Source organism: Physcomitrium patens, chromosome 4 (genome assembly GCF_059467195.1).
Source record: "Physcomitrium patens ecotype Gransden chromosome 4, ASM5946719v1, whole genome shotgun sequence".
NCBI lineage: Eukaryota > Viridiplantae > Streptophyta > Bryopsida > Funariales > Funariaceae > Physcomitrium > Physcomitrium patens.
The window spans coordinates 7682917-7755005 of NC_143413.1; the positions used below are offsets into that span (position 1 = coordinate 7682917).

The 72089-nt window shown below is 31.4% G+C and overlaps 4 protein-coding genes across 4 annotated transcripts; all 4 read right to left on the minus strand.

The window, feature by feature from the left end:
* Positions 1-7493: 7493 nt before the first annotated feature.
* On the minus strand, positions 7494-12274 carry LOC112281790 (xylulose kinase 2). Its single transcript, XM_024518680.3, has 13 exons — positions 11940-12274; positions 11486-11604; positions 10733-11056; positions 10187-10401; positions 9952-10040; positions 9783-9847; positions 9556-9611; positions 9312-9432; positions 9084-9158; positions 8769-8822; positions 8496-8590; positions 8214-8388; positions 7494-8093 (listed from the first exon to the last, which is right to left on the minus strand). Exons 1-13 carry the CDS (start codon positions 12206-12208, stop codon positions 7729-7731), a joined length of 2022 nt encoding a protein of 673 aa, XP_024374448.1. The 5' UTR covers positions 12209-12274; the 3' UTR covers positions 7494-7728.
* Positions 12275-16556: 4282 nt separating this feature from the next.
* On the minus strand, positions 16557-19097 carry LOC112281636 (psbP domain-containing protein 6, chloroplastic). Its single transcript, XM_024518386.3, has 3 exons — positions 18643-19097; positions 17838-18154; positions 16557-16816 (listed from the first exon to the last, which is right to left on the minus strand). Exons 1-3 carry the CDS (start codon positions 19028-19030, stop codon positions 16646-16648), a joined length of 876 nt encoding a protein of 291 aa, XP_024374154.1. The 5' UTR covers positions 19031-19097; the 3' UTR covers positions 16557-16645.
* A 992-nt stretch (positions 19098-20089) lies between these two features.
* LOC112281637 (uncharacterized) lies at positions 20090-21332 on the minus strand. Its single transcript, XM_024518387.3, has 2 exons — positions 21211-21332; positions 20090-20857 (listed from the first exon to the last, which is right to left on the minus strand). Exon 2 carries the CDS (start codon positions 20786-20788, stop codon positions 20327-20329), a length of 462 nt encoding a protein of 153 aa, XP_024374155.1. The 5' UTR covers positions 20789-20857; positions 21211-21332; the 3' UTR covers positions 20090-20326.
* Positions 21333-43400: 22068 nt separating this feature from the next.
* Positions 43401-52776, minus strand: LOC112281393 (ABC transporter C family member 2). The gene is made up of 8 exons (XM_024517857.3): positions 50981-52776; positions 50196-50654; positions 49084-50070; positions 47377-48634; positions 46619-46962; positions 44857-46363; positions 44348-44610; positions 43401-44036 (listed from the first exon to the last, which is right to left on the minus strand). Exons 2-8 carry the CDS (start codon positions 50526-50528, stop codon positions 43830-43832), a joined length of 4899 nt encoding a protein of 1632 aa, XP_024373625.1. The 5' UTR covers positions 50529-50654; positions 50981-52776; the 3' UTR covers positions 43401-43829.
* Positions 52777-72089: the final 19313 nt, after the last annotated feature.

The following is a 72089-nucleotide window of genomic DNA, read 5'->3' on the forward strand; positions in this document are numbered from 1 at the left end:
TAACTCAATGTACAAGATATTTTAACCTATTTCAGCGTTGCTTTGAATCTAAAACGTCTTCTATTTCAAATTCTTAATTGTTGTTCATTTCTATAGAAAAAAGTAGCATTTGTTTTTTTTTTAATATATTTATTATATTATATGGTTTAAAAAGAAATATGTAGAATATAAAATGAAACTTTATAGACTTTGATAGATATAATCAATGAATAAGTGGATTAATCTACTTATAAATAGAAAATGGTCTAAATCTATGGTAATTTAATTCGTCTCAAAGATGACTAGTCTTGATATTACAACAAAATAATCATATCTTATTACTAATGTGGAATTAATTTTATTCTTTCATAATTTATATCTTATGTTGTAATATATCTTACTATATCTTCATAATATGCATATTATATTGATTTTTCTATAATTTAGGCCACCAAAATTCTCTAGATATTAATTTTGGTGTCTTATTATATTTTAAATATTTTGCAGCTAGAAAATTATGACAAGCTTGAACAATATGTAATTTTACTTTATTTTTTTGAATATATAAGTATCTTTTAAAATAAAGTAGATTATTCTTGAATTCAAACTTAAAAGTATTGTGAGACTAAGATTAATTAATCTTAATGCCATAAACAAAAGGATTTGAAGACATACTTGATTGAAGTTGTTTAAAAAAAGTTGAATTAATAATCAATAATAAATTCATTATTAAAAGATAAAACTTCTCATATTTCAAAAAAAATTGTGTATTATTCATTAAAAATTACATTTTTTTAATATAAGATAAAAAAATCTAAAAACAATTGACAAATCTGATTAATTTTATAGCCAATATACAATCTTGGATTCAAAACTTAACAAAAATGTATTCAAGCATGCTTAGTGGCAATTCAAATCGCATGTTGATACAAAATACTTGAGATTCTTGTAATTTGTATAAACAATCACCAAATTTAAAGTGCTTTCTAAATAATGGCTCTATTTTTTAAATAAATCTATAATTACAAGAAGTTTTTTTTAGAATCTTATAATTAATCTTTGTTATTCAAAATTTTCTTGAAATTAAAAGCAATAGGTTGAAATTTGTCATTTGCTCCCATTCGTGACAATATTGCACTCGAGGCAAAGTTTGATGTATCTATTTCCATAAAAAATATTTTTAAAAAGTTAATATAATATAAAATTGTTGTAAAAATAAAAAAATATCTTGAAAGCTTTAAATATTGCTTTAGCTTCTTTATTCTATTTAAGTTTGTTTTTACAAGTCAAACATCAAAGAAGAGCTACAACATGAAAAAAATCCTTGATAAAGATCTAATAATAATTAGTAAATTCCAAAAATATTAAATATCTCTTATTATTCTTAGAATCTTTCAATCTATGATAGTTTGAAAATTCTTACAATCTATTATAAAACCATGATTTGAAATTATATATCTTAAGAAGTCAACTTGAATATTGTGAAATACACATCTTTTCATCTTGGCATAAAATCTTCCATCTCTAAATTTTTGTAACATTTGAAAAATATGAAGTTAAAAATCTTTTGTATTTTTAAAATAAATAAAAATGTCATCTTAATATTAGATGAAAAAATCATCCTAAAATTCTTTTGAAAATTATATTTAAAAGATATTAAAAAATAACTAGAGCATTTATGAATCCAAACAATATGACATTATATTCAAAATATCTATGCATAGTTCAAAATATATTCTTTAATTAATCTCCTTCTTTGATACATATTATATTGTATATTTTTTATAGATCTATTTTTTATGGATCTTAATTTGATTCAATTAATCAAGACGTCTTAATAACAAAAATAGAAGATATCTATTTTTAATAATTATCTTATTAAGTCCTTGATAATCCATACATCTAAAGAGATCTATTTTTTTCTTTACAAATAAGATAAGAGCTTCTATTAGAAATTTTAAATGGCATATGAAATTCTTAGCAAAGTTTTTATTAATGTATTTATTGAATATAATCAATTGATTTTATAATAAGCTATAGATTGGTCCAAATGGCACTTAAATTACTTCTTAAAGGTCAATTGAGTAACTATAAAGAAAATATTTTAGAAGATTATTAACTTCTTTTTTTTCAAAAATATCTTGATAATCTTTATATTGGCTTGAAATATCCTTTAAAATCTTTATACCATTAAAAAAAGGTATAGTATAAATGACAAAAGATTACATTTCTTTTACAACACGCATGAAAGTTCTTACACTTATAAATAAGGATTTGGTTGTATTAGACTTATGATTTTTTACTTGGTGAACAAAACTCTTAATTATATTTTTGAAAAAGTCAAGATTATAAGAAATTCAATCTATTTAAGAATTATATTTTTTAAATTATAATAATTCTAAAATAATTGAATTAAAAAAAGATCTAATTATATTGAATATCACAAAGCTATTATAATCATTTTTTGCTACTTCTATAGAAAATATTTCATCGCTAATATCTTTGAAAGATAATAAACAACAATCTATGACTTCTACATATATAAGTTTAGTATTCTTTGCTAAAAGTATGCTATAACTTTTAACAAACTCTTCATTTAAAAAATAAATTGAGACTCTTGAATTGAGCAAAGCACAAGATTTGAATTTTTTAGATTATAAACAAACATCTATTATAAAAAATAAAATAAAAAATAAAAAAGGTTTTGAAGAGAGAATATGACTTTTATTAGGTATTGTATAAGATTTCAACCATATAATCTCTATTATAGCTAAACAAACTTATTTTCTAACATATTATTTTTTTTGAAAACCATGCTCTTTATTTTGTTGTTGCGTTGCTTCTTTAGATAATATTGAATAGTGTACTTAGGTTCTCCATAATACAAGCATTATCCTTTTGGATAAAACAATGAGTGATTTCTTATTGAGAAAGAAATTTAAAAGATACTACATCAATTTACATGTCTTCTACTATCAAATGTATGTATTGAAAAGACATTGGTTGCTATTGAATTATAAAAACATGGAAACCTATTTACACAATTCTTAGACAAGATTCAAAAAATTAATTATCACACTTTATATCTTAGTCAATTGTTTGATATAATATATAAAGATCAGCTAAATTCAACATTAATCTCATTATGTCATCCTATAATTCCTAGAAAAATCTATTGATAAATAAAACATCATCCTATTTGATATCTATCACAAGTTTTTAAAATCATAAAGCATATAATATTATAGATTGATTGCTTTGTTGCAAAATAGAAATCTTACTATTTGCAATATAAATTATATTATATTTTTTTATATGAATCAAAACTTTTTTAAAAAAAACCTCTTAATTAACTAATTATAGATCACATCATTCAAAAAAAGATAAAAACTATGATAAAATAGAACTTCAAAAAGTATTTTAATAAACTTGAATTATGATCATGGAATTAAATAGCTTTCAAATTGAAGTTTAATCACAAGTTATACTTAATTGATGGATCATCAAAATATCGATATTAAGCCATCAAATTTTTTAAACAAGGCAATTTTTGGTTCTCTAGTACTTGAACAATATTCTTCTATAGGATAAATAATATGATTTAGTATAGATATTGAAGCAACTCCAATTATCTCCAAATCTTTACTTCTTATCAATCTTATTGTTCTTTATGGTGGTAAATTCATTTGATGTAATGTAAGTGCTAATTCTATTATTTGCTTTTGTATTTATGCTATTGAATTCTTTATTTTAATAAGCTCTACTATGATAAAAAAAATGCATAATATAACTAAAGATAAGTAAAAAAGAGGACTTAAGAAAAAAAAAATCAAAAAAAAAAATATCAGTTTAAAAGTGGACAATCTAAAATTTCAAATAAACTTATGTCTTATCAAGAGAAGAGAGTAATATATTTTTAATCAAGAAAAGAAAAAGCTCAGATATTATAGGTGGACTTTTTTCAATCTATCAAGGATAAAAATATAAAGAATGTAATTAAACAACTAAAACATCTTTGTATTATAACACAACTATATAGTGAAAGATCAAAATATGGATTCTACCATAGAAGATTTCAATTAAAAAAAAATGTAGCAAAGTATGTATAAAAGATAAGAAGATTATAAAAAAAATTAATGTTAATATTTATTTTTATAAAAAAAAGACTTCTATTTATTTTATGAAGCGATGAATAAAATAAAAAAAATAGATTTAAAAAATAAATTATATAGACAACTTTAGAATAGAGTTAAGAGTTGTTTTTAGTAAAACAAATTTTAAGAAATTAAGAATTAATATCCAAAGACGACCAATTATGAATTAGGATTGAATTTAGACCTTAAGGCTTTAAAGTATATATTTATAATGTTTTAGAGGTTTTTTTGCTAATTGAAGAGTGAGATTATAGAAAGGGATTTAGAAAGATTTTTTTAAAATTATTTTAAAGTAATTTTAAGGTATATTGAATTTTAAAGAGCTTGTTCATGTAAACAATATTTTTATTAATTTTGGATTTTTAATATTTGTAATTATTATAGCAAATATATAAGTAAAATTTTGGATATATTTAAATGTACTTGTAATAAATTTAATTTAAAAATTTAATGTCAATCAAATTGTTAAATTAAAGGATGTGAGAATTCGATTGGAATAAGGTCTTGGATTTATAAATTATAGAGTGAATGAGATTTTTTATAATCTTAAAGAATCAGCTTCTTTGATTGAAGCAAAAGTTTTTGAAAGCATAGTGGCTTGGCTTTCTATACTCTTGTAAAAATAGAAAACCATTGAATGGTTCAACAAGGAATAATTTTTGCTACAAGATCAACATTTAGGTTAAAAAATGAAGAAAACCATCACCTAAGATTATTAGGATGTTTTTTTTTTTCAATTCATAAGTTTGATTTTTTTAAAACTTTGTGTATTTGTTGTTTCTTCTTAATTAAAATTTAGAAGTAATTTTAATCAAATACAATGGTTTAAATAATAATTAATAAAGCTTTAAAATTACCTCAAAATTTCAGTTAGGAATTTTTTAGGATTTTTTAAGATTCTATTTGAATTTTCTTAGAATTTACTTAGGATTTTTCAAAGTTTTTATTAGGATTTGTTTAGAATTTCTTTAGACATATATGAAGGTTTGATTAGAATTTACTTAGGATTTTTTTAAGATTTATTTTTTGATATTTTTTTAAGATTAATTTATTATTTCTTATTGATTTTTTTATGATTATTTTTAAAAAATTCTTTATCATTTCTTAAAAATTCATTAAGTATTAATTAGGATGGCTAAGATTTAACTAGGATTTATTTGAGATTCTATTAGAATTTTTAGGACCTTTGTTATTGCAATTTCTAATTTAACTTCTAATCCAAGTGTTGGCTACATTTTTAAGTAAGACAACAAATAATATGACAATATTTTTCGAATAAATATGACCAAAAATAAACAAGTATATATATATATATATATATATATATATATATATTCAAGAAGAAACTATAATGGCTATTACCAAAGACTACAACACTAAAGACTCTTGAAATTAGTTTAGAAAGAAGAAAACAATTGATAAGAAACAAGATGGCTTCACTCTTGCCTCCATATATCTATAAATATATCTACTTCTACCTATTCATATTATTTAAGTAATTATTGGAATAAATATGTATATTCTTAACATGGAGTTTTTAATTGAATATTTCAATATCTTATAAAGTAATAGAAAACTATTTGTTTAAAAAAAGAAAAAATATTATACTTGGATACATATCAAATATATATGATCATATGTTTATTGATATGTATTCAATTGTTCAAATTAAACCAACTAAACATGCTACATTTATCAAATGATTATAACTAATATACACTAGATTAATAAATTAATATTGATATTATATCAATTTGATGTCACATATTAGAGTGTATCAATTTAGTTTTTTTAAAAATACTATGTAGAAACAACCAAGACATGTCCTACTTAGGAATTTTTCATACATAAAAAAAAGATTGTAATTGATTAGAATCAAAAATCTTTTTTAGTTTGGTTTATATATAGAAAAAAGATCTAAGGTGCCATAAGAAGAGAAAATATATTGAACTACAATATTTTTATTTGATGTGAATAGTGTTGTTTCATGAAGTTTTTTTTACTAGACATGCCTCACAAGGTGGGTTTACAAATAGTTAAGAATATTTAACAAAAAAACTAGTAAAACTATTTATTAGAAAATTAAAAACATTAAACCATTTATATTTTTCATCATTGTTGTATGTATGACATGAGTTGACATACTTAGAATTTGAATAAACAAATGGATTGTTGCTATAATATATAGAAAGTGTAATTATATTCAGATAAAATTACATCAATAGCCAAAATATATAGATAAGATATATATTCTCAAGAAATATAAATATTGGGTTATATATATATACAAAATATTTTCTATATTAACTTATATATTCCTCTTATTTGTATATCTATTTTGAATTAATATTTTAAAAAAATTAAAATAATAACTAAAAATTTTACATTCAATAATCACATAATAATTGTCTGTAGAATCTATACATAAAAAACCCCAAATGTAAACATTATACCAATATGATTTTTTTAATTTAAAAATCACTTTATTTATGTTAATTATTTTTAAAGACAATATGATATTTATTACTTGAACAAAGTTTTATATTATTTACTTGAACATACTTTTACATCATTTAATTTTATTATAATTCTGTAATACTAGTAAAAAACACATCCCTTGGTATCCAAATATTATTATGACATTAACATTCAAAAAAAATTGTAAATAACCATATCAAAGAATTGATTACAAGAAAACTGTTTTTTTAGGAATTGTCTCTATTTGGAATATATATATATATATATATATATATATATTCTACTAACATAGTCAAATGTTTTGGATATATATATTTTTTTGTAACATCAAAATTAATTTAGATTATTGATTGACATTTTTATATAAAATAAGAAAGAAAAATAAACCAAACATGATACAATTTTATTTTCTTCGGTTTTTTTATTTAAATTATTTTAATAGTATGTATTATTCAAAGAAAATCGTTAATAGAAATTGTTCAAAATTCATGAACGGGATTCCTGAATTCCAGGTGGTGCTGAAATAATAACCAACTACACAATTTATACATTTGAACAACGTTTGATATGAAGAAGAATACACAATGTTCGAAAATTATGCACATACTGGCCATTTCTAAACGTACATTTAGCTCAAAAAATTACACAAAGCGACCGAAGCAGATACCAGAAAGGAAGTATGATTCTTTGTTCTACTCAGTCTTCCATAATTCTTCCAGTTCAACATTCTACTTCACTACGACACTGACCACTGTTTGTCTCATGATTCTTCCAAATTTCTAGATGCTCTCCATATAACTGTGGAGGGTAGTGCGTTCACGGAAACTATCGACACGTTGACATTCATTAGTCACCACCTGAGCATACACAGTACAACGTCGGTACACAAATGCTATTTACACACAACGAAGTGCAAATTCCTTGGTACAATCTCTTCAGGCTTTGTGGAATGGTAGTCCAAAGCCTACAATGGCACGGGGTATGGACAAACGCAGCTAGCCTAACATCGAGAGATCCAAAAAAGCGAGAGTCGGTCGAACCCGAAACCCGATCAGTTTACAAATGTCCAAAGATGCGAAATTTCTACCGTCCAGAGTGCCAAACCCGATGTGGACACCTAATCCTGAACTGCTGCCTGAGAATATGCATCCACCAAAATCCCCTCCTCCATTGGACCTGCTCTGGCTTTTGCCTGCTGTGGATGTACCTCCTCCAAAAGCTGCTGTTCAAGTTCCACTCTCGCTTCTGCCTGGTATGGGTTTTCTTCATCAAGCAGCTGCTGCTCAATCTCCACGCGTATCGCTGCCAACTCTCCATACTGCTCATGAAGCTCATCACTGCCTTTCTTCGCCAGAAGAGTCCACCTAAACGCACTCGCATGGCTTGCACGCTCCAATATGGAAGCCAGCGGCACAAAACCATCCGTCTCTTTACAAATCCATCCATGGGCTGCTCGAATGGCTGCACCCAGCGGTGCTGAATCTATGGAAGCTCAAACCACAACTTCGGAGATTAGAAGAATCCTCAACCTCGTCCCACCAATTATTTCCTACAGCTCCCAGCGAACCAGTGATATGCATCACAAAAAGAGATGTCAACTACCTGGGCAATGTGCAGTGTAAACATCGCACCCAAATACGGACGCCAGCAAGGTCAACAGGTGCTTGTTTCTAGAGCCTCCACCAGTGGCAATGATACGATTGGGTGGGCACGGCATGCCGATACGTTCAGCATGTGCTCTCATGGCCACAAATTGACCTTCCACGATCGCACGAACCTACAGGTGAAGAATGTCAGTTTCAGACCAGAGAACACAACAACTGGGCATCTTCCACAACTCATCAAGCGAACAAGTGCAAAGAACCACCAATTCCTTCAGCTGACCTCTGCAGCAGCATCAAAATGTGGGACCTTCTTAGCCTTCTGGACGCTGTAAGCGGTTCTGGAGCCTTGCCCAAGAATATAACGATGGTATCCAACTGCAACACAAGGTAAATAGTGTCAGGATCTTCTCTAATGCATCTGAAACTATTGCACTCTTCGTGTAACTGTCTAAGGATCCGGGAATGAAAAACAATGCCCCAGATGCTGATTTCCATCTGATGACACAAGGGCTGGGGAGAAATGGAAACAATTTTCACATGGTTAGAACTCCACCTGGTAGAGGAGGCAGACTTTCCCACTCTTTGTAGTAAAACCCCATTCTCCCATCTGCATAGTACCATCAGTCGATTAGATGTTTCTCCCAAGTATGCAAACGTGGTTTAGCACGTTCAGTCTGTTACGGCTCGAACTAATATCGTTTCAGCTTCGGATAACTAAGAAGATTTATGCTTCACATTTTTTACATATTGTACGGGGCTTCAGCAAAGAGCAAGTGTATATAGCCTGTTCAGCTGTAGTGATTCAAGCAAAAGATGAATGATGAACCAAGTAAAATCTCCACCATTCAGCCACAAGCATGTCGCTCACTGTTCAAAGGGGATGTTGTGTCTAGAAGTTCGTTGAACCTCTCCCACGACCCATCGGCATATTGATCTCGTATCTCTGAGAAATCAACAGTTTTAAGGTCAGTACTTTATCGTAGCAGGAATCCAGACGACAGAGCTGCAAGAGATCATGTACCAAGAGCAACGATAAAATCACATTACACTGCTCCAGATTGTTCAGTTTAAATTACTCAGTGACCATAATGTGTACCTTCTCTGGAAAGTGATCCATTTTTGTGAACTAGCATAGCCACGTAACTACTTGGATCAACAGGGTTGGGAAACACATGTCCATCCAAACCCGGATAAGGGTCGTTGGTCACGCCAAACACCTGCAGCTCCGTATGAGTTAGAGAAAAAACATACAGAATCCAACAACTTTGTGAACCAGAAGAACGAGCCCATGTGCAACTCGCCACAAAGAAGATCTCAAAGTGCCAGTAGAATTAACTCACTGTGTCACCAGTACCCAAGCTTATCGCAATGTCACCAGGATGGGTCATAATCAGACCTGCACTCATGCATCATTTGATGTTCAAAACCTTCATAAACAGAAGCAAGCTCCGTGAATCCAAGCGAAACAAAAACTAGAGACAAACACAAGTCCACTCATCCTCTGTAGTGGATAGTGACGGAATGGATGAGTCAGAAGATAGCAAAAATGCATAGAATGGTCACGGACCTGCCAAGCTGCATGGATTGTCTCCGGACCAATGAACAACTTGACAGCTTGAACTAAACTTGTAGCTGCAATTAAACATCAAGAATCATATCATTCTCACGAAACATGATGAAGATCATCCAGAAACAACAGATCAGATCAACCATGAAATTGTGTACAAGATTTGTACCGGTCCACATAGTAAGGATGCAGCAGTCCAGCGACTGAATGTGGGACCGCCAAGGGCCCAAGCTTTTCTTCCAACCGAGGTGCTGTTGCCTGTCAAAGTGTACACAACATGCTGTTCAACATCCAATATTTCAGGACGAGTTTAGGATTGCAGCCTTACGAAGCACTGAGAAAAATAATGCGTTTAATGGTAACAGCCCCACTGGAAAAGATATCTTAGAAAGTAATGTACTTACGTTCAATGCATCTGGAGACCAAGTACGTTGATGTAGGTCCATAAGGGTCATACCAGCAGCATCACTGTGATCAATAGCCACATAGTCACCCACCAGTAATGATGCCATGAAAGAGCTGATTAAAGACACTCTTTCTGTTTCATGATATATGTCTGCCTGTGTTTCATATATCTTTCGGATTTGTGGCCCCGTATATCTTTCTAGAGATCGAGAACCTGCCTCCGGAGTGATAACAAATTAGCGGAAAAATCTTTCAACTGAATTAAACAAGTTTTATGAATTTTTAATATAACTTTAAAAACAAAACAAAACAAAAGAGAGGAATCTTCAGTTTTCATTCTTAGAATAAACTGGACAAATAGAAAGGAGGAGAAGGAAAAATAGGAAGTGAGGAAGTGAGGAGAAGAAGAAGACGAAGAAGAAAGAAATTAATCAGATTGAAATGCTAATTGCAGTAATGAAACACTCTTGCTCAAAAGGGACAATGAAAAGAGAGTATACTCTCATAGACATAACATGGGCTTTAGTGATCACCCCGTTCCTTACCTGTTAAGGCAGTGACGTGAGCAGCACCGCCAAGAGCTTCCTCTATTGCAGAGCACTGTTTTGAGGTGGTACTGTCCATCCACATTGGTGAATCCTTTGTTGCAAAAGCATTTTGAAGTTGCGCAACTAAACTCTCAGAAGGATTCAAATTCTTCAGATGTGAAGTTCGGGCCCCTTTGGCCCAGTAGACACTGCCATGCTGTTGAGCACTTCCAGAAATGGCGATAATTTTATGAAAGGGAAAATCCTCCTCCGCCAGTTTAGCCAGTATGCGGTCAAGTGCTTCAACCCACATGAGGACGGGGCCAGTGGTACGTCCTTTGACTGCAGGTGACCATGACATGAAAGGTTACGATGACACGAAAAGAGACAGTTTAATAGAATTCAAGAGCACCATTCAAAGTGTGAATAGGTTCAAACCGTGGTAGTCTAGAAACGCACTGAGACGATGAACAGGGCACAGAGCAACGAACATTTCCAAGGAAAGACAACCAGTGCATGAATAGGTGGCGGGTAACGGGGGCTTCTGTTAATCGATGCAAGGGATGGGTGCATTGTTCCTCCAAGTTCAAAATTCTGAACTTAGATGTCACTAATACTTGGCAAATATGTACCCGCACAGAAAAGGCAATCAATAATCAAATGACATTATAATTTTTGGTTATTAACGCAGGTTGGGAACCCTGTAAACAAAACATGAATCAAAAGACAAAAAGCACTCTGGCACCATAAACCGTAAGCGCCGTGGATTACCGTGAGGGTCTCGATGAACACCATCCTTGGTGCCATAATGCGAAAGATCGGTGTCGTAATGCACCTTCGCAGTTGAATACAAGCGCAACTGGGTATCAATAACAGTGGCCTTGAGTGATCTAAAACCATCGATGAAGAAAACGTCTTAGTTGGGATTAACTCTTGTATTTTAGTGAACCTAGCTCCGACATTGCATCATGCAGGAAGCTTGCAAAACACTACCACAATCACATGAATGTGTCCAATTTTTCGTTGGTACACAACTAACTGAAAGCTCCGCCATAGATAATTCACTAAACCAAACACTCAACGTAGTTAACCAACCCAAAAACTACGAACACGTTTCGCTGCAAAATTCTCTTATCGAAAACCCAAAGGTCATGGCAACGCATAAACTAAACCAACAAGCTCAACCCCCAGCGCACATTAATTGTGAAGGGAGAAGAGAACGAACTGCGTGGAACTATCGAAGCCAAGAAACAACCCATCCTCCGGAATGCACCCCACAATGACAGGTACGGCGCCCCTGCTTCGAATTCGCGCGCTATGTCTGCACCCACCGAAGCGCAGACGCAAGGTGCCACGTGACGAATAGCACCCCAAAGCGGTCGGTACCGCGCCCAGGCGACGGATTCTCCCAGCATGCGAGGCGGAGCTCAAGTTGCGCGCCACCCCCCACAAATTAACACCGGGAGGACAGCAGTACCCCACGGTGGCCTGCATCGCACCCGAATCCCACTCACCTCCAATCGCAACACGCGAATGCAAGTGGCACTAAAATGGGAGGAGAGAGCAGAGGTAGTGCCGCGGAGGTTCCAAGACTAACCGAGGGGCGTTATCCACAATCAGCCCTCCCCTGCCCTGCCCTGCTTTTCCTGCCTGCCTGTCGCAGCTCTGATGCTTCCCAGATTCCCAGACAGCGCGTGGGAGGTGGGGGACTATGGAATCAGCAGCTGCCCCGGTCCAGTTCCATTCCAAGCGGCGAGGAAGCCAGCAAAGGGAAAGAAACAAACGAGAAGAACTTCGAAGTCACGGAGTGGAAGAAATAGCAGGCTGGCAGTCTTCCCTACGACTACTACGACTATTACTACCACTGCTCATCTCCAGATTCCCGAGACACCTGCTGCTCCATTGCTCCTCCATTCTTGCTTCCCCTTTTCCCCTCCTTCACTCCGGACCCACGAGGATCCGGGTCCCGAAGAGCGGGGAGGCATCCTCCTCTCCTCGCGGCTGCTTCACAAGCCCCACCTGACATGCACTCCGGAGATCGATCCCTGGATGGATGCGTGGATGTCTGCGTGAGTGGGTGAATGGATGCATGACGTCGGCATTCCAGCAAGCCGATTTGGATAAAAAGACAGGGACGGCGATAGGGCCCCACTGGGTGGGCACTCTTGCGTGGGGTTGTGTTGTGTTGTCATTCTGTTTTCGTACTTGGGGTGCTTTCATGCTCTTCTGGGTTCGATGTCTTCTCATGGGATTCTTGTTGCTTGATTCACTCTCTTCTTTCCAGAAAATCAATGTGGGCTTGTAGGAAAAACTTGTTCTGTTGTGTGTGTCTGTGTGTGTGTGTTGTTTTTTTTTCTTTTATCTCTTATCTCTCGCTCTCTAGCCCCCCCCCCCCCCCCCCCACATGTACCCTCTGCATGAATTGATGTGGGAACTCTATCATTGACTTATCTTTTTATTCTCTATAAAATGTTCGCCAACTTATTCTTCTGGTCTAACGCCACCGCTTGGGAATATTTTATGATAATTATTTCTAAAAAAGGTACTTCTTCTATAGCCTTTTTGAAACTTCTGTTTTCTATTAGAATCTTTAAAAATGAATTCCATAGAATTTTAGAACCTTTTACGATCTTCAGCACATTCTATTAAAAGTTTCATGGAATTAAGATCTCAAAGTACAAATGAGATCTAAAATGGAAATATACCCAAATCATGCTAACACAATTTATGCAGCAATCTATGTATGATGTTTTTATTCCTAGTGACGGTGGTTTAGATCCATTTGGTTTTTGATTTGAGTATCTTATTTTTTATTTATTTGGATTCTTGTATCATAAAACATATATAAAGATTTTTTTAAATTTACCTTTTCAAAACCATAATTACTATATTGTATCAAAATAATTTAAATTCTCTCTTTAATAATAAAGCTACCTTCACCAACAAAGCTTTTTATGCATATATGTAAGAAATTCACTTTAAAATCGCATAATTCTAAAATGACACATAAATACATTGCATGTATTTTAAAAGATGCATATTCATTTAATTTTTTTGGTTTGATAATGTCGTTCTATTTTTTTATATAATTTTTCTTTTAAGTATATAATTTTAAGAACTGAAATATAATTTTTAATAATTAAAAATATGTATTTTTTTGTAAAAATTATATTTTGATTTTATATATATGAACATATAATGAAATATTTAAATTATTTGATTTACTTTATTTAAATTAATTATTTTTTTAAATGTATAATTCAAATATGTCTAATTTTAAAACTCATATCAAACATACTATATATATAATATTTAATTAATAATCTAATTAATATTAGTATTATAAAATTGATAATAAAATAAGGTATTTTTAAACTCAATTTTTACTTGTATACATATTTTTCATTACTACATTTAAAAAGGACGAGCTATTAGATATTTTTCAACTTACATTTTATTAAAATAAACATAACAGAACAAGATGATTTATTCAAGTACTACATTAAATACAAAATAGAATATAATTCTTAAATATTCAATGAATTTCAGCCAACTTCTAAATTTACATTATAAAATTTTAAAGCATTGATTTGAGTTGAACTAAAATATCAAATAAGTATATAAATATATAAATAACCTTATCAAACATATTTTGCAATTACAAAAAAAAATTACAAGTAATATTAATCAAATTTGATACTTACTGTTGCATGACAATCACTAATGATTACATGCATACATATGTTGTTATTGGAATCTGTATTAATAGAGGGCATTTCTCCTTATAAAAATCATGAAATGTATGTATGTCTATAAATTCTCATGTCAAATTTTATGTTTTTTATTTTTATTTTTAGATCCGAGCCTTTATTTTATTTAATGTTTTAACCATTCATTATTTTTTTACATTTTTTTCTCTTACATTTTAAGTTGTGTTTTTCATTCTTAATTACTTCGTAGATGAACTTCTTTAGAGATTCAAGACAAATCAGGGACCTGGTGATGTTCAAAGAGCCTCAATGAAATATTGTATCTATGTTTGAAAGCATTCAAATTTATCACGTCAACTTCTTAAATGTTGGTAGGAGCTTCTAATATTGTTTAACTTTTGAAATCTTAAAAATATGACTGGTCTTAAGAATAAGCTTAATTTTTAAAGATGATTCACTTCAAGTGTATTTGCTTTAGATACTTTATCTTCATATTTTTAATTGTTAGACAACAACTCATTCCAATATCTAAAATCAAGTTTTAGAAAGTTAAAAAACTTGATAATATGGAGGGGTGTAGAAGATATAATTCTTTTATGTTGTGATTAAAATTGGGACGAAAAACAACTTTAATTATGCTAGAAATCTATTAACAGAATAATTCTCGTTCTGTGGCTTCACTGTCTTAATGTTAACAGTCAGTGTGTCAATGCCTCAATTTCGTGGATTGTTGCCATCACATCCACCTGATATTGGTTAGTCTATAATTTCACAATTCAACTAATCACATTGAAGTTTAGTATTGTAATTTTTTAATTACAAAATTAGTAACTTAAATAATATTCTTGAAAAAGAAGTATTTAATGTTTCTTTATTAATTTTGATTAATATTGCTTGTAATTGCATTTTAATCATTGTATTTATATCTATATCTATATGTATATACTTATTAATAGACTTATTATTAATATGGATGATTTGTATATTTGGTGTATTAGTAGAATTAGTTGTTTGCCTTTGAATTCTCAAAACAACCACATTTATACAATGATATCATACAATCATTTCTACTATATATATATATATATATTCATATCTTAATAACAAATCTTCCTTATATTAAGTTATACAATAATTGTGATAGATTACCAAAATAACGCCTCTTTTTTAGGGAATAAATATTTCACAATGATTGCAACATTACTTTCAAGAGCAAAAAGTACACCTCATGAAAATACACATACTGTTAAAAGTTTATTAACTACACATCAACCAATTACATCTTTTAATTCTATTGTATACAACCAATACATAGTACAAATAATTAAAAAAAAAAAAAAAAAAAAAAAAAAAAAACTACATGGTTTAAATTATCATCAACATATGAGATAAGACACTTTATTCAAATCAATGTCAAAACTTGGACTATATTATTTTTATCTTTTTTAATGTTTTCATGTAAATTTCACTTATTGGGTTTAGGGAAATAATGTTGGATTTGTATTCAAAAAATTAAAATACATTAAGATAAAAGTATTAATGTGAAGAGAAGATAGTAAAAATAACACAATCAGAAAAACATAAAAAATCTATGTCAAAATACGATTGTACCGTCTACCAATGTCATGTGTAGTTTTAGATATTACCATCTTAAATTCACTTAACTTGTGAAATAACCACTTAAAGTTCTGTAGATGATAAAATAATACAAGATATTTCAATTAAGATTTTAATAATGCATTTAAAAAATATATATGAAACTCTTTGAAATAACAATGTGGATATTCCACACCTTCCAAAAAAACAAAAAACAAAAACAAAAAAGGGTGGCGTTGGCTACATTTTGACTGATATGGCAAGGTTGGCAACATTTCATCTTTTCCGCACAAAAAACACATAAATGATTGTGGAGTTGAATTCCCCAATTTGTTGCACACGCTACTTCCAAACCACAAGCCCATGATTGCGTAATTGAAAGTGTCTGTAACCCGGACAGGGAGACGTTATTCTACATGAAATGTCCACGCTCAGCAAAGAACGATTAGTTATTGCAATTGAATACAAAGCGAGAAGACCACATGGAGAAGCTACTTCGTTCAGAATGGTCACCCACGCAATGAGAAAAAGGTATGTTGAAGATGAACAAAACAATCAGTTTCACAATCAGAAGTTAAATTAGAAACATACTATCTAGACATATTGCAAGTACTACGAGTGTCGTTTATGCCGAGAATGACTCCAGAACAGTTCTAAGCAGGTCTTGTGACGAGGCCCACTGTTTATCACTAGCACTCACAACAAATAAGAGGACAACATTACCACTTGCTGTTGCAGCCGCTAAATTGTGTGCACCTGTCAATGCAAAAGGCGTCTCCAGTTGATAATTGTAGTACTGCACAAAAACATGACCACAGTATGATGTAAGAAAGTGGCCAGTCCTACAAATGAATCTATACAAGTGCTTGGTCAATTATAAAAATGTCTATACTCATGCAGAACTCCTAAATAAGACTCGTAATGCGCCGAAGTCTGCACACGGATCTTTTTATGTAGGACATGCATCAAAAAGCTTAGGATTCAAATATAGAAAATGTTACTGGGAAGACGAAGCAAAAATTATTGATTTAAAGATACTGTAAAGCAGGTGAGCTTTCTTGTGCAGGATACTGACATATGGGTAGCACTCGACTGAGAATCTGTCGCACAAACCCTTCTGAGCTCTGTCCAACAAATTCCAACTTCTACTGAGATCTAATCAGAGTAGCAATCTTTGAAGCATGTTTTTTAAGTTTTTAATAATTTTTACTAATTTTAATGGTGTTTACTAATAGATCTTGCATGCTGTATATCATATATTCTAGAGCACTCACTACCAAGTATAAAATTTACATAATTTAGTGTTGTCTCGAGATCTTTCCTTATCTATGCGTGTTCAAAAAGAGGATCATAAACGGCTGATTTTGAAATTTGGGTTTCTGGTCTCTTAGGGTCATTTTAGGTTAATTAAGGTCCAAAATAAATCCCCAAACTACTCGCCATTGGGAGAAAAGAATAGATGTACATGGGATATTTGAGCTCAGGCGTATGTATGCATCCAAAAAAAATCAGTTTATTTACAGATCTGAAGGGTATTTGAATGTAAATTTACGAACTGCTACTAAACTCCTGCTAGCATCATTTAAAACCTTGACACCTCTAAGCGAATCAAGTTCTTCACCGAGTCATAGTCATGCTGAGTTATGACAAGCTTCAACATGGGGAAGCATGCAGAAGACTTGAACCAGTTCAGAATTTAGTTTTATATGAAGTAGTTATTCCAGGTGTCAGTCATCCTCAAACAAAAGCGAAACATTCCGGTTCAGATAGCGATACAAATAGACTACCGCTAATCTTGAAATCATTGGTGAACTTACAGTAAGATCGCCTTTCTTTTCGACGCTAGTCTCCAGCACCTCATCAGGGTCAAAGCTGTTGCCAGTCACAAACGGGCCTAAGGCAGAAATAATCTTTTCAGGGGGGCCAATCTCCTCAATACTGGCGTTAGCCTTGTTTGTAAGACGGACCATAGGAGATACGACCACTTGTACAGTTCCTTCTTTGGCATTTTCGAATTTGACCTCCACCCATGGTTCTGCGCATTTAGGCTGACAATAATTTCCAGAAAGAATGTTGGCTACTCTTACTGGTTTCCATGCTGGGGGTAGAATGAATTTATACGGTTTCACGTTCCCTGTTATGTATGCACACACCGTCAACAAGTGAAAAACATAGACAGAAACCTTTGAAACGTCATCAAATGGGGCTGATCTAATCAGAGTAGCAATCTTTGAAGCGAGGAAGACTAAACGGGGTGGAAACTTGGCAATACAGTAAACACCCGAAAGTCATTTCATTCCCTCCAACTCCAACCATAGTGCCTCCCATACTTTTCAGAAAGGGAATTAATGCGACATTTTTGAACAATTACTTACTGATGTAGTATAGGATATCTGCACCGTTCAAATTGAGACCTCGTAACCCCCAAAACATACAATGCTCCTCTTGGATTGGACTTTGCACATCATTCAAGGTTGACCGAATTGAGAAAGCCATTTCCAGAATGTTGTTCTTACATAACTTGAAATTTATGGTGTAAAAGACCCATATGAGAATTGCGAAATTCAAATTTTAGGATTCCAGACCCAGAAATGAAGAAGGAATAGGGTCCGAGTTACTGACCAGCTCGAAGAGCGGGAGTGTCTTTGGGACTAGCCACGAATTGCACGTAATTAGGATTTCCCTCTGCAGGTGGCAAAAACGCTCCTACTTCCACTTGCGTGTACGCCTCAGCGCTGTTGCCTACACCCAGTATCAAACTCGAGGCCACCCCACCGAGAAGCAGCTCTCGCCTGCCAATCGTTACCACCTCTCGGCTGTCGGGAGATGACAGGGATTGCGCAGTGCATAGCTGAGAAGTGGATTGATTATTGGATAATGAACAGGAAACTGCGGGGTTGGAAGAGGAAGAGAACGAGAACCGGCCGAGGGAGGAAGAGCTTGGCCACAGCGGTTTGCTGCTGGTGCTGCACGACGCCATGGCTGATGCTGCCGCTGGAATGCACGGCATTTTCTACACAATAACAAGACAATCAGAGGAATTGCTACTATCGAAGCGTCGGATATGTCTGTGTCGCAAAACTAGAGAGGAACCCGAATTGGAAGCAGGGAGACTAAGATCTTTCTCTTCCATGGAGATTTAGAGATGATAATCAATGGAGAGAGATGGAGGAACTCATCTGCACACGCACATCCACAGTCTGGATTATCATATCCACTGCTGACAACCGGGCTGAGAACTAGGCCGCATTATATCCGTCGCTGTCAAAGCGTTGTCCACCTTGCACAGAAGCTTGGATTTAGCACTCGCTGGTTGCGGCTTGTGGCGTCCGTCGAAAAGGCCAAATTATCATCGATTGTATCTCACTAAAGTTTCAAACTATCAATGGATTTCATCGTAATAATTTCAGATCCTTGTCGACGTGGTCGATTGGGTCTAGACTCCAAACTCTGGTCCATCTCATTATGTAGGCAAGGATGAGTGAGCCTTAGTACTAATATAAGCATTCTTCGTTAACGCCGTAACGAAGGTTGCGGAAGGAAATGCTTCACCATCTTCTAAGTGTCGATCCTTTGTTGTTTCACGCTTACCGCAAGACTGGGCATTATGAATATCTCCAATGACGTAGAAACTGACCGAGTTTGCGACACCTCATCATACCAAAATTCACAACTAAAGCCATGATGAAATGCTCTTCTATCGTGGAACATCAATCGTATTGAGAGTATACTTGGACAAATTTCAATCCAAGAATACATGCTTTCCAGTCCCAATTTCTGCTTGTTTGTAATGGAAGCGAATAGTGCATTCCTTCACAACTGAACTCCATATCTTACGCATCTACAGAACGTCGAAAAAAAAAAAAAAAAAAAAAAAAAAAAAAGAAAAAACAACAATAGCAACAGTTTATACCTCCTACGAGTTTCGAGAGCTTAAAGGTTAACTACCCAGCAAAATGTTCGTGAAATACTTCTCCAATGCGGATCAGTTCATTTAGGATCGAATGCGTCGTTTATACAAACAAAAGCCAAAATGGGGGGCAATAAATTGCAAGGCACTGAGTCATCATTTCTAGCATTCGTTCCAGTTGTGTGAACGTTAGTCGTACTGCTTTCACCAACAACAAATCCAAATGATAACAAAATTCTTCAAACAGAGGATCTCAATATGGCACAGTCAAGTGCCAAGCTTGCCGTCACAAACCACTACAACAAATCTGCGAAACTACATAAACCTGGAGGAAATAGTTAAAGGTCAAGTTCAAATCCAAATCTCAGCACGCATGTCTAACGATGTATTCACCTTCTAAAGGTAATTGGTTCTATTTGCTCTCCTCTCTATATTATTGATAATCCCGGTAAGACCAAAAGAAGGTCGATCTAAGAAATTCTCGTACATTGATTCTGTCTTAAGTAGAGGCTCGAAATAATTTCCATACACGTACTCCGGAACGTACATCATTTCCTCTTCATTGAAAAAAATAATGTGACCTTGCCATTCCCACGTTCTGTACTCCCCGCTCGACTTCACGTCGTAAAATACACAGACTTGGTGATCTCCCACCTCAACAGAATTTCCACTATTTGGCTGCAGGCTCTCCCAGTTTCCACTTGTGATAATTTCTATAATCTTATCCGATAATGCGGAGGTTTCACGCTGAAGATCTGATCGCATAACAGGCCCGCTCGTTTCTGCAGCAGCTGCAATCCCAACCGCTGTTTCCACCTCGTTAACATCTTCTAATTCAAGACCAGTAGGCCGACCCATGTTGAACCCACGCAGCCACCACACAGTTCTCCACCGACAATACCACTCGTCTCAATAAATCGCTCTTTCCTACAACACAAGTTCATTGCATTTAGTCCCTTCCCTGGGAACACACTGCTTTCGGGCTTTCAAGTGATCAAACCCAACATTTCTAATCAACATCGAGATTACTCCACACCATGGAATTAAAAATTCTTCAGAATCAAAGCCCCTGTCTAGCAGACTCACGGAATTCCTAACCACACTCCGGGGAACACGAAAACCAAGGGCTCAGGGCAGTGAAACCACTTGTTCAATAGGATCCAAGCATTTGGCTGGGGCAGACTCCGACAACCACAAAAACCTCCTCGCAAACCAACAACAAAACCCTAAATTACAGAGAGACACCGCTTCAGAAACAGAGTGGCGTCATGGAATCGCACTTGAGAAAACAATTCGCAGGCAGCGCCAATTCACATCGGGTGTCCGGATCGCATCCGCGAAGACGACAACGACAACGATTGCTCAATCTGCGAATGGCCCAAAACGAAGGCGACGCTGCTTCGGTATACAACATAACCAAGCTGAAGTGTTCCCTCTTATCTAGGGTTTTACGACGACCGCCTGCAGTCGATCGAGCCCACTTCTGTGGACCGGCTTCCCCGCTCACTCCTTGCATCCCAAGGTGTCCGTGGAGAACGTGGTGGTTGCTATTATAAAGTCTCGTCCTAATGCAAATCCACTATTGTATTCTTCTTTTATTGAAATTTGCTGGATTTTGAAAATTGCCGCAAATAGCTTCTGTTTGATGAAGATATGGGAATTTTTAGTAGGAATTGGTTTTGTTAAGATTTTAACGTTGTTGGTCATCACCACAATAAATGTTTGGTGTTATTTTGGATTTATAAAGTTGTGAAAAACTTAAAATAACCAGATTGAAAAAATTTTAACTTTTTATTAGGACATACATAGAATTTCGTTTTTGGAGATTTTAACATTTTAAAACATATTTGGATTTTTTTTCTTTTTAAATAGTAGAGAAAGCATGCATTTAAATGATAATTGTAATCATAATATGAATAAACATAAAATTTCTAACCAAAATCAACAATTTTATAAGCATAAGCATTCTTTAAAAAATATCAAAAGTCAGCACAAATATTTTTTTAAATTATATTTATTATTATTGTAATTAATGAACATTAATAAATTTTATTTATAATATTTTTGTATGTTATACAATAATTTTCTTAGTTCATCCTTCAGAAGATGCTTAGGCTAATGGATGGATCTTTGCTACCAATTATAATCTCCTATATTAAGATTTTTAGACCATTAGTTACTTTGATTTTTATTAATAAATTTGCAAGTATTTTTACAAACATGTTTATTATTTCAATTAAAATCATCTCAAAAAATAAACTTTTGATTTGAACACATATGTCCCATATCCAAATTTGGCTAAAAACTAATGTCATGTTCTAAAACAATTGTAGCTTTTATATCTAGATTTTATACATTAACTTCTAAAAGATAAAATGATTTGGTTAAAAAATAAGAAAAGTAATAGCTTTTATTTGTTATTATATATACAATAAATTGAGTTTAATTATGAGACATTTAATAACTTAAAGTATTATTATTTAATCTTAGTTTACGTTTTTATTTACATCTTTTCGTATTTAGGACCATATCAGCTAAATATGATGTTTTTTTATTCATATTTATCTAATTTCTATTTTTTTAAGAAAATTAAAATTTTTAACTTCTTTTGTTTTCTTCTTTTATTAAGAATATTAATTTGTTAAGTTATTGCTTACAATAATAATATTAATAAATTTAGATAAAAATGAAATAATTTTATATTATATTAAAAAATATGTTAACCTAAATTATTAATTTAAATAATGATTTTATATTTTATTAATCATGGATTTATAATAAATAAGATTTGAAAATATTTTGAAACCTTTTGAATCTTTTAAAATCTTTTAAGAATATATATAGTAATTCAAAATATTGTTATAATATTTTAAAATTTAATTTAGCTTATATGTATATTTTAAATAGGATAATAAATAGGTACTTAGTCTAATAAATAAAGTTATTAGTATGTAGTTTAAGAGTCTTTGTTGTAGAGTATTTTTTTACAAATAAGTTTGTTGAGGAAGAATTCTCTAAATATGTATGTGAGGCTCATTTGATGCAATTTCTTGTTATTCATTGCAATTACTTTTGCAACTTCTATTCTTATTCATTGTTGTACCACTTCACTTATTGCTGCATTTGTTTTTTTGTTTTATTTTTTGTTTTTTTACTTTTTAAGGCGTTGCTACAATCTTTTGCATACATTTCTATTTATCTTTAGTGATCTTATATTAGTGCCAAATTTACTTGAACCATCACATTGTTACCATAGAATTGTGCCATAAGATAAAAAAAATGTAGCTACATAAGTATTAGAATAAATTTTTTTAATGCTTAAAATATTAGTTTTGCAATAATTGCTTATATTTACAAATATTTTGATATTAAATGGAATTAAATGTAAGATCTATTTGACGTAGATTATTAATGGCTAGTAGAAAGCTATGTATTCTAATAAGATCAAGTTAAATTGATTGGAGTCAAAGACATGAATCTCAAAAAAAAAAAGAATCTCAATACACTCTTGTGTCACTCAAAAAGACTAAGAAATCATTCAAAAATGGTAATATATTAAATTAAAATAGCTATTGCCAAAGATAAAAAGACTACAAAGTCTTGAAACAAGACTAAAGACTAAAAAGGCATTGATAAGAGTGAATAAGGCTTTATTCTTGCCTTTATATATAATACATAACTAGGAGCTATGTGGCAATGTTCTACAAGACATCCAAAACATGTTGACTTTGTAAGAAACATATTTTAAGTTACAAAGTAAGTTTTTTCTATACACCTCATATAGTTAGTTTGTTCTACAAGCTATCAATAGATGTAACACGTTATTGTATTGTAATACAACTATATAGTAAAAATATAATAAAAAATAAATTTCTAATTAATATTTAATTATTTTTATTTAATAGAAATTTAAGACATTTAAACATGGATTTTATAAAAGCCTCTTAGTTTAGTTTCTTATCTTAATGGCTAGTAGATTAAAGGTTGATTAGTAATTTTACCTTCTAGATTGTAGAATTTCTTTTAATACCTAAGAAAGGCCATAAATTGATAAAAATAGGATAGAAGAGATAAATAATTAATATGGTTGTTATTAGAATTAAGTTGATAGTAGGGTCGGCCTAAAAACCCCTCTGATAGGTTGGATTGATATCTGAGGGTTGACCATTTGTCGAACAAGATCAAAATCAAATCCCTAGCAACTAAAATGGGTGCCTAGGAAAAAGTAGAGATTCATTTGTAGATTTGCAATTAGAAATTGTGAGCTAGCTTTAAGCTTATTCTAAAGGTATAAGACTTGTTTTCATAGGATTTGGAATGACTTTGTCCAAAATGAGGATTTGTGTTAGTGACTTGAGATTTATGTGGTATAATTAAGGCTAGCACTTTTGGCTAGTTCATGCAATTGGTATCACATCTATAATTCAAAATTTGAAAATACTTGACTGATTAAGTGTGTTAAGTAAGTGTAAAATTTTGTATTAATCTAATTATCCAATTGAGAGATATTTGGATTTTGATACAAGATGGTATCAAAAATTGGCGGTTTGGGGTTAAATAGGATTTCTATGATATCTAAATATCTATTAGTTGGATCAAGGTGAAATTTGGCATAGTATTAGAAGACTTTAAGATCAAGCTACATACCACTTTTGAGTTTAAGTTAATAGTTGAAGAAAGAAAAATTACTACTAGAATATCTATATCAACTTTTAAGTTGGTGGCTAAGTAACATAAGTACAATTTTTTGGACTTTTTTTCACAATTTTTAAGTTGGATTATGTTGAAAAATTTTAAAAATATAGAAGACTTATAGTGGCTTTTGTATGTAAAATTTTGTACAAAGTGGATAGCCAAATTAGGAATTACAATTTACCAAAGGTTACTTACTAGGGTTAGGGCTTACGAAAAAAAATCAAAATTATCTAATTTTGAAAGTTACAAGGCAATTGGAATTTGTATATATTTGAGGTTACTAAAAAGAGTATTTTTGAGGACTTTATATTGGCTTTAAGTACTTTTGAATTAAAATTTGAATTATATTTTTTTTACATAGATGAAACCAATTAGGATTTTTTGGATATTTGTAAAACACAACTTCACCTTTCATAGCTAGATGCCTAGTGTATTTCCAAACAAAAAAACATATATTATCACAATGTGGTTAATTTATTGACCAAATTTTTAACCTATTAATAAATTACAAACATGTATAAAGTCAAAATTACATCTATGAAGCTTCTAAGAAGCTTTCTAAAAAATAATATGAATTAATCTATTTTTATTTATTTCTATCTAATCATATAGATGATTATTGGAATAAATATTCATCTCTTGGATATTATTTCTTCTTTTAGGAATAAATTCCAGAAGAAGTGGTCATCATATGTTGAGAAAATCTAAGATGCAAAAAATTATATTTACTACATCTTTTGATCTTTATTCTCTTTGAAGATGGTTGATAGGTCTTCTCAACCATCAATAGTTTTTCATACCAAGGCAAAAGGACCATCCTATTATTAAATTATTATTGAGACCTTCATAATTTCTTTCAAATAAAATATTTGGATCACCATAAAAAAATCACTCATACCTATAATAAAATCACCAAATATTAGAAGTCTTTTCCAAGTTCATGATATCAAATACGTTGTATCTTACCATCTATTTGAAGAAGAGCATGTCATTCTTGAGGATCTTCATCTCAATTACGTAATCTTGAAGGTTGTGATAATCACGATGTCTTGTTTGATAAATCAACAAATAATAGCTTTTAAATTGAATCTATTGGTTATTTATTTTTTATCTTTTTTAATTCTATAAATATATAAAAATTAAAAATAAAGATGAAAAAATATATTATCTTCTTTGGATTTGATTTCTTTTATAGTAAAGATTTTTTATTCTTCATTTTGATTTTGATGGATGTTATCAATGAAAAGCTTCAACCTTCTTTGCTATATTTATAAGATTTTTTGTTGACTCTTTTATATAATTACTAATATCATATCCATTTTAATAAATAAGATATTTCAAGCTATTTTGGTGATGCTTCAAATCTAAAACTTTATCTATCTCAAATTCTTGATTATTATCTACTTCTTTAGGAAGAAGTGACATTTGTCTTCTTCCTAAGATATTCACTATCTTATATGACTTAAAAAGAGATACATGGAATATGAGATGGATCTTCATAGATTTTGATAGATGTAATAAAAAAACAATAGGATTGATTTATTTACAAATAAAGAAAGGTCCAAGTCTATAGTAATCCAACTTATCACTAAGGCGGCTAGTCTTGATATTAAGACAAAATAATCATATCTTGTCGCTAAAGTAGAATTGAAGTTGATCTTTGAAATAGGCATCTTCATTGATTTTTTATTATTTTTAGGCTTCTTTTAATTCTGCCTTCATTATTGTATGTAGATCAAATAAACAATTTAATAAATCTTCTATCACAAAATTATTAACTTTTAAAAAATAAAAAGCATCAAGATGTGAAAGATAATCATAATTAAAAAAAAATAATATTATTATAAATAAATTCTATCAATAGTATATTATTATAAAAAAAACTCTATCAATAGTAAAAAATTTGTTCAATTATCTTGTTGGTAGTTGATGGTACACCTTAAATATTATTCCAAAACTTACTTTATGTACTCTGTATATCGATCAGTTTCAAGATAAAAGGCCAAAGATAGCTTTATATCTAACTTTAAAATCTTAAAAAGCATTCTCTAAAATCTTAGTACAAAACGAGTCCCTCTATCCAATATAATGTCTTTGGATAATCTATAATAGTAATAGATGTTGTCAAAGAAAAACTTACTTATTTCTTCACTTATGATAGATTTTGTATATGGTAAAAAATATGTCATCTTCATAAAATGATCTACTATCATGAATATAAAATCACTCAAACTTGAGATTAAAAGATCTATGATAAATCTAAAGAAACAAAAGACCATGGTTGTTGTAGAATAGGTAATGGCTAAAAAAGTCCATAAGATTAATGTCAAAGAGTTTTTGAACTTGAAAAAATATCACATGATTATACAAAGTCTTTAATTGCCTTATACATTTGAGGCCACCAAAAACCTCTAGATATTAGCTCCAAAGTCTTGGTATATCTAAAATATCTAATTACTAAAAAATTATAATAAGTTTGAAGAACACATAATCATGCTTTACCTTTTGAAATGTATAATCATCCTTTAAAATAGAATAAATTATTTTAAAATTCAAACTTAAAAGTATTATAAGATTTAGAAGAATTACTCTTAATATTATGAATATGAGGATCAAAAGATATACTTGATTGAATCTACTTGAGAGAGATTCAATCAATAGTCAATGTTGATTTCATTACTCAAAGATAAAAATGCTTTGGCTTCAAGAAAATTATTTTTTGTTGATTAAAAATCACATTTTTTTCTTTTGTTGTAAGATAAGAATAATTAAAAAGGAAATTTGACAAACCTTATTGTATTTTGGATCAATATGTGAACTTGAATAAAATCTTGATCAAAATATGAACTTTATAGTCTTCATTATTCTTAATATAGATTAAGTTGTCATTTAAATAACAAACAACAAAATCATCAAGAAACTCATAAAAAACATCATTTTTTAGATGTTAAAAAGTAGCTAATGCATTCAAGAGTCCAAAAGGTGTATATGGTTCAAAATATAGTTTTCTATTCATTTCTTCTTTTAATACATATTAAATTATATGCTCCTTATAAATCTATTTTTGTATAGATTTTTGCTTGATTTGGTTGATAAAAAAGTCCTAAAATCAAATATAGATGGTATTTATTTTTGATAGTAATCTTATTGAATCTTTGATAGTCTATATACATTCATAGAGACCCATCTTTTTTCTTCACAAATAATATAAGAGCTCTAGCTAGAAATTTAGAATATCATTGTTGTATTACGTATATTCTTATTTAAAAATATATTGGACATCTTGCTACAAAAAATAAGTAGAAATATAATAAAAATATTATTAAATCTAATAGAGTATTAAATAAACTTGAAATAATCTTTAATAACCTTATTTAACCAAATTATAACCAATTTAAAATAAATTTAAAAGAAATTATAAAAAAAAAAAATAAATAAGTCATAAATTAATTTTAAAAAAAATAATATAAAAATATTAATGAAATATAAAAATAAACCTTTAAAAAAATAAAAATAATCTTAAAAAAATATAAGAAACATAAAATTTTAAAGAAATAATAAAAAAACTTAAAGAAATATTTGAAATAGAAATTCTAAATAAATCTTAAATAAATTCTAATTAAAATCTAATTTAATTCTTAATAAAATCTTAATGAATCTCAATCAATTCGTAAATCAAATTTTAATGAAATCCTAATAAAATCCTAAATTTTAGACTAATTCTAATGAAATCCTACTAAAATCCTAAATCTTAAATAAATTCTTAACAAATCCTATAGTAGATTAAAAATTCAATAAATAATGATTGAACCATTGATTTTGATTCAAAATTTGCATACCTTGTAAAAATTTAGTTAACAAAAAAGAAAAAAAATATGAAGAAGAATGCACAAACTAAATATATGATAATCTTAAAACTTTGCTTAGAGATCACCCAGCCTCCTTTTTCAACCTTGATATTGATGTTTCTTAGCCATGATCTCTTAATTTCACTATTTAATTCATTACCAACTTTGTACAATTATTGAAATAAAAATAACTATCTTTGAGCAAAATTATATTTCAATCTATTTGGTGGATTGAAAGATATCTTAAAAATCCTCATCAATCTTCTAAATTCTAATTTCCAAGACTATAATCCACAAAAACTCTCATATACTTCAATCTAATTGCTTGATTGATATAAAATTTCTTAGAAACATTTACAATAAGTATAAAAATAAATTATCTTATTTTATATGTAAACACGCTTTGTAACTTAAAAAATCCTAAAATTTATAAAATTATTTTTATTTCTCAAAATTCAAATCTATGGAGTATATTATTAATTTTGAAAATCCTTCAAAATCTCAATATTAATCAAAATGACATAAAACTAACATTCAAATTTTTTTCTTCAAGTCCACTCTCAAATCTTACTCTCTAATTTACAAAAGAATCCTAAAGTCATAGTAGGTGCGTGGTTTTATGCCTCAAGGTCTGATTTTGATCTAGGTTGACAACCGGTTCTCTTTAGGTATCAATTTTTGATAATTTGAGATAAGTTTTATTTTAATCTATTCTTAATTATTTTTTTAACATAACTATATTAATTTTTTTCTTATATATTTTAATTAGGCTCATTTATGCATCCACAAAGTAAATAGAAATCTCTTCTATAAAAATATAATATTAAAACTAAAGTTTTTACTACCTTCTTATTATTTATTTTTATTTTTTATTATACCTTTCTATTAGACTCTTCTATAATAACATCTATATTTTTATTTTACACCATATACTTGTATTATCACATGACAATGTATGAAGTTCTTAGCAAGATTTTCATCAAATTCATTTTGTAATGGGCTATAGATTGGTCCAAATGGTGGTTGAGCTCCTTCTTAAAGATTGATGGAACAATCATGGAAATGATGTTTTAGAAGAATATTCATATTTTTTTTTCAAAAAAAATTTGATAATCTTTGTATTGACTTGAAAAGCGATTTAAATTTTCTTTCCATCAATAATAGATGTGGTGTATATAGAAAAAGTTGATCATTCTTTTGCAACATGTATGAAAGTTCTTGCACCTATCAATAAAATTTTGGATGTATTGGTCTTATGGATTTCTACTTGTCTAGTAGAATCTTAGCCTAAACTATGAAAAAAATTGAGACTGCAAGAAATCTAGTTTATTTGTGGATTATATTTTTTTAGCTATAATAATCTTAAAATAATTAGATTAGAAAAAAATTTAATCATATTAAATATTACTAAAATATTACAACCACTAATTGCTATATCTAAAAAAAATATTTATATATAACATCTCTAAAAGACAATAAATAACCATCTATTACTTCTACATGTATAAATTTGATTTTCTTAACTAATAATGTTTCTTATTTTTAGATAAAATATTTGTCTATAAAATAGGCTAAGGCCCCAAAATCTAAAAAAGCTAAGACTTTGGGATTTTTTGATCCTTAATAAACTTTTATTGCAAAACAAGGTGAAAATTTTGAAGAGGGAATAGGACCTTTACTAGATATTATGCAAGATTTCAGCCACATGGTCCTTATTGTAATTAGAGAAATTTTCTTTTTGACAAATTTTCCTCTTTGACAACCATGATCTTAATTTTGTGATTGAATTGCTTATTTGAATAATGTTCAATAATATGTTTGGATTCTCCATAATATAGGTATAAATATTTTTGACAACAATAAGTCTTTTTTACTCAACAAGAGGATTAAAATGTACTATGTCAATTTATATAGGCTCTTGCTTAAATAAGTATGCTTCCAAAAACTTAGAAAGTAATACCATGATTTTAACTTATATCTCTCTAATCAAATCTTTGTTCTTAGCATCTTTCAAAGAATTGATTATTTCATATAATTGCTTAAGCAATAAATTACTTTAATGAATCTACTCTCTACACTATCAATAATAAATCTTTGACATTAATTTTTAATACATATCAAAATTGATTAATAATGGCCTTTTCATTTCAATCTACGTCATAAATAAGATTTTGGAATTCAGCAATATATATTGTGGTTGAATGTGATCCTTATCATAGAAATGCAAGCTTGATTTTTGCTACTTTTTCTTAATCACTTTCTTTAAATGTAGCCATAAACACTTTTAAAAATGAATTCAAATTACATAGCAATTGTGAATATTTTTCTATTAAAGTTACAAACCAAAAAAGATTACTTCCAAAAAAAAATGCTTTTATGAATCTAACTTGAATAAATCCATCAAGGTACTTAGAAAGATGCAATCTTAGATAGAGTTTTAATTATCATAAAAAACCTTAAAAAATTTTATCTTGTTCCATCAAAATTCTTTGACATACTTATCCTTGTCTCCTTTATACTTGTAGTTGTAAGACTACTCAAATTCAGTTTTGAACTTCATCTACTTGCTTCTCTTAATTGCACAACTTTTTAGTACAAACGTTAAATTTCATTATTGACTTCTTCCATGGACGTAGGAATAGTACTTCCATGATTCATGTTGGTAATATATGAAATTTCTATCCTAAGAATATTGATAAGCTTGTGAAGATTTGTAATAGTTGCAAGTCTATTCTTACTTTTGCTAAGAGTAGCATCTATATTTTTTTTCTTTTATAGACAATTTAATTAAATTCAAAAAATTAAAGTAGAAATAGTAGTGGAATAATTTATTCACTTCTAAAAAAAAATAAGAACAATGAGTTAGGACTCTTGTCAAACTATCAAGGACATGAATTTCAAAAAAAAAGAATCTGAATACACTCTTATGTCATCCAAAAAGAATAAATATCACTTAAAAATGATAATATATTAAACTTAAATAGATATTGCCAAAGGTAAGAAGATTAGAAAGACTTGAAATAAGACTAAAGATTAAAAAGACATTGATAAGAGTGAAGAAAGCTTCAATCTTGCCTCTATATATACTATGTAACTAGAAGCTACATGGCAATATTATATATGACCTCCAATATGTGTTAACTTTATAAGAAATATGTCTTAACTTGCAAGGTAAATTTTCTATATTTGTGCCATATAATTAGCTTGTTCCACAAGATATTAATAGATGTGATACGTAGTTAACTTGTTGACCAAATTTTTAACCTACTAATCAATTACAAATGTATATAATGTCAATGCTATACTATAAAGCTTCTAAGAAACTTGTCTAAAAGATATTATGAATTAGTCTACTTTTACCTACTTATATATAATCATATAGGTAATTATTAATATATATATATATATATATATATATATATATATATTTGTAGTAATGGATGGATTTGATATTATAAATAAATAAATAAATAAATATTATCTAATTATAGTTACTAATAAATTCTAAATCATGATTATGATTTATTTATGGTCTAAATTTATATGATTATCCAATGCATAGATTATGTTACTATAATTTAAAGAAATAGAAATGTAGATTCATTTTATAAGATTATAAACAAGAATTTCATAGAAGCATTAAATTATTATAACTTTTATAAACATGCATATTTATTTTAATAATTATTTAAATAATATGAATATATATAAGTATGTAGAAGTAGATAAATTTGATAATATCTTTTGAATAAGCTTCATACACACAACTTTGCCCTTTTACATGTCTATAGGTGATTGATAGGTTAAAAACAATTCCAACAAGTTAAAAACATGTTATACATGTGGGCCACTTATAATAAGTTGGATGTGGCATACATATATGAAGCTTGCATTACAAATTAGTTATGTATTCTAGAAGTTTGACATGTATTAGAGATCTTATAGGACGTCATTATATAGTGCCTAATTAGATAGTATACATAGATGCAATAGTCAGGCCTTTATCATTCTTATCAATTCTTTTTTTTGCTTTTAGTCTAGTTTCAAGAGTTTTTATTTTTGTAGTCTCTGAAAATAGCTGTTTTAGTTTTTTTTTGAACATATATATATATATATATATATATTTTTTTTATTATTATTATCTTTTCTTGAGAAAATTTTAATTTATTTATCAATATTCTTTGAATTTTAGTCCTTAAAAGATTAAAAAGAATATACTTATAACATTAAAGCTTTGTATTTTTTTGATTAAGTGTGAATTTCTTATTTCTCTTGATAAGACATAAGCATATTAGAAGTTGTAGATTTCCTACTTCTAAATTGATAATATTCTTAGAATTTGCTCAGTTTTCAAGTCTTTGCTTGTATTTATCTTTAATGATATTAGACATCTTTTTTTTTATTATATTATCATGATAGAGCTTATTGAAATAAAGAGTATAATGATAAAAATGCAAGAATAAATGACATAATTAATACTTGCAATGCATTAATTCAATTTACAACCACAAAGACAAATAAGATTGGCAAGAAGTGAAGATATATAGATAATTGGAGTTGCTTCAATATCTACATCAAATCATATTATTTCTCCTATGACGGAATATCATTCAAATATTAAAAAATTAAGAATTTTCTTACTTGAGAAGTTTGATGGCTCAAGATTAAAATTTTGAATATTCATCAATCAAGTACAATTGGTGATTGTAATTTAATCTCAAAGCTATCCAATTCTAAGATCACAAGTCATGTTTATCAAAATATTACTTTTAGATTCTATTTTATAATAATTTTTATTTTTTCTTAAATTATTTGATCTTTAATTAGATAATTTAGAGGCTTTTTTGATAGAATTTTGATTTGTACATGGAAAATATAATATAATTTATATTATAATCACCAAGATTTATATTCTATAAGAAAAAAATTGATTTCTAATATTATATGCTTTATAATTTTGATAATTTGTAACTGATATCAATAAGAATGTTGTTGCATTTATTAGTAGATTTTTTTACAAATTACAAGATAAAATAAAAAAAATGATATTGAACTTATTTGATCTTTAAACATTGTGTCAAGCAATCAATAATATAATAAAGTATAGAAATTAATTTTTTAAATTTTGATTTAAAAATTGTGCAAGTAACCCTCAACATTTTTACAATTCAATAGCAACATCAATACCTTTTTAATGTATACATTTTTACAATTCAATGGCAACATCAACACCTTTTTAATATATAAATTTTTACAATTCAATAGCAACATCAACACCTATTTAATATAAACATACAAAATTGATGTGATATATTTTAAACCTCTTATTTGGTAAAAAATAACTCATTGTTGTCCAAAAGGATTGTACTTTTATTATGAAGAATCTAAGCACACTGCTTAATATTTTCTAAAGAAATGATGCAATTATAATATAAAGAATATAGTCATCAAATAAGAGTTTTTAAAAAGATTTAGCATACTTTGAATAAAAAGAAATTAAACTTTTACATGTAAAGGTAATAGATTGTCATTTTTTGTCTTTTAAAGATGTTATCTATGAAATCTTTTCCATAGAAGAAGAAATAAATGGTTATAATAGCTTTGCAATATTTAATATAATTGGATCTTTATCTATTTCAATCATTTTAAGATTATTGTGGCTAAAAAAATATAATTCTTGGATAGATTGGATTTTATTTAGTCTTGATATTTTTGAAAGCAAAATTAAGAGTTTAATTCACAAAAAAAGAATCATAAGTCTAATATTATTCTATTTTGTAAAATTTACTTAAGAATATACCAAGCACCTGGTTATGAAAGGTATATTAGAATTTTTATTCTTTTTACAATTTTTTAAAGTCTTCTTTTGGCTTTGATTAAAGATTTGAATAAAAATTGTTAAAAAAATAAAAATAACATAAAAAAATATAAAAAGAATAAAAAATTATGAATCAATTTAAAAATATATATATATATATATAATAAATAAATTCTAAAAAAATAGTAAAAATATAAACCTCAAATAAAACCTATTCAAATTCCAATGCAATATTTAACAAATCTTAAATAAATTCTAAAAAAATTCTAAACCAATCTGAATAAAATCCTAACTAAATCTTAATATAATTCTAAATCAATCCTAAACAAATTCCAAACAAATCTTAACCAAATCTTAATTAAATCCTTAAAAGTTCATGAACAAAAAAACTCAAATAAATGTTAACTAATTTCTATTATTGTTTTAAAATCTCAATAAATACTAATTGAGCAATTGATTTTATTTAGAATTTTTCCTACATTCTAATCCATAAGAAATTAATAAGTATGCAAAATTTGAAAAAAACTAAATTAATTATTAAAAAAAAGCTCTTAAACCTCTCGGATGTTGGTTGTTTTTTTTTTTCCAACCTAGATGTTGATCTTTCAATAGCAATATTTTCTTACTATACCCTTCAATTGCTTTAAAAATTGGCTGATACATAGATTTTTATGTCTAAATTACTTTCATCAATTTTTGCTTTGATCAAATTAACAAATTTTTGAGGATTATAAAAACCCTCACCGATCCTAAATTTTAAATATTCAAGATTTTAATCTAATGAAACTCTTGTATCCTATAATCTCATAGTTTTGTTGATATCAAATTTTTTGAATACATTAAACATAATTATAATAAAAAAATTCTAAAAATTTACCTACATATGAGCTACAACACTTATATAATATTTAATATTATAAACCTCTTTTACTTTTTAAAATCCAAAACCACTAAATACATCTTTTACTTTGAAAAATCCTCAAAAATTCAATATGTCTCCAGTTCATATGAAACCAATTCTCAAAAAACTTCTCACTAGTTTCTGTTCTAATCCTTCTTTGTGATCAACAAAAAAATATTAAAATTATCATAGGTATGCAGCTTTGTGCCTTAGGATCTGATTTCAACTTTAGTTCACAACCGGCCTTTTCTAGGTATCAATTCTTAGTATATTAGAATAAATATTGCTAAAACCTATTCTAAATTTTTTTATAAAGATGCTTATATGATTATTTTTTTTTATCTGTATTATTTTTTATTTATTTATGGCATTACAAAGTAAGTAGAATAGTCTTTTATAAAAAGTAGCATTAACACTTATTATTTTTCACTATCTTCTTATCTATTAATTACATTTTTATAATAATTTACTAAAATATTTTAATTTATGCTCCTCTATAATATTATCTTTTATTTCTTCTTCCATTCAATGGCCACTATTATATTGTAATTATTTATAGTATGTAAAAATTAATTAAAATAGATAATATATTTATAAGTATTGAAGTACTTTAGAGTGTTTAGTAGGTTAATTTAAAAAGAGTTGATGTAAGAAAATTTATTTTGAGGTTTATCTATGTTGATTATTATATTTAAAATATATAGGATATAGATATCTAATATAAAAATTAAGAAAAAAATTGGGGCTCAAAGATGAAGATCTAAACCTCTAAGAAGCTTATTTGGAGGGATGAAGGTAAGATATGGATGGATAAAGGCTAAAAGTAAAGATCTTTATTCTTATTGATTGAAGGCTATACCAAATGGGCATTCAGTAAGTTGTTTGTGACCATAACAAGGGTTTTGGCAACTTCAAAAGAGGCATATGAAAATCAAAAGCAAGGATTGTAAGATTTAGGATTTGGGCTATACTTTATGGGCAAATTTTAGAAGATTTGGAGTCAAGATTATGAATTTATAGCCATTTGAAGTTAAGGTGTCTTTTAAGACATATTGTTGCTGTTTTAAAGATATGAGGAGTTTTATGATAGATTTTGAGATTGAAAGGTGCAACTATAAGGGTGATTTTAAGGTCTATATTTTTTATGAAAGAATTTCTGCCTTTGGAGTTTGTATAAAGAAGTTATAGAGTGTTGAAGTTAGTACATGTAATTCAGAGGTAGTGAGTGAGTCATTTTGTTGATAGTAATGGTTGGAGCCATATCTTTAGTTTTCGGATGAATTTTTGGCTCAAAATTTTGAAAAAATGTGTGTTATTATGTTGAAAAGCTATATATAATAATTTTATGGTATTTTATCACTTAATTTGTGTGATATAAAGAAATTTACATATGAGTATATATAAGCAAGGATTTAAAGTTACTGTTAGAATTTTTGCAATATTTCAAGATCCATAATGAATTTATAATTGAATTTTTTTGTGGTATTTGTTAAAAGTACATCAATACTTTATATGAAATTTGGATTTTTTTGGATGGTCCAATCTTAAGATATAAGCTGTTGAAGTTTAGAAAAAATTTACATTAAGGATATACAAGTTTTTATAATATTTTTATCACATTTATGGTGATCTTTGTTACTTAAGGCTTACATATTGATGTAATTGCTTCTATAGGGACAATTTTATATATAGACTTGGTTTTTTTTAATTTAAAAGCTTGATTGAGTATTTAGTAATAACTAGAAGCCCAATGCTTTTTTAAGGCAAATTCTCTCTATCCTAACACCATATTATAACACAACAATATAACCAAGTCTTTATTTGTAGATGTAAGAACTTTCATGCATGTTGGGAAAAAAAATGATTAACTTTAATCTTTTATGCTATATCCATTTATAATAATGGATCATTTTTAATTGGCATTTTAAGCCAATATTAATATAATTAAGATGTTTTAAAAAAATGATAATAAACTATTGGAGCATTGTCCATATAATTGTTCAATTGACCTTCAAGAAAAAATTCAACCACTAATAGGATTAATCTATAGCTTATGATAATATGAATTGGTTATAAGTAAGGAATACATTGATGAAAATTTGACTAAGATTTTTATACATTATTCAAATACTTCAACATGAGCTCCTATCTTGTTTGTAAAGAAATAAAATAAATAACCTAGATGTGTGTCAATTATCAAAGATTTAATAAGATTATCATCAATAATAGGTATTTTCTACCTTAGATATTCAAACTTCTTGATCAATTGGATGAAGCTAGGATTTATACAAAAATAGATCTATAAAGAATATACAATATAATATACATCAAAGATAGAAATGAATAGAAGACATCAATTTAAACTAGGTATGGATATTTTAAATATAATGTCATGCCTTTTGAATTCATAATTATATTAATTGCTTTTCAATAATTTATAATTGAAGTTTTTAAAGAATTTTTAGATTTTTTTTTTATTTTATTTAGACAACATTTTAATCTATTCTAAAAATATCAAAGAGCATAAGTTTTATGTTTTTTATGTATTATAAAAATTTAGAGATCTAAGATTCTATACCAATATAAAAAAGTATTTATTTTACACTACTTAAGTGCATTTTATAGGAAACATTGTTTCAAATTATGGTCTTATAATGGATTTTAAGAAATTTTAAATTAATATGTATTAGAAGATTTTAAAAATAATAAAAAATATTCAAAGTTTTTTGAGATTTTCCAATTACTATCATATCTTTATCAAGAACTATTTTCAAGTTGTAGCTCTACTTAAATGTTTGATTTGTAAAGACAAATTTAAGTAGGATAAAGATGTTGAAAGAGTATTTGAAGTTTTTAAGACATCTTTTATTTTTAAACCAATTTTATATCATATGGATTTTTAAAAATATTTATTAGAAAAATAGATACATATCACTTTTTTTTAGATGTGATATTATCAAAAATAGGAGTAAATAAAAAACTTCAATTAGTAGCTTTGTATTCAAAAAATATTTTTTGCAATAAAGATTAATTACAAGATTCAAGACAAAGAAGTTCTTGCAATTGTAGATTTATCTTAATAATGGCACCATTATATAGAAGGCACTTCTAGTCTAGCCATCATATATACAAATCACAAGAAACTTAAGTACTTTATGTCAATATGTATTTTAAATTTTTAACAAGCTTGTTGGAGTATGTTTTTATCAAGATTTATATTCAATATTATTTTTTGGTAAAGAAAAAAACTAGATTTTTTAAATGCTCTCTCGAGATGTTCTTAACTTGCTCCATATTAAATTAAAAAAAAAAAAAAAAAAAAAAAAAAAAAAAAACTTTCAAGAAAAAAAACTAATATTTAGAAGCAAGAGAAATTTTATTTTCAAGCAATGAAATCAACATTAACTATTGATTCAATCTTTCTTGAATAAGTCCAATCAAGTATGTCCTTAGACCTTCTTGTTTATAATATTATAAATAATCTTTTTAAATCTTATAAAATTTTCAAGTTTTAGTTCAAAAATAATTTATTTTATTTTGATAGAAGGTTATATATTCTAAAAAATAAAGCAAAAATATGAGTTCATTAAGTTTATTACAAATTTTTATTTTTAAGGTATTTTAAATCCAATAAGACCTTAGAATTAATCTCAAGAGGTTTTTAATGGTTTTAATTGAAAAAAGTAATTAAAAACTTTGTACAAAAATATGATATTTATTCAAGATCAAAATTTCTTTGACATCAATCTTACAAACTTTTTCAACTATATATATATATATATATATATATATATATATATATATATCATCTCAACCATAATCTTTTGTTTCTATGAAATTATTTTTTAAATCTTTTAATCTTAAGATTTTATAGCTTTATATTTATGATAGTAGATTATTTCACTAAAATGGAGAATTTTATATGATATACAAAATCACATGAAAAGAAAAAACTAAAAGTTTCATAGAAAATATTTATTGCTATTATAGATTGTCAAAAGATATTATATTGAATAGATAGACCTAATTTGTATTAAGGTTGTGAAAAATATTTTTTAAGATATCAAAATTAGATATAAAATTATCTTTGTTTTTTCACCTTGAAATTAATAGAAAAATAAAATGAATAAATTAAGTTTTAGAACAATGTTTAAGATATACAATTAACTACCATGAAGATGATTAGACAACTCTTCTACTATTAGCAGAGTTTTTTATAACAATATGGTACATTCTTCTATTTAATAAATACTTTTTTATATTAATTATGATTATCATTTATAATTTAATACTTTTGACTTCTTAAAAGTTGATAATAAACTATTACAAAATATTTGACAAATTATTTATTAGAGCTACATGTAACAATGAAGACATAATTAAATAAAGCTTAAGAATGATAAAACATCATCATAGATGCCTATTATAAAGAAAAACTTCAATTCCATGTTGACAATAAAATATGAGTAATTTGTAATAATATCAAAACTTTTCTTTCTTATCTCAAGTTGGATTATAGTAGACTTAAATCATTTCTTAATTGTAAAAAAATTAATCCAAATGCTTATGAATAAGAATAATATCTACCAGAATCTATAAAGATCTATCAGTTGTTCTACATATCTCTTTTTGAGTCATACAAGATAGTGGATATATCAAAAAGAAGACAAATATCATCTTGTCTTATAGAATCAAGAATTTGAAGTTGATAAAGTTTTAGAGTCAAGATGATACCAAAATAGATTAGAATATCTTATATATTTGGATAGATATAATATTAATGAATGCATATGAAAGCCATCTATAAATCTTGCAAACATAGTACAGTATTGTATTATGTGGCGTTTGGCTTGAGAATGCATCGAGTACCTGGCTGTGGAAGATAAAAGCAAAAATTGCAACAACAAGCCCTTACAATCCTAACCAAACCCTAATCAAATCCTAAATAAATCTTAACCAAATCTTAGTTAAACCCTAATCAAATCCTTAAAAATCCTAAATAAACTCTAACCAAACTCTAACCAAACCCTAAACAATCCTAAAAAAATCTTAACCAAATCCTAAAAAAACTCTAAACAAATCCTAAAAAACTTTAAAAAATCCTAATCAAATCATAATCAAAACCTAAACAACCTTAAATAAACCCTAATCCTAAATCAAATCCTAATCAAATCCTAAATCCTAAATCAAATCCTAATCTAATCCTAATCCTAAATCAAACCTTAACCAAACCCTAAATCCTAAACCAAACCTTAACCAAACCTTAAATCCTAAACCAAATCTTAAATCTTAAATCAAACTCTAACCAAATCCTAATCTTAAATCAAATCCTAACCAAACCCTAAATCTTAAATCCTAAACCAAATCCTAAATCCTAAATCAAACCCTAACCAAATCCTAAAACCTAAATCAAACCCTAGTAATTCCTACAACAAATTTAAACCTCAATTATTAATGAATGAACTATTGATCTTAACTTAAAATTTGTAAAAATTTTAACAATTAAGTTGAAAAAAAGCACAAAAATATTTGAAAAGGATCGAAATTACCGAATAGACGATAGCCTCAAAAACGTTCTTGGATATTGGCCGGCCTCCTTCTCTGATCTTGATGCCAATCTCTCAAAGCCAATATCGCTTCTTTTCACCATTCGATTGATCTCAAAATTCTCATACACATAGGAAAACAAGTCTAATATCCTCTCATACAACTTTCACTCCAATCCAACAAGTAGATTGCAAGCAATCTTGAAAATTCTTACTGGATCTAAAATTCTACTTTCTGAGACCTTGACCCACTTAAACCTCAATAACCCTCAATTCAACCCTTCGTTCAAGCGCAAATTTGCAACACATATTGAACACAACTATAAATATTTATCCACAAAATTTCACTTGTAGATCTATAACAAAACTCTTGAAATCACCCAAAATGTAAACCCTATTTTATTTCACAAAACCCAAGTCATCTGAAACAAACCTTGGCTTTGCAAAGCTCTTACAAAGTCAATGCAAATCCAAATCACCCAAAACCAATGCTCATTGAAATCCTATTAAGTTTGTTCTCTAACTCCACTCTTCAATTTGCAAAAGAGTCTTGAAATTGTCATAGGAGCTCAATTTTGTGCCTTGGGGTATGATTTCGACCCTGGTTCATAACCGGCCTTCTTCGGGTATCAATAACTAGTTTCTCTAAATAATTTTTGCTATAATTTACTCTTAACTTCCTCCTAAAGATGCTTATATCATTTATTTTTCCAATCTACTTTGTTTTGTCTTATTTATGGCCCTACAATGTAAGTAGAAGTCACTTTTCTAAAAAGGCAGCATTACTACTAAAAGTTTTACTACCTCCCTATCTTTTATCTATATTTTTCTACTTTATCTTTTAACTTGGCTCTTCTATAATAAGTTCCATATTATCATCTTTCACCATATAGTCGTATTACAACATGACAATGGGAGGTTAATTTTTTTTATTACTAACACCCATCAAAATTAAGATGAAGAATCAAGAACTTTCTTCCTATAAAAAAAAAGGAGAATGTTTTATTTAAAAAAAGTTATGATGGCCTTAATAATGATCGAATATGAGATTGGTCTTCTTCTAATATAAAATACTATTAATGGTTAAAAAGACATATTAACTATCTTTTAAGATAGCAAAGATTTGGATATGTGACAAATATAATTTCTTGCATCTTGAATTTCTTCAATATGTGATAATTTTTCTTTGTAGAATTTGTTCTTAAAAAAGAGATGAAAGGAGGAAAGATGTTACAAACATATATATTACTTCAATAATTATCTAGATAATATGAATAAGAAGTAGGTTAAAATAAATAAATTTGATAATATCTTGTAGAAATTTTCTTAAACACTTCTTTGATATGGCTTTTTTTTAATATGTGTAGAAACTTGGCCAACAAATTAGCCATTTGTCGCACATGTTGGTAATTGTAATAGAAGTTGGACATTTGGCACACATAAAAGAAGCTTATCTTGAAAATTAAATACATATCTTAGAAATCAGACATGTGTTGGAGATCTTGTAAAATGTTTCCACATAATTTCTAGCTAGTCAATATATTTAGAAATTATAGTAAGGTCTTTCTTATTCTTATCAAGTCATTTTTTGCTTCTACTCTAATTTCAAGAGCTTCTAATTTTCTAATCTTTGATAATAACCATTCCAATTTCTTTTTGAATATACATATTTACTTATTTTATTTTTTTCATCTTTCTTTGAAAAAAATCTAACTTGTTTATTTATATTCTTTGAGTTCTTGTCTTTGATAACATGGATGTCAATAATGTGATATTCTAATAAGACAATAACTCAAGGCAACCTTTTGAAAAGATAAAGAAGTACTTTGAGAAACTTGACTTGTAAGCACTCCAATATCAAATATAATCTGCAAACTTCAACTCAATAGAACATATGTGGAAGCATGTCAAACATTGTTTGTATGCTTGGCTAATGAAGCCATTTAGGATTTTAGAATTGTAAGAGAAGGTAGAAGAAAAGTTGAAAGAAATCAATAAAGAGGTCATTTCTCACCTTATAGATAGCATATGGCATTGTAAGGAGTTATTTTTTAATGCAAAAGAAGAGCCAACAAATCATTGGCTTATAAATTAAAAAATCATCTCAATATGCTCTATGTACATATTGTCTTATTATTCTTTGGTGATACAACCAATTATTGTGATACTTACACAAGACATAAAAGTGATAATATTTAGTTTATTGTTTAAATTATAGGCCATTTATTACTATAAAGAGGTTGTAAAAAGGTTAAATTTGGAATAAGTACAAATATCACAAATTTTAAGTCATATATGTATGTATGTATGTATGTATGTATATATATATATATATATATTTATTTATTCTTTTTTTAAAAAGTAAATTCTTTTAGATTTTTTAATTTAGTATTGACATGTATCATTAAACTATACAACACCTAAAAAGTTAATTGTTTGAGTAGAAAAATTCGAATATCTTCACAACTACAAAACAAAAGAGGTTTTCTAGATCACTTCCCAGTGACCATCACACCAAGATTGTGGTTACACTTTCAGTCACTTGGAAGTCAGGAACATTCAAAATTTCTATTACAAAGTACGTCTTCTTAGCTTTGATTTGCTTAACCTCCTCACTACACATCACATGGAAAAGGAACAGATCTTGAGAACAAAAACTAAATGAAACCAAGGTGAACCATTTAAGAAATCGTTTGAGTGTTTGGGGTAATATGGTTTAGTGAGGTATTAGGACAATGCCAACACTCCACCTACAAAAAATAAAAAGGGAGCCAATAACCGCCTTCAGGGAGACTTGGGTTTAATATTTGAGAATAATAAAATTGTATTCTACACTAACCTTCAGCTGATCCGTCTTTGCCAGTGTACTGATGCTCTGAAGACAAGGTAGCCATCTAAGCTTCTAAACGAAAAGGAAGCTAGGATACGCTATTTTTAAGTACACAGGCGATTGTACTTTAAAATAGCGTATCAGCTTGAATTTTTCTTATCATTGATGAACAAAATTCCAAAGAATTTTGTATACCGTAGTACGGCTCTATGCAACGAGCAAAACAGACGCAAAGTGCGGACCGGATTTATGTTGAAGTTTCTACAATACTGAGTTGCCAGTAAGTGACACTAGGCTCCAATCAAAAGCCTCACGGTCCTGGTTGTGTGAGATGCGGTTCCGGGCTTCTCTTCCCATTAAAGCAAAACCTTCCAGGACACGAGTTAGAGCAGACCACCAACCCTCTTCTGTTGCTTGGCGTTGAAGTAGTGCCTCCCGAATGCTTGTGTCATGCTGACCAACCAAGACCTGACAAGATGTTCGAATGTTAGCACCAAGTTCCAAAAGGACATGCAAAACAATCGAGAGTTTTGAAAGTGGAAGTGAAGACTTGCAATAAGCACAAGTAATCGAGCAGTCAACTGTAATGCCATTGCTGAATTTATAAGGAAGTGTTCGAGGAATTTCCTTCAAAAAAAGAAAACAAAATGTGATTTCATGAATCAGGAAAATAGGAATTGAGTCCCAAGCCTTCCAAAATGTTACGAACATGAAATTTTTAGTACGCCAGAGTCCGTAGTTGTTCATTTATTATTACGCACAAGTAGCGAAGAATGTACCTGATGTAAGGTTCTAGTAGCGTCTCGTGTAACCTCTAGAATTGTTTCCTCCCCATCTACACAAGCGGAGCTCAAGTCATTTTGGTAAGTTGTGAGACTCATGGCTAGGGCCCATTGAGCAGCTCTTGCCCATCTCGAAGTGGCCTCCCACTTTACCTTCTGAGTGGTAGCATCCTTCTCAATCTCTGCCATCCTGTCAACATCTCCTCTTGCTATTCTTTGCAAATACCTTGCATTAGCAGCTCCAGTGCTCCGTACCATACCTGGTAAAAGAAGAAATCAAATCGTTACAGGATTTGCAACGGTTGGTCGCCAAGTACACTATAATTGTTTAGATCTAGAGCTTTCATACTGCAAAATCTACCACATTTCATTAACTTACATCCAGACACGTTAAGTTTTTGCCTCTCCCTCTAGTGAAAAGAATGGGATACTTGGGGACTTCGGATTTTGAAAGCCAAAAACGAGGTCAAAACTGCGAAAAGGATGACCGAGAATGTTCTAAGCACCTGCAAACATGCTGCCTTCCTTCGTTATCAATTTCTGAGGAGTGCCCATTTCAACCACTCGTCCAGCATCAAGGACCAAAATCCGATCACTATCGATGATTGTATTCAAACGATGTGCAATGATGAGCATAGTGCAAGATTTAAACTCCTCACGAATCGTCTTCTGGATAAGAGCATCAGTTCCAACGTCAACTGCGGCAGTAGCCTCATCAAGAACCAGTATTTTTGCTCTCCGAAGGAGCGCCCGGGCAAGGCTTAGCAATTGCCTTTGTCCAACACTGAAATTCTCACCACCTTCCGAGACCTCAGCTTCTAGTCCAAGAGTATTTCTTCGCACGACATCCTTCAAATGAGCTCTCTCAAGGGATTCCCACAAATCTGCATCGGAGTGTTCATTGAAAGGGTCCAAATTGAAGCGGATTGAACCAGAAAAGAGAACAGGAGCCTGGGGAATGATGCCAAGGTTCTTGCGTAAATCGGCCAGGCCTAGTGTGCGAATATCAATACCATCGATCAGGATCTGACCACTCTCAGGTTCAACAACACGGAATAGCGTATTGAACATGCTAGATTTTCCGGCCCCAGTTCGACCAACAACACCGACTTTCTCCATTGGACGAATCTCAACTGAAACACCATGTAATACAGGCGGCAAATTGGGACGATAACGCATTACAACATTCTTGAACTCAACTTTGCCCGCAGATGGCCATCCAGGAGGTGGTCTGTGATTTTCGATCACTAGTGGAGCTTCCTGCTGTACGTCAATATAGTTCCCAACTCTTTCTACTGCATTGAAGCTGTTTTCTGCAAGACTCGCTAATCTTAAAACTGCAGTCATCAGATTAGTAATGTTCAAAGCGTAAGATAGTAGAAGACCCATTAGAGGAGCAAAAGCAGCAGGATCTCTCGCCCTCGCATTTCCAAAAACAGCCAGACTGCCTGTCAACCATATCATGAGACCTCCAAGAAACTCCAGCCTCACACCAAGCCACCGGTTCGAGCTCATTGTGACAACTGTGAATCTAGCGTTTGTGTCCATGGCCTGGCCATTCATTCTAGCCATACGATCATAAGCTTTGTATGCCCTGATGGTTGATAGACCATTCAGTGCCTCACCAAACTGGGCATATACTGGCGACCGAGTGATGGAGTCCATACGTTTCACTTCTCGTGCTGTAGCTTGAAAATACAAATAAGCCGAGTAGAAGGCTAGCAGCAAGGGTAGTATTGCCCAAAGAGATATGGTGTTTACATATCCAATCAGGAAAAATGTAGAGATAAGTGAGAACCAGGAAGTCAAGAACATGTTTGCGAACATAGCAACGTTACGATCAATGTCTCCTGTGTCTTTAGAAAACCTGTTAATTATTCGACCCACAGGATTGGCATGGAAGAAGGACATTGGGGCTCTAAGCATGGAGCCTAACATGCCATTGTGTAAACGTTGTGCAGCTGAAAGACTCGAGAACACCAGCCAGAAGGAATTTCCTAGAGTAATGCATACCTGCACAGAAATGAAATGACCACAGGGAATGAAAATCTGACTGACAGAACAGCCTAACGAAATCCAGCCTCATCATGGAAAGAAATATGTGGAAGACGGAAATGACAGTCATAGCGAGCGCGAAAGAGATTTGTGGTATAATTGAAGAAGAACGACAAGGCCCAATGCAATTGCATGCGTCACTGTCCATGGTGTAATTGATAGACCTCTTAAAAATCTAGAAAAACGTCAAGACAAAGGCGATGAACCTTATACCTGACCAAAGGAGAGACCAGAGTAAACTTGAAGATAAAACATGGGCCCATGAATTTTCGGTGTGGTAGAATCTGTCCAAATAGATAGCCACCCACTTGTGCTAAGTCGGAAGGTTTCAGTCGCTAAATAGCAAAGAAAGAGCAAGCCCACCACCCATGCGCCCCCCATGGCCGCTTTGTAACGTGAAAGAACCTTCCATGAAATGACTCCTGTTTCACGCTCTTCAGTTTTGATGAGAACAGACTTCTGCTTTATCTCTTTGTCAGCATTTTTGCGGTCATTCGCCGAGCTTGACCGACGCTTCAACGCTGGACCTTCGTGCGCCTTAGGACCTCCATTCATTTCTGTAACCAGAACAATCAGGAATATGGTACATGAAGGACAACATAACAGATTACGAGGAGTGATCAGGGACACATGCTACTCCCGTAGCTGATGGCTTTAACACATCTGCTCCACATTGAATATAAATATACAATTTATATGCATAGTCCAAGACAAAGCTGACTCACAACCTTATGAGTGCATCAGGTGCATGTTGTACAATGCCAGGCCTAAAACTATGCATGAGGTTCCTATTATGCACCTAAACTGACCTGGAGCTTATTGCACAGTTCAGATGTAATGAACGTGAAATTACAAGGAGATATAATTATCACTCCTGAGGGGAATGAACAATCAGTTCATTTAGATAATAATCATATGAATAATATGAGTTTTCACACATAATTCTAGAAAAAGACGGACAAGCCTGTTACCTCCACTGTATTCCTCTTCGCCGCTCTCATCGTCAATCGAGTCTTCCAAGCTCCCCGCTTTCTCCATCAGCTGATTAAAGAGCGGCCCGTTGGCCATCATCGATTCAAATGATCCCTGTTCTTTGATTTCACCTTGATGAATTAATATGATTTTATCCACCCGTGACAGGAAATGAAGCTGATTAGTAACCAGCACTCGCGTCTTATTCCGAAGTTCATCCTTGAGGCATGTATCAAAAACTTGTCTCGCAACGTGAGCATCCAAAGCGCTTAATGGATCATCAAAAAGGTATACATCCGCATCAGCATACACTGCTCTCGCTATAGAAACCCGCTGTTTCTGTCCACCACTAATATTAACCCCTCTTTCACCAATTTCTGTATGATCCCCTCCTGGCAACAAAGAAAGATCGCGTTGAAGACCAGCGACACGAATAGCCCGGTTGTATTTGTCAGCGTCGAAAGGAAGTCCGAAGAGTATGTTGTCCCTCACGGTTGCATTAAATATCCATGACACTTGTGGTACATATGCAACTGTGCCGCGAACAATAAAATTTCCAGTCCTTGTGGCCATCTCACCTAAAACTGCTGATAGTAGTGACGTTTTACCTTCTCCGGTACTCCCCACAATAGCCACTAAGCTGCCCACTTCAACTTCAAAGTTGATATTCGACAGAGTTGATTGCTCATTGGTAATTTCCCATGCAAATGTCCCATTTTTTACGGAAATTGCTGGTAGACCTGCCTCCAGTGGCGGATTCAAAGACAACACTCTTTCCTCGGCTAGAAGCAGCTCTTGGAGACGCTTCAGAGAAACGTTTGCATTAACAGCGGCAGTAATGAGAGTTGGAAACATGAACAGAGGGAACCGCAAAACCGCAAAAAGGGATAAAGACGTGAAAGCCTTCGCAGGCGTTAAAACGCCACCAATGTACGTGTAAAATCCAAACGCCAAGACAGTAACAAGAATAGGGACACTATTCAGACAGAAAGTGTTAATAGCTGACAATAGCTGGGCCTTTCGAAACCAGGTGATTTCATCATTCCGAATTGTGAGCACCTTTGTCTTGAAACTGTTCTCCCATGCGTAGCATTTCACAATATCCATCGCAGGGAGTATTTCATTCATAAGCCCGATCCTTTTGTCGGTCCTTTGCAGACCTTCCTTTGTCAAGTTTCGCATCTTCGTAACCATAAATGTCTGAAGAGGAATCATGACAAGAAGAACGAGGGAGCCGAAAATGGATGCAATTCCAAGCTGTAAACATGAGATTTGAATGTCAGAGCTTTCAAATTAGCAAGGCGAAGAAAAGAGAGCTAAGAGGTAGAAATTAAAGCCTGCTGCTGTATTTCAATAAAACAAAAGTCTATCCGTGCACCATATTCTTCTTCATAAATAATCAAAGAACACGTGCTAAACTCGTTCTTTTACATAACTTGAGTTAAAAGTAATCTAGTTCTTGATAATTGAACCAATCCAAGGGCAAGTATAAAAATGAAGTACAGGTAAAAACATCCTAAGCGACTGAACTTGGAATAAGAACCAATTACATCAGAAATTTTCCCTGCTGTTGAGTATCCAAATCCACAAATCAGCTCACCATCAATCACAGAATATGGCTCCGATCACAATCCATTTAACATGTTCAGATGTGAAAGTCCCCAAAAATATTTATTAAAGCGAAAGCCAAATAGACACAAGCGTACCTGTCTATATAGCAGAAAAATCGCAATAATTATTCGTAACGGAGAAGACCAAAGAGAATGAAGTTGCTGACAAATTTGTTGTAGAGCCTCTGCATCAGTTGTCATTAAATTTGTGATTTTCCCTGCAGTGAAGCCCTTTCTACCAGCTTGTGTCAAACGTAACGACTTACGAAAGACAGCTGCAACTAAAGTCGACCTTGTGCGCATACCAACTCTCATCACATTCTGAAAGTATTGCCCTTCACAAACCACACCCAGTAAAACACCAACGAAGATCGACGCTGCATAGGCATACCCATGCCATACAGGTTCCCGGTTCTGCAGCGATTCCAAAAGCAAACCTAAAAAGACTGGACCTACGAACTGAGCTGCATCATTTCCTATTTTAAATATTCCCCCAAGCCAGAACCGTGCCCCCAAAGCCTTATTCAATGATCTCAACAACCAAGGATTTGGTTTAGCGCGTTCCTCCTCCCATGCTTTTTGAAAATCACGGTAGAGCTGTTCAGTCATATCCCAACTATCAAGCAGCCAAACGTCTTTATCAGTGAGAGGTCTCTGATAACCCAGCTTCATGAGAGGTGACATCCACCCGAACAGAAGAAACGTGAATATGCTGGCCTTTCTCTCAGGACACACCTCCCGTTCTCCCGCAAGAGGCTCATACACACCACCATCCACTTGCGAGTCCTCAGCGTCAATTGGAGAGTAGCCAGTTTGAGGCACCAGATTTGGGAAGTGCAAGAGGTAATATATACTTAAGAGAGCGGATGCAACATACTGGCATATGGCAACCTGCAGTGCAGTCTTCATATAGAAGTTTTTCAGTGCTAAAGTAAATTGCAGCATTGTAGTTTGAGCTACAACCAAATACAAAATTGCGAATCGCACATACCACACAAGGGTTTTTGTGTAGCTTTTCAACTCAAAACCAAGCATCACCAAAATAGTGATCCAAGTTAAGCTGGTCAACGTGAGGGTTGTAATCTGCAAGCATTACAACAAACGATAAGTTGACCAAATATGTGTAACCGTCCACATGAACATACGATTCTTTGTGGCTAATCTGTTTTTTCTTGCGAAGCTAAGCACAAACAAGTAATGAGCAGTACCTCAAAAGGTGGCATGGAACTCTCTCCATCCAGGTTGACAGTCGAGATTCCGAACATAATTTGAGTAATTGGAGCCACGGCACAGAAGAAAGACAAGAGAAATCCGGGGCAGTAGCGCCATGGGTTGCTGACCTTGAATCGCTCAAGAGAAACGCCATAGACTAGAGCCCGAATGCGATGAATCGTGAAGATGAGTAGCACAACAGAAGACAGGTTAATAATAATACTGTTTACAAGACAAGGCGTGTAAGCTCCGAAGCCACTCGGCAACTTGTTGGCCCAGACTCCTGACTCTAGAGGCCTGCAAAAGGATGTGAGCAAGGCCTCTCCCATGGTTGCGTTTCTGGGGACTCACAGCGCAGCAAATGCTACCTCATCTTCGCTGCATTGCATCTACTCATTTAGGTCGAATGAGTCACGGAAGATTCTGTGCGCGGGAAAAATACGCAGATATACTTCCTACAGCAATAAAAACAAGTAAGCGGTGATGTGATCGCCCTAGAGAAGACACAAAGGAGTTTGAGCTGTGTAAATGGACAATAGCACTGCTTTGTAGCAGCCTGAAATCGATAACTCCTCTTTACTGTAAGAGCATTACAGCATCGACACGTCGAAATTATCCTTCGGACATCTTAGTTTCCAAACCGATGAATCATGGGCAAGCCGATCACTTAGTGGATACGAAAAGACTGACGGCAAGTGTGACCAGAGGCTGAAAGATTGAGAGTTTCTTCGCACACAAATTGACCTCGCAGATGGGTTCTGGATCTGAGGATGGACAGTACCTTCGACGTCGCTTGCTGACAAAACTCCAAAACAAGTTTTAAAAAAACAAACCATCTCTTTTCAAACAAAATGATCCCCCTGCCCACCCTCCCCTGTCAATCACGAAAACCACTATGCTATTAGGGACTTCCAAAGAAGTTCCTTTGAAGGCCCTCGATTGATCTGCCAGTACGCCAGAACCTCTTAAATGAGCGGCAGTGGGAAACCACTATTCACTTCCGCAAATACGCACTTCATAAATAGCAAAGAGCCAGAATCTGACAACTAAGGCCATGGGAGCTCCCTTCGCAGAGTCACTTTCGTTACGTCCAGTAGCTGTTCATTTGTAAAGCTTAAACATGTATAACGAACTCGGCGTCAACACCAGATGATGCAAAGGAAGCTTCCCTTGACCTTTGATAGAAAACCTGGCGATCATTGGATGAGATGTCGTACAATCTGGTCAGTCACGCCAGCTCCAATCCAGATATATATTTTTGAAGTCTCACTCACTTGAGATGAAAAAGTTCGATACTCTGCAACCAAGAATTCATTCTTTCACCAGAGAGAGGCATGAGCAGAAAGTGCAGAAGAAGTTCCGACCTGAACCACATGTCTTATGTGCAATGCCTCAGATGAAGCCTCGAATTCATGAATCAAGCACATTGTTTATGTTGATCATGAGATTGCAACACCAGGCTATGAAATGCTTTGCGCTGCTCATGCAAAAGAACTAATTACCGTTCGCCAAAAATAACAGTGTCGACGAGCGTGCGCTGGACTGAAGACTGTCAACCTAAACTCTGTAGCTTTATTGTTCCCCTGATGAATAGCAGTGAATGCAAGAGGTCGATCCCAGTGTCTATTGACTGAATGCAGCTGTGATTCAACCTGCTGAAGTTGTCGGCGTGCAGTTCATTGAAACCCTAAACCAAAACTACGTGAATACTCAAGAGCGGCGACCATGCGTCTAACGTTCGATCTGGATGAAGAGTTTGCCCTTCGCAATTGATCTCTTGCTATCGTCTTCCGCAAAAGCGCACAATCTGAGGCCAAGTTCTAATCAAGTGAGCCTTCACAAACCTTGGACAAAGTTACACGTTCTACTCAAGCAACCGCGATTTAATTTCAGGAGGTACGACATCCATAGTCCAGACGTGGTTTTGCACTGAATGATGGTCACATAACCGGAAACTACAATAAAAAGCTGCTCGCATCAGCACCTCAACTACAAACAATGCTGCGTGATCTGCTTCTGAATTCCACCACCTCCACCTTACACAAAGCCTCCTCTGCGGAATATATAAAACTGACATCAGAAAACTACCAGACAGAACCGAAGTTGGCTGCTCAACTTCTGATGTCCTTCCTTGCATCTCCTACATCGTCACGAAGATCATCGAATGCTCCGGACGTCAACTGCAATGTGGAAATATGCTGCAAGTCGGCCTGCCACTCGAGTTTCCATAGCCATCTCGATCAGGAAGAAACCCTACCGCCTTTCACGGTGGCACCATCTCCATTTGGATGGTAACAAAAACGGACACAGGGGTTCACCGGTTACCCTTCTCCGTTCTGTAGAGGTTTGCTTGGACACTTCGTTGGACACCGTCTTGTAGCATAATTGTTCACTAATTCTTCTGCATATAAAGATATGACCTTTGGAGCATAACTATTACAGTATTTCGATTTGATGCATTCTGGAACAGTACATGCATTTATATTGAACACATCCTAAGATTAAGTGCATTCCAAGTGGACCTGCAGGAACTTCACAGAATGTCACATCCTGAGAATGAATTGATCTCCTTGTCAAATTAGTTTCGACTTCAATTCCTCAACTAACTAGGTGAATTAACTCGCTTCCACACCTTCACTCCCTGCAATCACTGGTATCATCAATGAGAACATATTTGCGGAGAGTTAAACCCTGGGAAGTCTTGTTTTGATTCTCCGTTAAACCATGCATTTTTCGATATAGTATTACTCTCAAAAGTGTGAAGGGATTGCTGAGGATAGACTCTTGAGAGCAACCCTTTCCTCTTGCTGTTTGATCGGCCTTGGTGTGCCTGAAGAACTGCCTTTTTCATCTAAAAGATACCCTTTCTAAAATCGTGGCAGTCTGCAGCTAAATACAGCTATGGCATACCTGTGACATAAGCAATGTTGGATCTACTTCACATTTTTGGGCATCTTGCAGTTGCAATTGTCCTGGCCGAGGGAAAATATCGTGATTGCAGCCTGCCCGTCTACTGATACTGGCCAGCCAGTTTGACGTTGACAGATCCGAAGAAAGTCTACGTAAAATGTTCCCCACTGCCTATTCAGATGACGTGATAGTATGGTTGGGTTCTGTTAGTCAAAGCTCAGCAGTTGCAGTTGCCATGAGCATTGACGTTACGGCTTAGCGTCACTTGCACATCTTACATTTGAAAACGATTGGTCAGATCTACAAGGTGCAAAATTGACTGGTTGTTGCAAACTTCTGTCAAATTATGATGTGCTCTTGACAAGCATTAAGAAACCATGTTTGTGTTACTACCAGGATGTGCCTTCTTGCAAGTTATGGGTTCTTTCCCAAGAGAATATTGTGCATGAAGCCTTGTGGGGAACATTCTCCAGTCCCTTCATGAAACCAAGTTTGTCTTAAACGGTTCAAACCTCTTGACAGTAACACTGAACCCACGTGTTGTTGATCTCGCTTCTATTGATTCTTTTGTCGTTGAGTTTCCAACAAATGGGGAGATCTTTCATGACTACTATGATTGTTGCAATTTCAATATTAGTTTGCACATTTGACACGTTCATTCATTTACAATTTCATGTATTACCGTAAGAATTTGAGTAGCAAATGTATTACTCACCTTCCTATCTAGATTGTGCTGGATAGGAGGGAATTTTTTTTTAAAGTATAAATAACATAATCAGCTCCGAGGATGACATGTTGTCCTGCCTATGTAGCATAGTGGTAGTGCATTCCCTTTCCTTTAGTAGAGCCCTTGCTTAGGATTTTCTTTTTATGTTGGTCAATGATTTTTGCTTTCATGTGGTTGTAGCAATGGTTGGGAGACATGTGCAACGTAAATATCTGCATGGGCATTTATTGAGTCACTTTGGTTAAGTGGTTAAAGCATGTGTTGGTGTGGTGTGGTAACACAACTATATAGTAAAAGAAGAAAGCAAAGATTATATTATAAAAGAGCTTAAATGAAAATACTTTAGCAAATTATTTTAGAAACATAGATAATAGACAAAGAAGTAGGAAAAATTAATAAATGCTAATACTACTTTCTTGAAGAAGAGACTTCTATTTACTTTAAAGTAGCATAAGTGAACCAAATCAAAATAAATAAGATAAATAATTGATATGTATATTTTTAAAAAGAGATTAAGAATAGATTTTAGCAAAAATTACATCAAAATATGAAAAATTGATACTTGAAGAAAATTGGTTGTGAACCAAGGTTGAAATCCCAAGGTACAAATCTACACAAAAATGGCAACTTTAAAGTTCCTTGGTTGATCAAAGAGTAAATTTTTGAGAGCAAATTTATAAAAAGATTTTTTAATATTAATTTTATGTAATATGAAGGTATATTAAGGTTTTAAGAGCTCTTCAAATTAAAAGGTGTATTCAATGGATTTGGATTTTAAGAAATAAAAAGAAGTTCACAAAATTAATGATTTTGTAAGTATTGTAGCATATTCACAAGTAAAAATTTGTGAATTTGTCATTGTGGTTGTTTTAAATGTATGTGGAAAATTTGATGTCAATTGATTAATTAGATTAAATATTGTGAGAGTTTTTATAGATTATGATCTTAAATAATTAAAATATAGAATTACCAAGAGTTTTTCTGATTTTACACCATCTGATAGTTCAATTAAAGAAAAAAATTGTAAAAGCTATTTAGACTAAGGAATCTATATATTAATCAAATTTTCAAGAAATTGAATAATTTAGAAAGAAAAATTGTTGTTGAAAGATCAACATTCAAGTTAGAGATGAAAGGTGGCAAACATCTAAAAGGTTTTGACAGCTTTTCTTTCAATTGGTAAATTTGATTCTTTTCAAATTTTTTATTCTTATTAGTTTCTTGTAGATTGAAATTTGAATGAAATTCTAATAAAGATTAATAATTTATTTAGTATTTATTAAGGTTTTAAAATAATTATAATAATTAATTAATATTTATTTTAAATTTTATTAGGATTTGGTTAGGATTTGGTTAGGATTTCATTAAGATTTTATTAGAATTTGGTCTAGGATTTAACAAAGATTTGATTATAATTTAATTAAGATTTATTTAGAATTTTTATTTTTAGTATTTTTTTTGGATTCTTTATTATTTCTTTAAAGATTTTTATTTTTAATATTTTTCTAAGGATTTTATTTTTATATTCTTTAATATTTCTTTATATTTTTTTTAAGTTTAATTTATGACTTCTTTATATTTCTTTTATAATTTTATTTTAAAAAAAATTAGATTAGATAAAATTTTATTAGAGTTTTTGAGGATTATTTAAAATTTAATTAAAATTCTATTAGACTTGATAGAATCTTATTGTTGTATTATCTATATATATTTTTTTAAAACTAGGTGTGTAGTGCATTTTAAAGCAAGAATTCACATTATATGATACTAATATATGATTGGAGATTTGAAAATTATAAAAGGTGCAAGGATATTAGATCCAAATTCTTTGGGTCCTCTCATAGTAATTGATTCTTTAGAAGTAATGTAGTATGATTGTCAAAATTATATTATACATTTCTTGGAGAGCATAATGCACTATTTTCTATCTATTTTTGAGTAGTATAGAGTAGATTCAAGTAACTAACAAAGTTAGAGCATAGATTAGTAACAACAATATTGTATATAATCTTGATGTGGGATTGATGAATCATAGTATAAAATATTATAATTCCAAAGAGAATGCCAACACACCTAGATATCTATTACATAGCCACAACATAAAAATACAACTAAGTATATATTATTTAGATAGAAGGAACTCAAATCATATTAAAGGCATCATTTAGACTTAGAGAGCAGTTATCTCAATACCAACAAGAATAGGTATAACAAAGGAGTATAAAGGAAGAGTCAACAACAAACAAAAAATAAGCCTAAATTCTACTTCTAATCATGCAACAACTACAAAAGAGAATTCACTTCTCACTATTAGTATTAGTATATTAATATCAAATACCAATCTTCCATAAGCTATGGAAAATCCCATCAACATTGACCACTATGTCTAACCAAATGATACATATAATACAGATTCTAAATTATTTTTAAAAAAAAATTATTAATTGAGATATTTTTCAATTATTTTAGAAATAAGTACAAACACATTACAAAAAGAGAGAAGATCTTATAACCAAATACAATAATTTAGGCATCACACATAAACTACCAAAGATGGAAGACATTGCAATGCTCATCAGGTGGATGTGATCAAATCTTTTTTGATTTCTTTCAAATTGTTACCTTGACCTTGTAGAGCTTCAAAATTCAATTATAGATGTGACATCCATTCAATTTCTATCCTTAGAATAAGCACAAACTACCTCACATCTTGATCCAAAACCATTAAGACTAATTAATATCAATATCCCACAAGTCATAACACAAAAATATCAATAAAAGATGATAGAGCTCAATAACTTCATAGTATTGAGATTGATCATGGATCACAATCTATAGATTAAAAAACTTACTACCTAGACTTGTACCACACTATATCATATCTTTAAGTACCTAACTATCTAAAAATAATAATTATGTTAAGATTCAGTTTATCTACTGAGAAGGTGTCAAATAAATCCTAATAAGTTATAATTATAAGTTTAATAACAAAGAGATGTGATTCTATCTCCGGACACCTTACTATGAATTAGATCCATTTGCTATTTACAAATATCAAAAAATGACATAATAGGTCCAAATTTTGGGCTTATTCTATGCACTTAAGATCAAAGAATTTGTCCACACCATTCTAGAGCAAATCTTTGATATTTTGAAGGTAGAAAATATCAAACTATATAGAGCCAAGTACTCAAGACTTTGAGCTTGTATACTTGTAAATAATATCAATTCTCTATCAAAGTCCATTTGCATCTCTAGACTCAATATGAAAGATCCTACTAAACAAAAATAAACTCTAGCATTCAACAACTTTATTGTCCAATGTAGCCACTGCCAATTATATGAATTTAATATCAATGAATGTGCTTTGATTCAAAGATCAACAAAAGATCAAATTGGCTCCAAGGATTAAAAGCAAATCAAGTAAATCTCAAATATAGACTCAATCTCATAAAGCAACAATATAAGTGATAGTCATAATGCTAACAACAAACTCAAAGACAATGCAAGAACTCATATCTTATAATTCAAGAAATACTTACCATTAGGTCATCACATATCTTTAGGTTTTATTTGGCAAATTATTAAATATAATGTGTAGGATAAGGTAATAGATTCAATATATAAAAGTACCATACCATATCAAATAACATATATCTACCATACCTTCTAAAAAGCACTCAACTAAATTGCACAACTACAAAGAACAAAAAAATTGGTATTTGTAGTATCAATGATTATATACAAAACATAAAAATAAAAATAAAAATAAAGACTTTGAAATCCTCCTATCTATCTAAGCAAAAATCATCTTCCATCTCTTTCTACCCAATATAATAGTTGGATAAAACCAAATAGATACAAAGCAAAGCTTCTACATGCCTAATCAATGAAACAATGCTTCAACTCAAACTCAAACTTATACTCAAAAATAAACATCAAAATCTTCTTCATCAATGAGAGGATGTCTGTAAAAGGTACAAATGGCACAAATTCTTAACATAAGCAAAACTTTATATTATTATAACACTCATTGAATTAAATAAAATAGTATTTTTATTACACTTCAATCATAGCTATAGTTGACAAATCCTCTCTAAATAAATACAAAGTCAAATTCTAATTATATTAATCCTAGATGTCAAAGCATGGATAATTGGTTACCAAAGTTTCATCTTTTTACATGATCTTAATCCATCACGTGAGTTTCACTTTGATTTTATTACATTATTGGTGATTTTCAAATCTCTAATTTCAACTAATATCACACCTTCTTACAATTACAATAGAAATTCTTACATTCAAGAAGTAAAATTACTTTAATAATGGAACCAATCTCTCTTGCTTCTTTAAATTTTTAATATTTAAGTTGCAAACTGACTAGTATTAGAAAAAAAAGACAAGAACAAGGAATTCTTTGCAAAAATAACATATAGATCCAAAGTCCTACTTTTGCAAGAATACATGTATTCATTAGAAGAATGTCCAACCAAATCAAAACAAATAGATTTTTTTCAGGATATTACAAATACACTATATAGAAGATCAAATAAGAAATTGAACAAAAGAATTTTATCAAAAAAACTAATAAAAATTTAATTAAATGAGATGAATATAAGTTAAACACTAAGAAAGGTGAGCTAAAATTCTAAGACATGTATTGTTGAGACTGAGGATCTTCTTAGCCTCAACTCTAATATATATTAGGTATTAAGATTTTTTTCAAGAAATTTCTATGATGCTTGAAGATGAAGCAATCCTAAAAAGCTTCTCAAACAACTTTTTTAATCCTCTTAAAAAATATTAAAATTTACTAGAATATTTTGAAAATCTTTTAGAGCTTTTAAAGAATATTTTTTAAATCTTCTATTAAAATATTTTAAAAATCTTTAGAAACCTTCTAGATCTTAATCAAATATTTTCAATATATTTTCAAAATCTTCTTATTGGATGTTTGTAATATTATTTTTCCTTCTAATTCTAAATTCTATACAAAGCATCAGTTTTATATCTACAATAAAAATGCTCAAATCTTAATCATAAACTTCAAGATTTTTTTATTTGAATTGAATATAATATAGACATTTCTTCATTTAAAAAGGTCCAACTTCATCCTAACAATGATCTTGCAAAGGTTACAAAAATTGGAAGGATTGATTTGGTAGTAATGATATGAAAAGTACCACTCTGGCTCTACTTTGAAATTTATGATCTAAAGTCTTTCTAAACATTTTGTCAATTTGATACATAAACTAGATACACTAAACTCTAAGATTATTGTGAATAATACTTATTTTTTTCTTTGTATAAAACTTCCTAAGAATAATTTCATAAAAAAATCATCATAAAATAAAATTAGGTTTTTGAGGATAGTATTGATGAAACTCTTGTACTTTCTGCAACATTGTCAAATTAAGTATATTCTTGCTTGAAAATGCATTGGGCACCTAGCTGTGGAATATAAATAAAAGTGCACCAATAATCCTATTAAGTCTAATAGAATATTAAATAAACTTTAAATAATCTTTAATAATCCTAATCAAATTTTAATCAATCCAAAATAAGTTTAAAAAAATTTAAAGAAGTTACAAAAGTAATACAAAAAAATCATAAAATAATCTAAAAAAAAAACATCAAAATAATAAAAAAAAATCTAAAGAAATATAAAAATAAACCTTAAAGAATTAATAATAATATTTTTAAAATATTAAAAATAAGAATCTTAAATAAATCCTAAATAAATTCTAATTCAATCTTAATCAAATCTAAAATCAAATCTAAATTAAATCCTAATCAAAATCTTGATTAAAATCTTACTAAATCTTTATCAAATTCTAAATCAAATCTTAATTAAATACTAATTGAAACACCAATTAAAACCTTAATAAATCTTAATCAAACCGTAGATCAATTCCTAATGAAATCCTAATGAAATCTCAAATTCTAACCAAATCCTAGTCAAATCCCAAATCTTAGATTAATTCTAAAAAAATTCTAATAAAATCTTAAATTCTAATTAAATTCTAAATTAATCCTAAAAAAAACTTAATAAAATCCTAAATCTTAAATAAATCTTTAATAATCCTACAATAGAATGAAAATTTAATAATTAATAATAAAATCATTCACTTTTATTCAAAATTTTCTATTTTTATAAACCTAAGTTAACAATAAGTAAAAAAAAATAAAAAAGATTGTACATACCAAATAGACAATAATACCTAAATTTTGCTTAGGTGTCGGCCCGTCTCCTTCTCTAAACTTAATTTTGATATTCTAAAACCATAATTACTTCAATCACAAACTACCAAATTTTCACCTATAATCATACTACAAAACTTATAAAATCCTAAAATATGCAAACTTATTTTTATTTCTCAAAAACTAAACCTACAAAGTATTTTACTTACTTTGAAAATCTTTGAAAATCTTAATATTAATCCAAATGATATGAAATTAACTCTCAAAAATCTCTTCATCTATCTATGCTCTAATTGTGCTCTTTGATTTGCAAAAGAAATTTGGAGTCATTGTAGGTACATGATTTTGTGCCTTCGGGTCTGATTTTGAACTAGGTTCACAATCTATCCTCTCTAAGTATTAATTTTTTATAATTTAAGATAATTTTTATTTAAACCTTTGTTAATTCTTTTCAAAAGATATCTATATTATTTACTTATCTTATTTACTTTAATTTGAGGCATTTATGTTCCTATAAAGTAAATAAAAGTTCTTTCTACAAAAAACATCATTCAATCTAAACTTTTTACAACCTTCATGTTATTTATCTTTATTTTTTTTACCACATCTTTCTACTATATTCTTCAATAATAACATCCATATTTTTATTTTTTACCATAGAATTGTGTTACCATAAGATAATATATTAACTAGATTTTTTGCTAATTCCTTCATATATTCATGACATCATAGTCGTGCCAATTAATAAAATACTCGAATGTATCTCTTCTTTGCCAAGAATCAAGAATATTTTTTACTTCATATTCTATATTATTATCTATTTCAATGCAAGGTGGTTATTTTTGTATTCTTTTTGAAATAGTAGGTAGTTCCAACTAAAAAGCCACTAAATTGATTTGCTTTTGAATACAAAGTAGTCATAATCTTTGGTAGTTTAACTTATTGTAAAGCTAATTGATCTTGATATTTTGTCAAAAAAACCATACTTTATCTCCAACCTAAAAAGTAAGGGATTCTTTTTTAAATTCATTTAAAGATGCTTTATAAGAATTTCGAGTTGCTTGTAAATGGAGCTTTAAAGTTATTTGGAGTTGTAACAATTATTTTGCAAGATCTTCAACTATTGGATTTTCATCCTTTGGTTTATCTAACACATTTTCTATCATATACAAAATTTATATCAAGTAAAAAAATAGCTAAGCTTGTCTTCGATAATATTTATTACTATCATGGATGTCACGGACATAATCATCTAAGCTAGTAATTACATATATAAGTAGGTAAAAGTAAGTTAATTCTATAATATTTAATATGAAAGCTTCCTAGAAGCTTCATAGACGCTACTTTGACTTCATAAGTGTCTTTAATTGACTTTTTAGATTAGAAACGTGGTCAACAAGTTGGCCATGTGCCACACATGTTGTTAGCTTGAAGATCAAGCTAATTATGTGGCCCACACATAGAAAAACTTGCCTTGTAAGTCAAAGCATGTGTTCTACAAAGTCAACACATATTGGAGGTCCTATAGAATGTCGCCACGTAGTCCCTAGTTAGATAGTATATATAGAAACAAGACTGAAGGCTTCTTCACTCTTGTCAACTCCTTTCTTGCTTCTAGTCTAGTTTCAAGGGTCTCTAGTTTCTTTGTCTTTTGGCAATAGTCATTCCAGTTTCTCTTTCAATATACATACTTATTTATTTATATTTTGTTACCTTTCTTTGAGTGAAGGCTCACTTGTCTGAATTATTTTTTCATCGAGTTCTTGTCCTTGATAGATTGACAAGAATACATCTATAATATCAGAGCTTTATCTAATCTTGATTAAGAGTAGATTACTCCTTTTTCTTGATAAGATATAAGCATATTAGAAGTTGCGGATTACCCTCTTCTAAACTGATATTGTCCTTAGTATTTTCTTTGTTCTCAAGTCCTCTCTTCTATTTATCTTGAGTGATATTAGACATCTTCTCTCTTCTAAATGTTATCATAGCAAAACTTTTTGAAATGAAGAGAGCAATGGCACAAATGCAAGAACAATTGAAGGAGTTAATGCTTGCGATGCATCAACTCAATTTACCACCACAAGGAGCAACAAGATTGGCAGGAAGTGAAGATATAGAAATGGTTGGAGCTGCTTCAACATCTGCACCAAACCATGTCCTTTCTCCTATGGTGGAACGCCCTTCAAATGTTAGAGAACCAAGAATTGTCCTACCCGAGAAGTTTGATGGCACCAGATCCAAGTTTCGAGGATTTATCAATCAAGTGCAACTTGTGATTGAACTTCAATCCCAAAGCTATCCAATTCCAGGATCACAAGTTAGATTCATTGGTACGCTTCTTTCAGGTTTGGTGCTATCGTGGTTTTCATCTTTTCTTGAATGACGAGATCCAATATTGGCTAATCTAGAGGCTTTTTTGGCAGAGTTTTGATCCATGTATGGAGAACATGATGCAATCCATGTTGCAACCAATAAGATCCGTATTCTACAACAAGGCAATCGATCAGTAACGTTATATGCTTCACAATTTTGACAACTTGCAACAAATATCAAGTCGGATGATGCAGCACTTATTAATCAATTTCTCTATGGATTACAATATGAGGTAAAAAAATTAATGCTCAACTTACCTGATCCTCAAACATTGAGTCAAGCAATTGACTTTGCTGTGAAGTGCGACAATCGCCTTTTTGAATTTCGATCTCAGAACCATACAAGTGGACCTCAACGTTACTATAATTCAATGGCAATACCAACACCTCTTCAACACATACATTTGGAAGTAGAAGATATGCAAATTGATGTAGTACGTTTCAAACCTCTTACTGAGCAAGGAAAGAATCATCGTCGTCAAGAAGGATTATGTTTATATTGTGGAGAACCAAAGCACAGTGCTCAACATTGTCCAAAGAAAGGACGCAATCACAAAATGAGGAGTATGGCTGTGAAAGAAGACAATATGTCAGAAAACGAATTTGTCCAGCTCCAATAGGGACCATGCGGTTGGAACCTTGCACAACATCTAGTAAAGGTCTTATTCTCTCCTGAGAGCCCTCTCTTTGTTTTACATTAAATGTTATTTTAGGACCTAAACATTACAAAGACTCTGCCTTGTTAGATTCAGGAGCCTCAGCGTGTTTTTTAGATGAAGAATTTACTAAAAGACATAGCATATCTTTAGTAAAGAAAACTAAACCTGTTCATGTAGAAGTCATAGATGGTCGTCCGTTGTCTTCTGGAGATATTACTCACAAAATCCTTCCTATAGAAGTAATAATCAATAGTCATAATAGTTTTGTAGTATTTAATATCATTAGATCTCCTTCTAATCCAGTCATTTTAGATTTATCGTGGTTAGAAAAATACAACCCTCAAATAGATTGGATTTCTCGAACTCTTACTTTCTCTAAAAGTATAACTAACAGTGTAGTTAATCAAGTAGAGAGTCATAAGTCCAGTTCAATTAAACCCGTATTTGTAGGTGCAAAAGCTTTCTTGCATGCTGCTATGAAAGAATCACCATATATTATTTATGCCACACATGTTTCTACTAGTGAAAAGATTTTAAGTGGCATTCCAAGCCAATATCAAGAATTTCAAGATGTATTTGAAAAAAAGAATGTCGATACACTCCCGGAATATCGTCCCTATGATTGCTCAATTGACCTTCAAGAAAGAGTACAACCGCCATTCTGACCAATCTATAGTTTATCACAAAATGAATTGGCTGAACTCAAGGAGTATATTGAAGAAAATCTATCCAAGAATTTCATACGCCATTCTAAATCTTCGGCAGGAGCTCTAATTCTATTTGTGAAGAAAAAAGATGGATCATTACGGATGTGTGTTAATTATCGAAGACTCAACAAGATTACCATCAAGAACAGGTATCCACTATCTTTAATATCTAAACTTCTTGATCAGCTAAATTAAGCTAAGATCTATACAAAAATAGATCTTTGGGGAGCATACAATCTAGTATGCATCAAAGAAGGAGATGAATGGAAGACTGCGTTTCGAACTAGGTATGAACATTTTGAATACAACATCATGCCTTTTGGACTTACAGATGCACCAGCAGCTTTTCAACATCTAATGAATGATGTTTTTCGAGAGTTTTTGGACGATTTTATGGTCTATTATCTAGACAATATCTTAATCTATTTTAAGAATCCAGAAGAAGATGAACTTCATGTTCGTCATGTGTTACAAAAATTAAGAGATGCACGACTCTATGCCAAAATAGAAAAGTGTATATTTCACACTACTCAAGTCAATTTCTTAGGTTACATAATTTCAAATGATGGACTTATGATGGATCTTAAGAAAGTTCAAACTATTATAGATTGGAAGATCCCAAAAACGGTAAGAGATGTCTAATGTTTTTTAGGATTTGCCAACTACTATCGGATCTTCATCAAAGACTTCTCTCGAGTTACAGCTCCACTTATACGTTTGACTTGTAAAGATAAACTCTAATGGAATCAAGAAGCGGAAGTTGCTTTTGAATCTTTGAAGACAGTGTTTGTTTCTGCACCAATCTTATATCGTGTTGATTTTTCCAAGCATTCTTTATGGAAACAGATGCATCGGACTTTGTTCTGGATGCGGTTTTATCACAAATGGGAACAGATGACAAACTTCATCCAGTAGCCTATCATTCAAGAAAATTCTCAGCAGCAGAAATCAATTATGAGACCCAGGACAAAGAACTTCTTGCAATTATGGATTCTTTTCAAGAATGGCATCATTATCTAGAAGGCGCTTCCAGTCCAGTGACTATGTATATGGATCACAAGAACTTCGAATAATTTATGTCAGCACGCGTATTAAATCATTGCCAAGCTCATTGGAGCATGTCTTTATCAAGATTCGAGTTCATCATTACTTATCAGCTAGGAAAACAACAAGGTTTGTCTGATTCCTTATCTAGACGTTCTTATCTTACACCAAAAGAAGGAGATGCAGCTTTTGAGCAACAAAGAAAGATTCTCTTAAAGCCAAAGCAATTTCATCTTTGAGCAATAAAATCAACATTGACTGTTGATTTAACTTTTCTTAAGCAAGTCCAGTTAAGTATGTCTACAGACCCTCTTGTTCATGATATCAAGAATAATTCTTCTAAATCTCATGATCCCTATAAATTTGAATTCAAGAACAACTTACTCTATTTCGAAGGATGCCTATATGTTCTTAGAGGAGAAGCACGTTTACATATTCTTCAAACTCGTCACGACTTCCCAGCAGCAGGATATTTTGGATATAATAAGATTTTGGAGCTGATATCTAGGGATTTTTGGTGGCCTCAAATGTGGAAGGGAGTTAAAGACTTTGTACAATCATGTGATGTTTGCTCAAGATTAAAAACTCCTTGTCATCGACCTTTTGGACTTCTTGAGCCATTACCCATTCCAAAACAACCATGGTCTTCTGTTTCTATGGACTTCATCACGGATCTTCCAATCTCAGATTCTTATGACTCTATATTCATGATAATAAATCATTTTATCAAGATGGCATATTTTGTACCATGTACAAAATCTATCATAGGTGAAAAAAACAGCTAAACTCTTTCTTGAAAATATCTATCGCTATCATAGATTACCCAAAGATATTATATCAGATAGTGGAACTCAATTTGTATCAAGATTTTGGCGGACTCTTTTCAAGATTCTTAAAGTGGATATAAAACTATCTTCGGCCTTCCATCCTCAAACTCATGGATAAACGGAGCGTGTTAATCAAGTTTTGGAGCAATATTTAAGATATACCATTAATTACCAACAAGATGATTGAACAACTCTTTTTCCATTGGCAGAGTTTGCTTACAATAATACGGTACATTCTTCTACAAAACAAACACCTTTCTTTGCTAATTATGGTTATCATCTACGACTTGATACTTTTGACTTTTCAAAAGTTGATAATCGTGCTACAAAAGATTTAGCAATTCATTTATCAGAGCTACATACAACAATAAAGGCGCAGTTAAAAGAGGCTCAAGAACAACAAAAGGTCAATGCGGATCCCTATCAAAAGGAACAACCATCATTCATCTTAGGTGATAAGGTATGGCTACTTCGTCGTAATATCAAGACCACTCATTCTTGTGACAAGTTGGACTATCGAAGGCTAGGACCATTTTCTATTTCTGTACAAATCAATCCAGTTGCATATCGTTTACATCTACCGGTGTCGTGTTGTAACACGAGTATACAGTGAAAATAAAAAGAAAGGGGAATTTTATTAATATTCAGTTACCTCGAATAATGGGAGCATCGACCAACTCCAGTACAAATACTGAGTGGTCAGGTTCAGTCACTCCGTTACAGTCAGCCGGGGCATACTGAAATGCTCCATTCAATTCCAATAACGGGAGTGAGCAGGAAGAGAAGGACCAATTCACACGACGGGTTCGAGGAGCCAATTGGATCCAATTTCGATAATCCAATCAGGGTCCTCTTATCCAATATGAGACCTGAATTGGCCGGTCAACCCAATGCAGTCTAATAACGGAAAATCCAGGTCTTACTACGGGTCTTAGCCAATCTAACGCGAGGACCAATTTGACCCAATTACGGGAACATCCAGGTTACTACGGGCATCTTTCCCAATATAGGACCTGAATTGGTCGGGCGACTCAATGTGGTCCCGATTACAGGGTTTTGATTCTGTTTCGGGCTGTCCTGTTCTCTGTGTCGTTTCAGAGAATGTTGTTTACGGTAAATGGATCTCTTAAAGGTAAAAACGGAGGAGAAGGCCTTGATGACGTGAGCCAATTTCGGATCTAAGCTCTGACGGCGGGAGCCAATTCCGGATCTAAGATGGAAGATTGAAGAAATTCAGAGGATAAGGTTTTTTTTTTCGGGGAATCGGGGGGGGGGGGGGGGGGGGGGAGCGAGTTTTCAAGCTTTTGCAAGGTTACCAGTTCGGTTTTCATTGGAGATTTTTTGAAGATCAAGGGAATTAGAGAGACAAGCTTCATGCTTCGGGTCGGGAAAGGAAAGACATAGAATTTGGTTTTTCTTCTTCGTAGAGTTTTGGGAAGACTGAGGCAATCGCTGCTGAAGTCAGTGTTGTAATGGTGAATTGGGATTTTTAAATGAAGTGGGTTTGAATACTCTTGACTGTTTTGTAAAAATCGAGTTACGTCTGTGATTGAAGGATTAAAGGGGTGTCTATAGGATTGAGTATGCGGAGTGAATGAAATTTATTGGGTTAATCTAACAGGACAGTCAGTGGATACAAGATCGTAAGTACAAAGGGGTATTGAAGATTAACAGTTTGGGTTGTTCGGGGTTTTCTGTAACGTCTAGAGACCTATCGGCTGGGAAAAAAAAAATAAAAATAAAGACTTCGACAAGCAGTCGAAGAGCATCCGTATAGATTTACGGTACATTGTTGTAGTCGTTTATATTCCAGCAGTCAAAAACTGATAGACTGCTTGACTATCGGCGAATCTCCATACTACCTTCTACAGCCAGACGCCCGACGCGTTCTCGAGCAGGAAAGCACGTAATATGACACCGGAGTCAATGAAAATCCATCCAGTATTCCACGTGTCTCTTCTTGAACCATACAAGACAGTGGACATACCAAGAAGATGACAAGCTCCACCTCCTCCTATAAAAGTGGACAATAATGAAGAGTTTGAAGTAGAAGAAGTCTTAGATTCAAGGCAGCGCCGAAATAAATTAGAATATCTTATCCATTGGCACGGATATGGTATTAGTGAACGCACATGGGAGCCAATAAAGAATCTTGCAAATAGAGCAAAGGCGGTAGAGGCTTTTCATCGACGACATCCATCAAAATCAAGATGAAAACCTTCTTTATAAAGGAAACAACATCTAAGCAAGATAACATTCTACTTTCAATTCTTGTTCGTAGCTTCTTTGTAGTAGTGATGCTCAGGAGATGGAGAACCAACAACCAGCAGATTCGACTCAAGAGCCTTCATTTGCTGACCTGCCGGATGAGACATTACGATTGTGACAACCTTCAAGACGACGTAATCGAGATGAAGATCTTCAAGAACGACATGTTCTTCCTCGAATAGATGGCGAGATATAACACGTTTGGTATCTCAATTTGGAAAGGGACTCCTGATGTTTGGTGATTTTGCTAGAGGTAGGAACAACTCCTGATGGTGTTCCAAATATTCTATTCGAAGGAAGTTACGAAGGCCTCAACAATGATCAAATAATTGAGTGGTCTTTCCGCCCTGGTATGGGACACTACCGATGGTTGAGAGGCCCTATCAATCAACTTCGAAGAGAACAAAGATCAGAGTATGTGGCGAATATAATTCGTCGCATCATAGATTTCCTCAACATATGATGACTGCTCCTCGTAGAACTCGTCCCTAGAAGGGGGGGTAATGTCACGGACATAATCATGTAAGCTAATAATTACATATATAAGTAGATAAAAGTAAGTTAATTCTATAGTATTTAATATGGAAGCTTCCTAGAAGCTTCATAGACGTTGTTTTGACTTCATAGGTGTCTTTAATTGACTTTTTGGATTAGAAACGTGATCAACAAGTTGGCCATGTGCCACACATATTGTTAGCTTGAAGATCAAGCTAATTATGTGGCCCACACATAGAAAAACTTGCCTTGTAAGTCAAGGCATGTGTTCTACAAAGTCAACACATATTGAAGGTCCTATAGAACATCGCCACGTAGCCCCTAGTTAGATAGTATATATAGAGATAAGAGTGAAGGCTTCTTTACTCTTGTCAACTCCTTTCTTGCTTCCAGTCTAGTTTCAAGAGTCTCTAGTTTCTTCGTCTTTTGGCAATAGCCATTCCAGTTTCTCTTTCAATATACATACTTGTTTATTTATATTTTGTTACCTTTCTTTGAGTGAAGGCTCACTTGTCTGAATTATTTTTTCATCGAGTTCTTGTCTTTGACAATGGATTGCCAAAAGATATTATATCAAATAAAAAGACATAATTTTTAGATTTTGGAGAATTCTTGTTAAAATATTGAAGGTCAATATAAAAATATCTACAATCTTTTTATTTTTAAACTCATGAAAAAACAGAATAAGTGAATCAAGTTTTAAAGCAATATTTAAGATATGCTATTAATTATCAATAAGATGATTGGATAATTCTTTTGCTATTGATAAAATTTGTGTAGAATAATTTAATATATTTTTTTACTTAACAAACAATTTTTTTTGTAAATTATGGTTATTATTTATAATATGATATTTTTGATTTTTCACAAGTTGATAATCTTGCAACAAAAGATTTAGCTAATCATTTGTTAGACTTATATATAATAATAAAGGTGCAATTAAAAGAACCTCAAGAATGACAAAAGATCAATATGGATGCATATTGCAAAGAACAACTACAATTCAACATGGGTGACAAAGTATGGTTATTTTGTCTTAATATTAAGACTATTTGCCTTTGTGATAAGTTTGGTTATTATAAGCTTAGATTTTTTCTTATTTGTAAATAAATCAATCCAATTGCTTATTGATTACACTTGTTGGAGTCAATGAAAATCCATCTTATATTCCATATATCTTTACTTAAGCCATACAAGATAATTGATATACAAAAAAGACAATAAGTGCCACATCTTTTTATAAAAATGGATAATAATAAAAAATTTAAGATTAAAGAAGTCTTAGACTTAAGGTGGCATCAAAATAGGTTAAAATATTTTATTCATTAGAGTGGATATGATATTAATGAATGAAAATGAAAGTTAGCCAAAAATCTTGTAAATACAATAAAAAAAAATGGATATTTTTTATCAACAACATCCATGAAAATTAAAATGAAGAATAATAAATCTTTGCTATAAAAAAATATAAATTACAAAATATTGCATTCAACTTACTTTCTATATTGGTAATTTTTATATATTTATAGCACTAGTAAGATTAAAAAAAAAAAAAAAAAAAAAACAATAGCCAATAGATTCAACTTACAAACTACTATTTTTTGAATTGCCAAAAGTGACATTGTGATTATCACAATCTTTAAGATGATATAATCGTGATAAAGATCTTTGAAAATGATATGTTCTTTCCTGCATAGATGTCAAAATGTATTACTTTTAATATCACAACCTTAAAGAAGACTCCTAACGTTTGGTGATTTTATTAAAGATAAAAATAATTCTTGATGGTATTGCAAATGTTTTGTTTGAAAAAAGTTTTAAAGGCCTCAATAATGTTCAAATAATAAGATAATCTTCTTGCTTGGGAATGAAATATAATTAACGATTGAAAGAATTTATCAACTATTTTTGAAGAAAACAATGATTAAAATATGTAGCAAATATAATTTTCCACGTCTTAGACTTCTTTAATATGTGATTATTATTTTTTGTAGAACTCTTCTTTAAAATATTTATATATATATATATATATATTACAAATATATTTATAATTATTCAAATAATATGAATAAATAAAAATAAATTAATTTAATAATATCTTATAAACAAACTTCTTAAAACCTTTATAAACAAAATTTCACTTTTATACATATCTATAAATGATTAGTAAGTGAAAAACTTAACAAACAAATTAACCATCTATTAAGCATATTAATAGTTTGTAGTACAAACTAACAATATGATACACATATAAAACGATAAAGTGGAAGACCATAATCCATGTGGGTATGGAATGTTCGAATTCCATAACCAGAACTACTCGATCACCACAGCTGATCCAAAAATTGATACACACTTTCAAACGGGTATGGAAGACAACTACTTCCTGTGATGAATGAAAACCTGCCACGCTGGAAATTTCTTCCTTCCGAAAGCTTTCTACCCCAGCATCTCGCTTCAGTCCTCCCGAACTGGCCAACTGGAACAATCACTGACCAATCGCCAGGACCAAACATATCCCACACATCTTCCAATGAGGAACTGAAATCGGCCAAAGAACAATTCTTTCAATACATCTTACAAGACCTGCCAACAACAAAACCGACAACAGAAGACACCATCTCAAACCTACCAGCAGATCTCGATGTGCAAGCACATAGATCAACCCCATCCAAGTCACCGGTCACATCAAATGACACCTCAGAAGCCCATCTCCAACAACTCCGTAATCAAGTAGGCCTCCGCAGACCCAGAGTTCCAATCAACGTCCTCACATGACACTCAAGCCCCGATCAACCGAATTACTAAGAGAAGACCTAAGGCAAGAAATCGACGAGCTCGTCAAGGCCACAGCCCCAAGCCCGCAATCTTCCCACTCAGTTTCTCCTTACAATCTTTGCTAATTGCTGCGTAGGACATTCAGTACTCAATAATCATATTCACGACGTAGATAGGTCATTACTGCAAGATGTCCAAGTCAATAACCTATAACGCAATTACCCCCCGTGGGTAAACGTAGTGGTTTGATTTCAGCATCCTGGCCTTGACGTCGCGGTGCGATGCACCTTAATTTTTAAAAATAACTCTGGATGGGATCTGTAAGGTAGGGCAATTACTGCGTGAGGGAAAGGTCGAGAGTTCGATCCTCTCCCTGAGCTATGTGAGCTATGCAGCCGCAAATGTTGGAGAATACTACTTGTCACTCTGTTTTTCCCGAAACGAGCAGAAAGAGAACTTTTTGATACAAAATGGTATTGTCGTCCACCTTTACGTTTCAGAAGGGAAGGAATCCAAAATAATCTTATTGCGATATTAGACACTTGCAATGTTTTAGTCACCATCCTGCAACTCACGCAAAGAGATCCATCTTTCTTTTTGCTGCGGTGCCTGCTTGAGATCGTCGAGGGTGTGAAAACGCTGTAACCAACACATCTTCGCCCCCATCATTGTTGTTTCACAAAATGATGAGCATACGCCCATCATATTATGTGATAGGCAACTACGATCCCGGCTTTGACTCCACCAGCGTTACGTTGAAGACGTTGTGGGTGAAACATTCGTTCAAGACCCGCACACATTGTCTTGTCGCAATGTTTTTACCATTGGAAAAATAATAATCCCCAGGAACCCCCTATCCGAAATACCTAACTAAACAATTCGATGACAGAACCAGGAAA

What these genes read in the sequence shown, in the direction of transcription:
- LOC112281393 (XM_024517857.3), bottom strand. Translation starts at nt 50,528, where the DNA reads ATGGGAGAGGCCTTGCTCACATCCTTTTGCAGGCCTCTAGAGTCAGGA. An exon ending in GTTCCATGCCACCTTTTGAG is followed by an intron (nt 50,071 to 50,195) that starts GTACTGCTCATT and finishes TAATGCTTGCAG; the next exon opens with ATTACAACCCTCACGTTGAC. An exon ending in CTGGTCTCTCCTTTGGTCAG is followed by an intron (nt 46,364 to 46,618) that starts GTATAAGGTTCA and finishes ATTTCTGTGCAG; the next exon opens with GTATGCATTACTCTAGGAAA.
- LOC112281636 (XM_024518386.3), bottom strand. Translation starts at nt 19,030, where the DNA reads ATGCCGTGCATTCCAGCGGCAGCATCAGCCATGGCGTCGTGCAGCACC. An exon ending in CACTCCCGCTCTTCGAGCTG is followed by an intron (nt 18,155 to 18,642) that starts GTCAGTAACTCG and finishes CATACATAACAG; the next exon opens with GGAACGTGAAACCGTATAAA. An exon ending in AAAAGAAAGGCGATCTTACT is followed by an intron (nt 16,817 to 17,837) that starts GTAAGTTCACCA and finishes GTTTTTGTGCAG; the next exon opens with TACTACAATTATCAACTGGA.
- LOC112281790 (XM_024518680.3), bottom strand. Translation starts at nt 12,208, where the DNA reads ATGCAGGCCACCGTGGGGTACTGCTGTCCTCCCGGTGTTAATTTGTGG. An exon ending in GGCTTCGATAGTTCCACGCA is followed by an intron (nt 11,605 to 11,939) that starts GTTCGTTCTCTT and finishes CGATGGTTTTAG; the next exon opens with ATCACTCAAGGCCACTGTTA. An exon ending in TTACACTGCACATTGCCCAG is followed by an intron (nt 8,094 to 8,213) that starts GTAGTTGACATC and finishes GAGCTTCCATAG; the next exon opens with ATTCAGCACCGCTGGGTGCA.
- LOC112281637 (XM_024518387.3), bottom strand. Translation starts at nt 20,788, where the DNA reads ATGGGTCGGCCTACTGGTCTTGAATTAGAAGATGTTAACGAGGTGGAA.